The sequence below is a fragment of the Mastacembelus armatus genome, chromosome 21 (assembly GCF_900324485.2).
Source record: "Mastacembelus armatus chromosome 21, fMasArm1.2, whole genome shotgun sequence".
Taxonomy (NCBI): domain Eukaryota; kingdom Metazoa; phylum Chordata; class Actinopteri; order Synbranchiformes; family Mastacembelidae; genus Mastacembelus; species Mastacembelus armatus.
This window is the reverse complement of record NC_046653.1, coordinates 3,853,974-3,904,705: the sequence shown is the minus strand read 5'-3', so window position 1 is coordinate 3,904,705 and position 50,732 is coordinate 3,853,974. Positions and strand designations below refer to the sequence as shown.

At 39.4% G+C, this 50,732-nt stretch overlaps 2 protein-coding genes across 7 annotated transcripts; one reads left to right on the top strand and one right to left on the bottom strand.

Moving 5' to 3' along the window:
* The first annotated feature begins 530 nt into the window (after window positions 1-530).
* On the top strand, window positions 531-4,938 carry LOC113123567 (ras-related protein Rab-17). Of its 2 annotated transcripts, none has more exons than XM_026295748.1 (5): window positions 531-888; window positions 3,116-3,267; window positions 3,363-3,488; window positions 3,609-3,702; window positions 4,010-4,938. In XM_026295748.1, the coding sequence occupies exons 1-5, from the start codon at window positions 708-710 to the stop codon at window positions 4,138-4,140; spliced, it is 684 nt and encodes a 227-aa protein (XP_026151533.1). In that variant the 5' UTR covers window positions 531-707; the 3' UTR covers window positions 4,141-4,938. The 2 variants fall into 2 exon arrangements, with proteins under 2 accessions (XP_026151533.1, XP_026151534.1); XM_026295749.1 differs by lacking the exon at window positions 531-888 and adding an exon at window positions 936-1,164.
* Window positions 4,939-8,612: 3,674 nt separating this feature from the next.
* Window positions 8,613-50,458, bottom strand: mlphb (melanophilin b). 5 transcript variants are annotated; one of them, XM_026294692.1, is made up of 15 exons: window positions 50,357-50,458; window positions 48,253-48,405; window positions 41,363-41,584; window positions 40,212-40,351; window positions 36,394-36,449; window positions 34,169-34,258; window positions 32,931-33,072; window positions 17,949-18,166; window positions 14,912-14,995; window positions 12,542-12,835; window positions 10,955-11,083; window positions 10,793-10,858; window positions 10,518-10,566; window positions 10,008-10,102; window positions 8,613-9,214 (listed from the first exon to the last, which is right to left on the bottom strand). In XM_026294692.1, the coding sequence occupies exons 2-15, from the start codon at window positions 48,363-48,365 to the stop codon at window positions 9,188-9,190; spliced, it is 1,725 nt and encodes a 574-aa protein (XP_026150477.1). In that variant the 5' UTR covers window positions 48,366-48,405; window positions 50,357-50,458; the 3' UTR covers window positions 8,613-9,187. The 5 variants fall into 5 exon arrangements, with proteins under 5 accessions (XP_026150477.1, XP_026150478.1, XP_026150479.1 ...); XM_026294693.1 differs by having other exon boundaries at window positions 36,394-36,446; XM_026294694.1 differs by lacking the exon at window positions 14,912-14,995.
* Window positions 50,459-50,732: the final 274 nt, after the last annotated feature.

Below are 50,732 nucleotides of genomic sequence, written 5' to 3'. Positions count from 1 at the left end.
GATTGCCACAAAATAAGAGCAATGGCTTCAGTGTCTAATTCCTAGTAGCTAATTACTGTCTGTGCAAGAAAATTAGGAATGAAGGTTGATGCAGGAAATACATTTTGATACTATATTGTGTAAAGTAATATTTATTTGAAAATGACCAGTTTTTCTTTCTTAAACTGTTTAAAGTGTATTAGAAAGAAACAGAACAAAGAGTCTGTCTGTTTTTGAGATGTAATATTTGCACTTTAGTAGTTTAATAGAAGTGAAACAACACCAAATTTAAGAAAAAAATCCAAATTTTCCATAATCCTTTCAGTTTCTGTTTGTACAAACAAGAAATATGACAGATTAGTGCAAAAATCATCAGGTCTAAGGTCTGATGAGCACAAATAGATGATATATGAGAATGTATGTGATATCTAACTTACAATAGGCTGCAAGGTTTTATGGCTTAGTAATGGGTGTTACAAGGAAGTGAAATGTTGTTGGCTTTTTACCAGTTCAGGCTGGACTTTGGTTTTACTTTTATTTTTGTACAGCGAGGTGCAGCCGCCACACACTCTAAAGTTAAAGAAAATGTACTGAGTGTACAGTTTCTAACAGCAGTTGCTTCTTAATAGAAATAAGACTACAGGATCAGGACTAGAGGACTTTGCTGGATTCTTTCTACTTTGTCAATCCGTGTTGCCCAGTTGTTTTGAGTGAAGAAAAATCTTTTGATGGAGGATAATCTTCCAGCTGTTCCAGGAGGAGCTCAGCGCCACAGTGTGACTTTGACTAGACCAGTGCAGACTCTCAGGGTTAAGATGGTACTTCTGGGAAGTTCTGGTGTCGGAAAATCCAGTTTGGCACTGCGATTTAGCAAGAATGAGTTAAGGAGTACATCACCTACTGTAGGCTGTAAGTTTATGATGCTCAAAGCTGTGGAGAGTAGTGCTTAAAAATCACATATATAATTTATGGACACTTTTCAGTGTCCATAAAGTTAAAGATTTGGCATAAAGACATGGTGTGATATTTTATGAAATACAATATTGTTCTGATGAGAGCTGGATGAGAAGATTGATTCCAATTTCATGTCTGTATGTTTAACATGGAGCCACACAACCAAAGTTCATCAGGAGACAATTATCTTAGCCTACCATACTAGACCGAAGAAGGGGGCATTTTCCAAAGGTAAAAAACATCCACCATCCTCCACCTTAATTTTACTAGTTACCATCCAATCTTTTCATTTGTTTAATCTGTACAGAAAGTGTGGTTTTGCAGGGATTTTTGTGCTTGACTATATACTTATTTGGCAATTACAGCTGAAGAACCACAAATTACTTTACTTCAGTTTTTCTGCCAATTAAACAAACCAGAAATGAGCTTTGGAGGATATACACAACCAGTCCAAAGTTTGGGATCACCTCAGTTTTCCAGTTGTTATAAAAATGTACAGTATGAAGTTTAGTGTAATATCTCAATGTACTCTAACATGAGAGCATAACACAAGTAAATATTTGGAGATTAAAAAAAATCATGGCGGCTGTTGGCTTTCTACAATTGAAATCAAATATTGCTGGTATAGACGGCACTGTTCCAGAGGTTCCCACAAATGTGCTGCACTTGTAGGTTCCTTTGCTTTCAGTCTTCCCCTGGGGAACCTGGAGACTGTGCTGCCGTTCCATCATTCTTTTCTACCACAGCCTGGAGGAGTCATTATCCTGACATCCTTTAATTACCTTTTCCCCAACCATTATAATAGCATTATACAGTACTACTATCTGTTGTGTTGTATTGTCTAGATAATGCTTCAGAGGCTGTTTTAAAACACACACACACAGACATATATATATATATATATATATATATATATATATATATATATGAAAGACAAGGAAGCTCATCACCCCAAATCCAGAATCCAGCATCCTGAGACTGTACATTAAGAGGAAGGAAGGAGGCCGAGGACTGGTGAGCGTCAGAGCCACCATCCAAGATGAAACAGCAAAGATCCATGAGCACATCTCGAAGATGGCCCCGAGTGATGGAGTACTTAGTGAATAGCAGTGGCTGGAAAAAGCTGGACTGAAAGACAGCGCAGAGACACTAATCATAGCAGCACAGGAACAGGTCCTGAGCACAAGATCAACAGAGACTGGGGTCTACCACACCAGGCAAGACCCCAGGTGCAGGCTGTGCAAAGATGCCCCTGAGACAATCCAGCACATAACAGCAGGTTGTAAGATGCTAGCAGGCAGAACATACATGGAACGCCATAACCAAGTGGTACAGTGTACAGGAACATCTGTGCCGAGTATGGGCTGGAGGTCAAAATGGGACACACCTCTCAATCACAAGTGTTCCTAACTTTAATGGTTGAATTGTACATATAACCATAGTGAAAATAAAGGTGGTGGAGAATGACCGAGCTAAGATCCTGTGGGACTTCCAGATACAGACGAACAAACAGGTGATGGCAAACCAACCAGACATAGTAGTGATGGACAATGTAGCAATCCCAAGTGATAGCAATATCAGAAAGAAGGAACATGAGAAGTTTGAGAAATACCAACAGCGTAAAGCTAGAAAAGATGTGTAAGGTGAAGGCAACAGTGGTCCCTGTGGTAATCAGCAACCTCGGGGATGTGACCCCCACATTGGGAAAGTGGCTCCAACAGATCCCAGGAACAACATGAGAGCTCTCAGTTCAGAAGAGCACAGTGCTAGGAACAGCTAAGATACTGCGAAGAACCCTCAAACTCCCAGGCCTCTGGTAGAGGACCTGAGATTGAAGGAGAAAAAGACTGTAACGGCTAAACACCTCCTTCATAGGCCTAAGTAACACACAGACAATTCAATGGTATCAATCTTCTTATCTAACGCTAGCAAAGAAACTATTTTTGAGTATATCTTTATGATTGTAATTCACTGAAGTTTGATCTAGCTGTTATATGAAACTGGAAAAGACACTATAGGGTTTATTTCCATACAGTTGTTATGATTTACTGCTACTTAAAAAACACAAATATTGCAAATATTATCCAGCCAGGACCACCTCTACAGACTCACTGAAGAACAAATGAATGAACAAAATGAACAAATGAACAAAATGGCTTCATTTTGCTGTGTGCATATCCAGGTGCCTATTTAACTAGTGTGGTTCATCTGAGTGATGTCACTCTTCGCTTTGAGATATGGGACACGGCAGGTCAGGAAAAATACCACAGTGTCACCCCACTATACTACAGAGGTGCCCACGCTGCACTCCTGGTCTATGACATCAGCAAAAGGGTAAGACACATGGACATGGAAATCACTTGTTTTGCATAATCTTGGCAGATATATGTATAATTGTGTGTACTTGTATATAATATATGTCACTATAGGAAACATTTATCAGAGCACAACTGTGGCTCAAAGAGCTTGAGAAACAGTACATCCCAGGCTCTACTGTCATATGGCTTGTAGGCAACAAGTGCGATCTGGATCAGGATCGGCAAGTCTCAGTGCAGGTACAGCCAAAAAATATTCTTCCTTAATTACAATCAGCCCCCTTCTAGTATATTCATCTTCACATCATATATCATGATGCCATATATCATCATATATAATTTTTTTATGCCATCTTACAGGATGGACTTGGTCTGGCCAATGAGAGGGGTTTATTCTTTACAGAGACATCAGCTCTTTCAGGGGATCAAGTCAATGAATTGCTACTAGCTATAGGTAAGTAAAAGTGAATAATTTACAGAAAGAATACGAACACTCAGGATTATGGCTGATTAAAACTGGTCTGAAAAAAGTGTCTGCTTATCAAACTCATCTTTAGGTAAATCTACCACTAGAGTGCAGTAAATCTCAGCATAAGGATACATCATCAATCTGAAGAGATTTACTGCTAGTTTGAAAGCTATGAAATTTTGTGTAAGTCGGGGTTCAAGGCGCCAGTTTTTTCCACTGCATGAACTCTTGGCCTCTAAAATGTCTGCACATTCCAGTGAAATCCAACTGTGATACTCAACCTATGGTTCAGCCCACAGAGTGTACGAGTGCATTGGAGTGCAGCAGGGAGGTCTGTCAGAGTGGCAGGAGATGCCACTTGTGAATGTACATCACAGACACACCTTCAATCCTTTTGCATCCTGCTGCAAAGTTGGACCGTGACATCTGTAACTGCTGTCTGTTTTTACATTTCCGGTTTTAAAAACAGGCGACAATATGTGAAATAATGAGCTTTAGCTTTGTTTTTGTCCTTTAGTCTTTGGGCTAAGCTAGAATAAACAGCCCCTAATTTCAGCTCTGTACTTAACACACTGACATTAGATACAAGATATTGAACAAACATTTTCATGTTTATAAGTTTAAGTTTTTCTATATATGATTCTTAGCCCAGGTAGTGTTGCTGTTGCATGGTTCCTAGATGTTATAAATGAAGCCCCTGTGCTTCAGTAACATTAGGATTTGTAAAACTTCCCTGGTAAAATGCCATAATAATTCTGTTTGCATTTGGTCAGCTGGAGCTCCAAAGTTGCTTATTTCTCCTGTAATGAGTAACTTGTTCTTTCAAAAAATATTCTCTCATGTTTTTCTTTGCAGAATTGCTTCAAGTATGCCGTTTTTACGGCTTACTGCTTGATTTGAAGCATTGCTGAGTTAAATTATTGCTGAATAGCAGCTTTATTGTGTGTATTGTGTGGAGGGCTGCTGGGCCTGTTTTGCTTTGAGCGCATCACAGAAACAAAGAAACATCTTACCCTGGGAGAATGAAATGCACTGAAAATAAAATAGGGATGATTTGGTTGTCATCATGAGTATATAAATCTTGTGAATAAAAAGCAACCCTGAGTCCTCTGTTTTAGATTTTGGAGTTGTTGTGTAATAATAATGATCTCAATCACAAGTGTTCCTAACTTTAATGGTTGAATTGTACATATAACCATAGTGAAAATAAAACAATGAAGAAGTGGAGTCTGTTAATCATTTAAGAGAGGTCAAAAATAAGGTAAGTATATTCTAGGATGATTTCTTTGATGCAGTTATGAAATGTTCTACTGTGACACTGCCATAAATCATTGATGCAAAGTGAAAGGCAAAACTAAATAATAATAACGGTACCCTGGGTAATAATCATACTTCTGCTGCTATCTACTGCTTACTATGTTTGCACTACAAAGACAATGAACAGCTATGCAGTGTAGTCATGAGGGTCATGCAGCTGAGCTCGCATTAACAAGCTAATATGCTTGCATGTTTATTATTGATTGAATGACATGGCCTTTGTGAGCTATTGTTAGCTACATATCATTGCTGTCTGTGGATTTAATAATATTTTATGCATCTTTATGTAATTATTATTGAATATGAGGTAATACCATTTAGGACAGTGGTTAGATACTTTTTCATTTTGCATTGAGATAGACTCAATTGAGATACACTCAATGCAAAATGCAAAAGGGCAAAAATGCAAAATTGGAATAAGGTACTTGGTCAAAATTGGAGAATAATAAAAACTAGAAAAAATGGATCTTGATTCCTTCATAACATAAGACAATGCAAGACTGACAATAAAAGCAGCCAGAACCTAGTCTGTTGAAGTAGTCTGTTGGTGTCATCACCACATTCCTCAATCATATAATCATCACTGTCAACACAACACCTCCAACTGAAAAAAAGGTTAATTGTTATGTTTTCAATTCAATTTCTATTTAATTTCATTTTTTATGTGGGGCTAAATCACATACAGAAACATTAAAACATTATTCTATATGCATAATGTAATATTCAAGTAATATAAATTCAATTTCTCTCTGCTTTTGTGAAAATACTTGCTAACCAAACATTGCATCAGGCTGTCAGCAGAGGTTAATTTCTCCACCTAACTTTTCATCCAAATGTCCTGACTGGTCCAATCCTCCTGTTCTTGTTTGGTACAACAGTCTGTACTGATACCTGTATAGAATGCTGAAATGTATATAAGCATTTCATTTTTTTTTTTTCAAAACCCAGACTACTATTTTCAACTATTTTATTTATTTGTATTATTTCTATTTTATCCACCCTTTTCAGCAATGTTGAATAGTTTGGTTTTTTTGGGGGGGCAGTTTTTTTCCTTTATTTGACAGGACAGTGGAGAGAGACAGGAAACTAGGGCAGAGAGGAAAGGAAGACATGCGGGCATACATGACGGCTGGCTCAGGAGTCAAACCAGTGTCTCCTGCGTATATGGATGGGGACACTGCCGCTATGCCTCCTGCGGCGCCCGTTGAATAGTTTTTTAGCTAAACTAGTTAAGCTTCCAACTCCAGTTTTACATTTCAGCTTCCAGGATTCTTCAGCATTGTACTTCAGCCTACAGCTTATTCAGCAATGCATTTCAGACAATTTCAGCATTGTTGGGCAGCTTCATTCAGCTTTCAGCATTCACACGCGTCTTCCGCAGGAAATGCAATTATCTAGTTTTACAGAAATGTCCATTTCAATGGTCGATTTTATGTAGTTCCATTCATAGTGTCAGTTTTCTTCATAAATAAATCAGGAATTGTTAAATAAGTGAAGTTATGTGAATGGTTGTCTGACAGCCAGTCACACTGCTGTTTGGTCTTGGCTGACATCTAAAGATTGTGATAAGAAGTGGTGTTATAAAGAAAAAATGTATTGGATTATGTCACAGCCTGATGTTTCAAAAATGTTCTCTATATTTATTTACATAATTATTTGTTTCATTATTTTTTATTATGCCATTTATCAATAAAATTTTTAAATTTTTAAAACAATGGGTTTCCATAGGTCATTAGGGAGTCCTTACTTCTTAAATAAAGCTGTTTAGATTTTGACTAGTGAGAACATGGAACAAAGAACATACACTCACTGCAGACTGACCTGGAGTAAAAAACAAAACAAAAACATAAAATTATTCATATACTGTGGAGTCAACTGATCACATCACTTACAAAAGCAATTCTTACTGTAATGAGAGAAGTAAAGCAAGAAAATGCTTCTCTGATTGACATCTCACCTGTATATGAACAGGATGCACTTCTGAGCTTTGGGTGTCTCTGAGTGTTAAAAAAAATCTTTATCCTAATTATTCAAATTATTAAGACTTTATCTACTGCTACATTAAAACTTAATGAAGTCTAACATGTGTTATGTAAATGTTCTGTATTTCTTTTTAAGAATTTCTATTTTAAGATCTATTTTAGACTTCCTGAAATTTCCTGTTTCCTATTCAAGGTATCTTGAAAGAATCAGTGATGTAGTCTTTTCTGTGGATTCAAGGAAGCAGCGGTGCTATAATCTATAAGCTATAATATATAATATATTAGCTATAATATAATATATATTATATATTATATATCCATCCATCCATCCATTTTCTACCGCTTATCCGGAGCCGGGTCGCGGGGGCAGTAGCCGAATCAGGGATACCCAGACTTCCTTCTCCCTGGACACTTCCTCCAGCTCTTCCGGGGGGACACCGAGGCGTTCCCAGGCCAGCCGGGAGACATAGTCCCTCCAGCGTGTCCTGGGTCTTCCCCGGGGCCTCCTCCCGGTGGGACATGCCCGGAACACCTCCCCAGGAAGGCGCCCAGGAGGCATCCGAAACAGATGCCCGAGCCACCTCAACTGACTCCTCTCGATGTGGAGGAGCAGCGGCTCTACTCCGAGCTCCTCCCGGGTGACCGAGCTCCTCACCCTATATATTATATATATATTATATTATATATATTATAATATACATTCAGGACTGTACTGTATGCTAAATGAAGATGCAGACACTGTATCATTCAAAGCATGACTTCCTGAGGTTTTGCTAAAATAATGCAGATCTGCTGGAGAACTGCTGTAGAATTTGCTGACTAATGTGTAAATTTGAATGGTCACAGACTACATTAGTCCTTAAACTGAAAATAAAAATGACTATCACTTTAGTTTCTAAATAATTTTATATTATGGTATGATTATTATTGCATATATTTTATAATTAAACAGAGATTGGAAGTGTGTAGCAGGGATTTAGAAAAATGTAAGCACAAACCTCCTGTGTTGCCAGTGGACTGGTTATTTTTCCACATTGGTGTATGGTGCTTGATTGTTCTCTCTTTGTTTACTCTGAATTTTCATTTAATTTGTAACCTGTGCACAGAATTAATGAAATCTCTTGAATCATCTTTAACTAAGAAAATCAGGCAATGCCTTTAGCATCTGCATTCATGTGCCTCTGACAAACATTTGCTATTAAAACTAACTGAGCTTAGAGATAATAATCAAAATTAATAGTTTCTGTGTATTGTCCATCTATTCATCATCTATACCCACTTATTCCTTAACCAGGGTCACAGGGATCTGCTGGAGCCTATCCCAGCTCTCTTTGGGTGAAAGGCAGAGGTACACCCTGGACAGGTCACCAGTCCATCACATGGCCATATTATCCACACTAAGCTTCAACTTTGATATAAAGCCCTGGATTATTCTGAAGTAGAAAATGTACATTTCTTTAAACCTTTCATTGGTGTGAATATACAGGAAAGCAAAAATTCCACCAATCCAATAGAAATAAATTTTTTGCCTTTTTATTTTGACAGTCACAGTGTAGAAAGAGACAGGAAACATGCGGGGAAAGAGAGGGGTATAATTTGCAAAGCTCCCCTGGCTGCTGTTGCAGTGGCATAATTAAAATGTTATGTCCATTTTTAAGTATTGTTTTCAAATTTTAAAAATATATTCTGTAAACATCACTAAGCAAAATATGTTTTAGATGTAAAAGTATTGAAAACTGCCTGGTTTGTTGTTTTCACTGCACTAGCAGCTCTAGCCTGCATGCAGGAATAAATATGTTGCCTAAATCAGGAAGGGTTTTCACTGTTTACATTTGCAAAGTGTGAACACCAAAATAACCACCTATAGATTTTAGATTACTATGCCAAATGAAAATGCATTTGCACACAAGGTGCATGCAACAATTCACATCTGCAAATCATGTTTATGATGCACACCTAGCAATTTTAGTGAATACATTGTTTGTAACCTATACTATAAATATGGTAAATGAAAATATTAAAAGGGTGCATTTTTAAATAAAACATGAAATAGTTCAACCCCAGTCTCAGAAATGTAAATAATAAACTATGTCACTAGACTACTATTCCAGCTAAACTTTACTACATATGAAATAAAATGTGGTCACAAAAAAAGCCGCTCCATCTCCTACTCATGAGCCCTGCGTCATTACTGGTTTCTGCAAGAAAAGAGAGACAGAAACAGACTGTGATTGGCTGTTAAATTAATAAAAAGCTTTGCAGGTTTGTCATGCTTGGATTGGGCTAAATAATTGCTTGCTAGCTGTGAAATAATTCTACTTAAGAAAAATAAATGAGACCTGGAACTACAGTACAATATGGCTTGTAATGTCTCAGCTAAACTTTATGAACTTCTTGATGAATCATGTGAGACTGTGTATGAACACTCCAGCTTGAGAAATGAAACTGGAAATTGGGAAAAATTTAAAACACATTACAGTGCAACAATTTTTACATTGTTTCGTTTATAAATATCACCACTGTATAGACGAGTTGTATGAAGCTGAACACTAAGTAAACTGGGAAAGGAAAGAGAAATTTCTCATAGAACTGTGTACTCTGGCTTAGGCCTGGCCTGCTGGAGACAGGATGACAGTCTGGGTCCAAAACAGGGCCCAAGCATGTGTACATGTTAATAGTTGAAAGTTCTCAATTAATAGACAATTTAGTATAGTGTAGCAAGAAAAGGGGAAAAAATCAATTTATTATTATCCAGCATAACTGACTGAAGTCTGGAGTTACATTTTCTGTTATGTATGAGTTGCAAAGATTGATTAATCCGGAAGAAATAAATAGAAAGTAAATTAAGTTATTTCAAACCACCACAAAGTCTGACTGGAAATGAGCCAGCATGTGATCCAGCATAACAAGAAGCCAAAGCCCAGTGTTATTGTGACATGAGAGGTTTATGCTTTTTGTCATTGCCCCCAGCACCACAGAGAGGGGTCATACCGCACAGGTTGCCTTGGTCTTGGGCTTGGCCACTGGGTTTCTTTGCGTCAGGGAGCCTGTGTAGATGGAGTTTCTCACAAACCTCTCCATCTGACCTGGAAATGAACCACAACATCATTGTGCATCCATATTTTACTGTTTTTTTAACCACATTTTGAAACACACCTAAAAGTTGGAAGCTAATTTGGTGCCTGTGGAGGGTTATTCACAACAACATAATTGTCAGGAACACTGACAATAAAACAACTGAATACCCTAAAGAAATGATGGCTAACTACTATTTTGTCTAAAAATATTCTAACATTTAGTGCCCCAGTGAAAATGCTGCATGTAGGGAGTTTGAATATGCAATCCATCTGTGAAGATTGAAACCATAGTACAATGGGACAGAGTGTTCATCGGTTCACAAAATGGATCATCATGTTCTCTGGGTTTAACAAGGTTAAGATGTTTTGAATGAGTTGGGAGGCCCTGGGGATCACACTTAAGGGCAGCAGTGCTTGTTCTTACTTGTGGGAAAGTTGTGGGAAAGTCTTTTTGCCTGGACAGGGATTGCGGACTAGAAGACACCAAAGACAAAAAAGAAAATATGTGAGAACGTGGGAAAATATATGACCTATCAACTTTTTCTGGCACACTGGGACCTAGAAACATTTATCAGAAGCAGACCTGCTGTTGGGTGCATATTGCTTGATCTGACTCAAAGAGAGCAAGCCCAGAGTGATGGGACACCAAGTCAGTTATACAGTAATAAAACCTCTGAAATATACTAAATAGAAATTTACCCTTCTTTTATCCACTGGCATGCCAGCAGCATTCAGAGCAGCAATCCTGTTCTCTATGTAGGAGACCTTGGGGAAAAAGAGAGAACGTGTCTACGGTTTTTGAATGTAGAGCCAGACGTAATATGCCAGCTGAGCTTAACTCAGCTTTTGGCTTTTCCTTACCTCACTCTGAGCATTCTGGACATCAGCAGCTGCCTGAGCTACCTTGTCCTCCAGCTCAACAAGTAAGTCTGTTGATCCCTCTTCTAGGGGGTGCAAGTTCCTCTCCACACTTTCGGTTACGTGGTCTACCTACAAGAGAAAAACTGTGATCTCAGAGGAGATTCTTGGAAATCTGTCCAGATAAAGGCATGTCATGTCTTTAGGATGCAAATGCAGAAGTAACACATTACTCTAGGACCACAAAATGTCTTACTGAGGAAATCAAAGTAGGTGAATGAGCTCATAAAGCATTATGTAAACCATCCACAAAGCTATCATGGACTTACAGTTGTATGCAAAGGTTTGGCTAATAATATGACTAATAATATGACAAATAACATATTTTGGTGATTTTTGCAGACAGTCTGTCTAAGATATTGAACACAAATTAATTTTTTTAAAAATCAAATATTAATTCTTTGTTAATTTTTATGTTTACAAAAATCAAAAACATGTTGAATGTGCAAAAGGTTTGGGCATCCTCAGATTGAAATCTCAGATTTTTTCAACAATTGTATGTAAGAAATATAAGCTGGTGTCACAGTTTTCATACATTAATCAAAGTAAACACCAGTTGTATAGTGTTTTTTCCATGTGGTAATTTACATCTACATTACCACTGACTTTACTGGGTAATCCAGTGATGCCCATCATGTTATGTATTATTGCAATTCGTGATTATTTAATGTACACATTGACAAAACTGCTGAACAATGTAGGTCTTAAGAACAGATTCGATTTGATGAATAATTAAGTTACTTTGAGTTCACCATTGCTGAAAATAGCATTTGTGCAAACTACCACTACTGCTACTGGACTGTTTCAACATCAAGGTGAGCAGATTGAATCTATCAAAATATGGATTAAAAAGTTCATTCATTATCACTGTCTTAAAAAACAGACACAAGAGCCATTACCTGCAGCACATTATGCATTGCAAGTGCTGTCTCAGACTTAGGACCTAATTCCAGAAACCTAGGAGTCCTAAAGTTAGGACTGACACACCCTATTTTTGGGCAATAAAATACAGCACAAATTGAAAGGCTGGTCCTTACCTGGTTCTCACTTTAGAGATTGTGTTTTCCTGCTATTACACACCAGTGTTATGCGATACTTTAACCCTCTGAGATCTAAGGGTGTTTTGGGGACCTGGACAAGTTTTCACATGCCCTGACATTTGTGCTTTTTTTCAGTTGCTTTTAAAATATTGTAGTTCTTTAAAAAGAAAAAACTAAGAAAGTGTTGTTTTTGTAATGCGTTCACCATTTCAGAAAATCAGGGAGTGATGGTTGCAAAGGAAAAATAAAAGCTGCCTGACTTGATATATGACTGCAGTATGTGCTTGAGCCGGATTCCAGCAGAGGTGGTATGGAATTTAATGAGCCATCAGTTATTTTAGGTACAGAATGTGCAACAAGCCAGATGTGCAGTATGTTTGTGATAAACTTTCTTGTTAAAGCTAGTATACATGCTTGCATATGAACACAGAATAGATTTTTTCCCTCCTGATGTTCTCATATAATTCGGTCACAGATAAAGTATGTCTACCTTCTTGGAGTCAGCCTCTTGAGGCTGATCCTCCTCAGGTCTGCACACAACAATGTTTGTCCTGGATGTGCCTCTGGTAGGTAGCCTAGAAGGCCTGATTTCTTTCTCTGGGCTCCTCCACACTGGCTTCTGTTGTGAGGGATGTCCTCTTTTGGACTCATCCTCGTCAGATGTTAGGCTGTGGTCACTAATGTTGTCTGTCATCTCGTGCAGCTTCTGTCTGAGCTGCTGCTCTTCTAGGTCCACTTCTTCCCATTGAGGCAGAGGAGGTGTGCTGTCTGAAGTTGGAGGAGCCTGGTTGATGTGTAGGAACAGAACAGACAACATGTGTGAGAAAAATTAATTATTAGTGAAAATTTGCACTTCACAGTCCAAAGAGAAACAGATCAGGTAGGATTTTTGTGGCCTAGGACACCTACCCCTAACTGAGGACTTTTGTCTGTCATTCTGTATCTCTCTCATTCCTCTGATTTCCTGTCAGTTAACTACAGGCTATTACCCAACGAAAGCCTGAAGAATACTTGCAACAACTAATGTGCAGACTGTTCTCTAAATTTTTCCACTAAACAGCTTAGCAACCTAGACACAACAGGCTAATGTTTGATTAAGTCTGTGTGAAGTTCTTGCAGGTCTGGAAGAAGATTAGATGTGTCACACACCACATGAATGCATCCACTCTTCTGTTACTATACGGAACACATGGACATTAACACAGATGTGTTCCATGAAGATTGATTTAAGTTGTGGGATGCCACAACAAAGAAGAAAAGAATGAGTCTATCAAATATCATTCTTATTTGAAGCAGAATAACCACTTATTATCAAGCGAGCTTAAGTTCTGCGTTCATTTGCAGTTTGCTGTTTTTGTGGCTTGGCCCAGTCTCTGAGGATACTGTATTTCAGAGAGCCATCACAATTAAAAACAGACAACAGCAACACATGAGACATTGCTGTTGATGAGAGGAGTATGAATATGAGTAACTGTTTGTCCCTTATCATATTGCTTGAAACAATGTAAATAAGTGATCTCTATAAAAGAAAATATTTCAAAAACTAAATAACAAAAACTACTAAAACCCCAGGGCACTTATCTTGACCAGCAGATTAGAGGAAAAATCACATGATTACAACTTTGAACTGAAGATCAATATCTGGCAGCATTCGATTATTTTTTGGCCACTTGTAGCATAATATACTACTAATAGAACAATGTTCAGGAAAAAGCGGGTATGGAAAATGGATGGATGGATGGATGGAACAATGTTGGCCTAAATTTGAACTCATGTCTCTGTCAACCCATTGAATGTACACCTAACTCTGTTTTGGTTTCCTCCAACTCCTGATAAAACTATCTGTCTCATTATTTGTCAAATGCTCCACAGCAGATGGGTTTTTTGTCAACTTTGAGAAATTCAGAAAAGGAAAATGTCAATTAATGCACATGTTGAGATGAGCTCAACTGACATTAAGTGATGGCTGTGCTGAAAAAACAGAACTTGAGATCAGCCAAGGCATTAAACAGAATGCAATTTATTTTACACTATAATATAGTAGCTTTACCTTACTGTTAACTTACATTGCTTCAAAGTGCTCTGCGCTACAGTATATATACTTTTAAGTGAGCCACACTAAGATTTTCACTGACTCCATCACACAGTCTCCTATTGCACAAATCTGATGCCAGAATTTGAAGGATTTTCCATGCCACAGCAGTTTCACTGAATGCTTAGGTCACATGCTTGTGTAAGGTCATGATTTATTCACCAAGTCTGTTTCGAACTGTATCTGACTAACGCTGATCCTAACAAACTGTCCAAACTTTACCAAATTTAATGTACTGAAGTAAGGAGCAAGTATAAAGAAGTACCAAAGAGATCATAACAAATCTTGTAGTGTTTTTGTAGTTGCATGCATAGTCAGGGGCAACTGTAAGCTACATCTGCATACATCTGGAACATGCGGAGGGCAGATCATTCAGGGTTCATTCAACCAGTCTGTAAAGTTAAGGCCAGTTCCAGGACATATACCTTTACATCCTTACAGATCCTAATTAATACCAGCTGTGTCCTCAGCTCATTTCCAAAATACAAGCTTCATGTTTCCTATGTAGTTTTTCGAAACACTATGTTTGTTGCTGACTGTCTGACTGTATGTTGGTTTCTCCTTTAAGTTGTTTAACCCCTAGGGTCATTGCTCTGTACACATAGGTTTTATTCTTGCCAGCTCTAATATTGTTTTTTTCTTTAAAAAAAATTCTCCTCCTCAGGATATCCTCGAAGCCTCCTTCTAGGACAGCTCTTCTGAGGTTTGATAATGATGATGTATGTGGCGATAATTTGGTATCTATAGTGCGACATGTCATGGATTTACCTGGTCGTATGTCGAAGTGACCTTCTGCTCTAAGTGGTTCAACAGAGTCTCAATGGCTGACATGCGTTTGTTCAGGTCAGTGATCTGAAGGAGAGTCAGAGACTGTACAGTCAGATGCTTAATACAACATTATCTACAAACATTAGTAGATAACATAACAGAAGCACAGAATATGGTGCTCCAAACCTTTTTTCACCATACATGCTCTGGATGTGTTCTGTCTGCAGTTGTTGACTCATAGCATAAATTGGAGGACTCAATGTGCCAAACATGTACTGTATAGTTTTTGCTTTTCAAAAGTTTACATTTTACTGTTGAGCTCACATTCATATGGTATTAACTTCAATCACACCAAACAAATCAAAAGTTAAATTGGCACATTGGCATAAGCATTTCAAATACAGATGGCCTTCAATTTATTACCGACTTGATAAAGCCCATGCTGCCCTTTCACATAGTCTCATCATCGTCTGAGCTCTCAGCCAAATCACCTCATCCCCAAATCTGATTTTGCAATAAGTTCCTCACTAAAATAACCAGGATTATACAACTGTTCAAACATTCAATTTTGATTTTTAAAGCTTGAACATTCACCTTTTTTCAAGTTGAAATCAAAAATCTTACATATTTTATGTATGCTGAAATAAAGGAAATGCACCCATGGATGAGAGCGAATCATAATGGAAGAATTGATTATTCCACTGGGGATACTTCTGGTTTTATAAAATCTACCATAAGGGTTTAGTTGAGTTGATTCTGAAGGCCATTGTGATGATTTGCATGAAAATACATGTCCTGCATGGGAAGAGCCACATTTGTTTTGTTTCCCCACTCAGTTATTTAGATTTTCCTTTTATTTGTCACTTGTCTCTGTATTAAATATCTACACATTTTTGCCCCACACTTGCTCTGGATGTGTCTAGATGTGTACTGAATCTGCACTTGTTGACTCACCCTGATGTCCTCTTCCACAAACATAATCAAATTGGAGATGTCACTTGAATTCTAAGTTACATTTCTGGCATGAATGTTTTCCAAACCAGCATCAGACCAAGTGTCATCTGACTGAGCTGCTTGGAACTCATAGCTAGTGAGAAATGTCATGGTTGTTGTTGATGTCTGACAAGCTCATATATTGGTTTTATGTTTCCTTCAATGTCCTGTTTGTGTCTCTAGTGTTTTGCACAGCTGTGAGACAAAGGTTGCCATGACACAATAGGCTGAAGTTGGAAATCAGTACAGGGCTAGGTGATCTGACAACAGCAGCATTTCATTGTCATTGTTTCTTTCCACCACAGTGCTTAATCCCTTCTTCTGTTTTCATATTCCTTATCTCTAATAACTACCGATACCAGGTCTTGATTTAGATCATTAGAGTGATACCTCAGTTATTAATCTTTAACTTCCAGAGTGTGTCTGAATCAGTCATAACATGTGAACTCAGAACCAGAGGACCAGAGAGCCTGGGCAAAGTCAACCAAATAAAGTCTTTTTTTAATGCTCCTTATGAACAGACTAGCAACAGTTGTGATCTTTTCCAGGGACTGAGTTGTGTGCTAACTCATAAATAGACACTGATGTAATCTATGCAACCTCCCTCTGATCTAGCAGCTGTCTCTCCCATATTACTCAATGCGTCAGCATGATGAACAGTGAACTGTGTTAAAGTTCCAACATGCACTGCTAAAAAGGCCTGGAAAATCAGAAGGAAATGTGGTTTGTCAGCTGTAGTCTTTTAAAAATATGGCTCAAAAACACATTGATTGTTATACAGAATGTATGATATTCAGATGCCAAAGTATTCATCCCTCAGACAATCCAAACAGGGCAAGACTGAGTTAATATTTTAAAAGTTTTGTTTATTAAAAACTGACATAAACTAAACTAATTCCTTCCAAAATACCATGTGGCAGTAAGCTTGAGTAATACCACATGGATGAATTTCAGTTAGTCAATTTTTTCCTCACTGTCATTAGTCTTTATACTATACTACTATACTATAGTATTTCACTACATTAGGACTCTTATGACTTTCCAAGCCTACTTTTGTTACATTAACTGTTAGGGCCTGACACATTCCGGGTCTGTTTTCTGTTTAGATGTCTCTCTGTTCTCCCTGGTGTGTGTGTGTGTGTGGGTGTGTCTGTGCTGGTGTGTCTGTAATTTAGGCAACCAGGAACACCTGAGGTCCAGGGAGCCAACCGTTTGCCAGTCATTCACCGAAGACTATTTATGCCTCGGCCCGACAGACGGCGGGCGTCAGAAGTTTCCCCGTCTCAATTGGAAAGCGACAACCTACAAAACCTCCTCAAGCTCCGTTGAGTTACCTAGAAGCTCAGTTTTCATGTGTATAGTTAGAAAGCCTGTGTCACCGCTGTGTGCAATTCCCCTGCCGTTGGAATAAAACTTAATTCTGATCACCTGGCACTGCCTCGCGTCTGCTCTTGGGTCCGACTTCACCAGGTCGCAACATTAACGTGTTTAAGTTGAATTCTCATATTAAACACTACTTTGACTACCAATATGTTACCTAAAACACAATGTTTTTTATATTCAGCACCTCTTGGTTTAAAAGGCTTTTCAGAGATTTTCAATCTAAACTGAATGAAAAATGAACTTTAAGTTGTTTTACTTATTAAAACCTACTGTATAAGAGTTACAAGTAAATTATTAAAAGTATCTGATATCAGACAGAATATCTGTGACCTGTGAGATTGGAATATGGTAAGTAGGTTGAACATTGCAAGCTACGAATGTCACATTTCTGGTCCTTACACAAAGATATAAATATTATACATATTAAAGATGGGCAGCATGGTGGATGAGTGGTTAGCACAGTTGCCTCACAGCAGTCCATAAACATGTATGTTAGGTTGATTGGTGACTATGTGGCCCTGTGATGGACTGGTGACCTGTCCAGGGTGTACCCCTGCCTTTCACCCAAAGAGAGCTGGGATAGGCTCCAGCAGATCCCTGGGACCCTGGTTAGGAATAAGCAGGTATAGATAATGGATGGATAGATGGACATATTAAAGACCTGTGGTGTGGGGTTCACTGAGTTCAGGCTCTCCTGAGAGGTGTGGCTGCTGGGGCTCAGATTAGACTGGTGGAACGGATAGGTCTGGCAGTGGTCGTCCTCCTCCTGTGAGTCGCAAGGGCCTGCCAGATAGCTTCCACTGCCCTGGGGGCCTCCTGCACTACCACTGCCCCATGAGGAGTAGCTGAACTGGGAAAGCGAGTGAGATGCTAGGTCATCTAGAAAATAAAATCATAAATAAGAAGAGAAATGTAAAATTAAATCTCATGGCACCAATTAAAAACACCATGGTATCAACCCATAAGAGCTCAGAGTCTTGAAGAATTTGAGTGTAATATTCTGTATGTATTGAAAAAATGTTAAATGCAAATGTACAATATTACACTAAACCAACAACTTTCTGCCAAACAGCATTTTTTGTGTAATATGTTAGCCTCTGATGGCGTACCAAACACAGAATAGGCTTTGCTGAGAAGGAAATAATGATCAGTTGGTCCTTGTGTGTAGGTTTACATGGTTTCCAATAGGAATTTCTGAACAAGTGACTTGGATCTATTGTGATAATAGCAGAATGTTTGCTTTTGTAAACATGCTGCACATGTGAACTGTCTCTGGTGCGATGCTATCGCAGCAATTGCAGCTGTCGTTAATGGATCTTATCCCATTCCTCATGCTAAGCACAGAAAAGAAAATTGTCTCCACCCGAAACGAGTGACCTCACCACGCCCCGCTACCCATATATAAGCGGCGGTTCGGGTGGGATCTTCCCTTTCCTTTTCTTCATTGCACTAAAAGTAAGTATTCTGTCTGAAGTGTTTTCCTCTAACATGGTTTCGGGCGACAGCGGTGGTGCGTGTGTGGCTCCTGCTGCATCGTCAGGGATGATCTGAATCCCATGCATGGGGCAGAGCTGTGTGGGCTGGCTGTTTGACAGCTCGCTCCCCGTACCTTCTCCAAGCGCGTGCAGCCAGCTGTGGAGCACCCGAGAAGACGGGGAATGAGGACACCGCTTCTTCACCGGTTGCTACCGGGAAGAACTATAACTAAATGCAACCAGTGTTGCCAACTCGTCAGTAAGGAAAGTAGCTATTGGCTGTCCTAAAACGCGCCTGGAGTCGCCAAATGACGTCACCATCTAACTTGCATAATGCCCATGGCACATGCTGTAATTGTGATGGACGCTTTTGCCAACTTCAGAAATGGAAAGTAAGAGACAATTGTGATTCTTTATAAGAAATAAGGGACAGAATAAGGGACACTCAAAATATTTGTACTGTGCCATATAATGTAGCATGACGGCCAGCAGTTAATTTTGTACATACTCTACATTTGTCTACATACTCTAAAAAGAATTCTGTCATAACAAATGTCATCAACCTGAGTAAATTGTACCATTATAGAATTGTGACTGCACAAGGAACGTAGTAATTTATAAGGTGAAAATACTGTGAAATTTCATACGTGGGCATACAAAAGGCATGAAGTTTATCAGAGAAATCATAATCATGAAGAAATTATAACAACAGAACGTCTATGAAACGTCAGTCAATAAAGCATTTTAAACAATGGCACTTAGCCTAAATTTTTAAACTAAATTTTATTTGAACCATGAATGAACGAAAACGCATATTTTTCAATTAATAAAAACTTAGAGAGTGTGGGCTGCTTCTGGATTTGTAACTACTTCACTGAGGTCTAAGTTTAAGAACTCGGCGGCGGCTTCGCGCACGCGCGATTCATTGCCGCTAGTATAGCTTTTTAAAAAATGTGTGGCTTGAGGGGTCTGAATACTCGCTAAATACAGCGACAAAATCGCTAAGTCGGCAACACGGAATGCAACCCTGTTTAAATTCTTCACTAATAATTAGTTTGAATAATGACTTTTATGTGTTAAAAAGTTTAAATTCATTGACCAGTGATGAGGTTGTTGTTGGTGAAGGTAGAAGAATGAATGTTGGTTATGAAAATTGCCATCTAAAATGTTAATCGATTGTGGTGTAATATTTTTTGGTTAAAGTGCTTTAAATGTGCTGGTAAGAATAAAGAAAATGAGTTATGTTACTGTTTTGTGAATTTATTTTATTTCTGGAACTGTTTGAGAATGATCACATATAAGATCAAAGGAGCGGAAGTGGGGAGAGGAGGGACGAGAGGAGAACGGTTGGCATGTTACGGGGAGTTCACGCATTTTGAGCCTGTAAATGTTTGTAGGTGAAGTCTTACAATAACATTTACCATTGGAAGTTGCGTTATGTACTGTTACCTGTTATTTTGGGCGAACTCAGAACACGAGTTGCCTGTTTATATTAGTGTAAGCGCCATTTCTGTATTTTAAGGCTCAAAACATAAGTTCAGTTACCCAATGCTAGCGCTAGAGGGCGCACACCTATTTTTTTGTATGTGCTTGTACTTATAATTGAAACAGAAGAAATGTTCCGTTGTTCATTGTCAATAAAGAGGACGACGGAGCAACACGTGTGCGACGATTTGTCCAACACGTAAAACCATCTGTCCTTCAAGAACCTCCTCTTTGGTCTTCCTCTAGGCCTCCTTCCTGGCAGCTCTAACCTCAGCATCCTTTTACCAATGTATTCACTGTCCCTCCTCTGAACATGTCCAAACCATCTCAATCTGGCTTCCCTGGCTTTTTCTCCAAAACATCTAACATGAGCTGTCCCTCTGATGTACTCATTCCTGATCCTATCCATCCTCATCACTCCCAGAGAGAACCTCAACATCTTTAGTTCTGCTACCTCCAGCTCTGCCTCCTGTCTTTTTCTCAGTGCCACTGTCTCTAAACCAGACAACATTGCTGGTCTCACCACTGTCTTGTACACCTTTCCTTTCATTCTTGCTGACACTCTTTTGTCACACATCACACCTGACACTTTCCTCCACCCGTTCCAACCTGCTTGCACACGTCTCTTCGCTTCTTTTCCACACTCTCTGTTGCTCTGGACTGTTGACCCTAGGTACTTAAAATCCTCCACCTTCTTCACCTCTACTCCCTGTAACCTCACCGTTCTACTTGAGTCCCTCTCATTTACACACATGTACTCTGTTTTACTGCGGCTAAGCTTCATTCCTCTCCTTTCCAGAGCAAACCTCCACCTCTCTAGATTTTCCTCCACCTGCTCCCTGCTCTCACTACAGATGACAGTGTCATCTGCAAACATCATGGTCCACAGAGATTCCTGTCTAACCTCATCTGTCAGCCTGTCCATCACCACAGCAAACAAGAAGGGGCTCAAAGCCGATCCTTGGTGCAGTCCCACCTCCACCTTGAACTCCTCTGTCACCCCTACAGTACACCTCACCACTGTCTTACAGCTCTCATACATGTCCTGCACCACTCGAACATACTTCTCTGCTACTCCAGACTTCCTCATACAAAACCACAGCTCCTCTTTCGGCACCCTGTCAGACGCCTTTTCCAAATCTACAAAGACACAATGCAGCTTCTGGCCTTCTCTGTACTTCTCCATCAGCATTCTCAAAGCAAATATTGCAAGTGTGGTTCTCTTTCTTGGCATGAAACCATACTGCTGCTCACAAATGCTCACTTCTGACCTCAGCCTAGCCTCCACTACTCTTTCCCATAACTTCATTGTGTGACTCATCAGCTTTGTTCCTCTGTAGTTTCCACAACTCTGCACGTCTCCCTTGTTCTTAAAGATGGGCACTGTTACGCCCCGGCCTAGGGGTTACTGGAGCGTAACACGATGTTGAGTTTTCCTCCAAACCTCTCCCACTCTCAACAATCACGAAAATACTAATTATACTTAACGAAATATTTATTCTGTCAAAATACAGAATATAACACAGGAAGTTCAAAACAAACACAAACGCTATATTAGCCCTACTCGAACAAAAACGCTAACTTTAGCCCTATGGTGTCGAACAAATGAAAATCAGTAACATAAACGCTATAACAGCCCTATCATAGCTAATCAAACAAGAACACAAAATCACAGGTCTCTAGCCCGGAACTCCTAAAACAAAACAGGAGAAAACAAAACACAAACGTAGCCTATGGACCTAAATATTTCTAATCGAAAACAACGAAAATACTATCAATACAAAATCTTCAAAATCGAAACAACTCTAATGTCTAACTAACTAATCACGAAATCGAAGTCTTTATCAAAATAGCTAGGTTGGAAGTGGCAAAGGTGGGAGAATAGCTCTCCTGAACAGCAGTCCGTGGGCTTCTTATAGTCCTTCCGGGAAGTGTTGGACCAATCCCGGAAGTCCAATCCACGGGGTTCTCGAGTCCACGCCCACTCCAACACCGTCTCACACACACACACACACACACACTGAACGAGGAGGGGAGAGCCAACAACACAACCACACACATACTGACCTAGGGTCATAACAGGCACCAGTACACTTCTCCTCCATTCCTCAGGCATCCTCTCACACTCCAAGATCTTGTTAAGTAGCCCAGTCAAAAACTCTACTGCCACCTCTCCTAAACACTTCCATACCTCCACAGGTATGTCGTCAGGACAGGATCACTTCCTCATCACCTGTTTCCCTCACCAACATGTCTGTTGAAGTCTGCCCCAATCACCACTCTCTCGCCACTAGGAATACCCTGGATCACCTCATCCATCTCCCTCCAGAATTTCTCCTTCTGTTCTAACTCATATCCTACCTGTGGGGCATAACCACTGACAACATTCAACATCACACCTTCAACTTCCATCTTCATCACCCTATCTGACAGTCTCTTCACCTCCAGAACATTTCTAGCAAAATCCTCCTTCAGGATAACTCCTACTCCATTTCTCTTTCCATCCACACCATGATAAAAGTCCCTACTCTAAGTCTTAGCGGTCGTTGTAAACCCGAGCCACAATCGATCCGGTATGGAAGTTAATGTGTGATTTGCGTATTTGATTTGGCGTAAATTTTACGTTGGATGCCCTTCCAGACACAACCCTCTGCATTTACCCAGACTTGGGAACAGCACATGAAGACACTGGATTGTGCCCCCTCTGTGGTTGGATTAAGAAAAACAAAAATGATGACCTCAATCAAAAATACGTTATTTATTTTTACTTGTACAAACTGAACACTTTGCTGCTCATTAGATTATAACAAAACTTAAATTAAGATATCCTGTTTTTGGCAAAGAACAGGCAAAGTGCTTATCCCAAAAAAAAAAAAAAATCAAGTATTTATTTTTTCACTGAACCAAGGTGTTACGGATCGGCCAGGCTCCCACATCAGACAGTCACAACGATCAGCCTCACCTGAGTTCTAATCACGACCACCTGCACCTCATCACCATAGTCATCTAGCCACGCATAAAGGCACTCCCCACACTCATCTCCTTATCCGATCTCGTAAGCACGACGTGGACCTTACTCCCGCGACCAAAACTAAACTGAGATTCTGCTATTCCTGTTTCCTTGTTTCCTGTTTGTTCCTGTCTGTGAATCAGTCAGTAAAACTTCGGACTTAACTTACCTCTGTGTCTGCCTGTATATATTACACAAGGATAAGTAGGAGCAATAAGAAACTAGAGCAAGACAAAGACCACTACACAGTACCCTTAATAAAAACAAAGGGGTATTTTGTGCATGACATTTGTCTACAGTATCTTTTGCAATATGCAACAACATGAGGTTAATTACAGTTTACTGCGTCTTTATTTTTAAGGAAAGGGACACTTATTAGGTAAACTATGCCATTTAAAATCTACAGCCAAACAATAGTTTCGTTATTGCTTCTGCAATCCTTTGTGAAAGCTAACTAACGAATCGCATCGCCAACATGCTTCTTCTTCAAATATTCCAGCATTACAGATGTGCTGCCATGCCAAGCAAGGTCCGTCTTACAGATGTTTCAGGAAGTCTTGCTCTTTACCTTGTCAGGGGTGAAATACTCCCATACTTTTGAAGTGTTTGCCAGTAAGCATGTTGTATCAGCTGCCGCCATTTTTGTTGTCATATTGCATTCAATTGCTCTCAGAAATCTGATAAATCTGAATGGAAAAATGCCATGAACAGCCGTTGACCTCGGGATCCGAGTGCATTTGAATGCAGGATCCGATCTAGAGCATGAAAAATACATGCGATGATGTGACCAACTAATAATCAATAATTAAATTTGTTGGCAACTAATTTTGTCATTGATTTTTGTCAACTACGTTAATTATTCATTGCAGCCCTAATTGTCTGAACTATAAAGTTGAGCACAACTAATGAAAGCGGACTGAGAACTCCAGTGAAGAGCTTCGGTGAGTCAAAATATCATGGAGTAGCACGTATTGTGAGTGTTTTTCCCCTGTGCTACTGGCTCAAAGTATCCATCTTGTGAAGGTCTCACCGCACTCAATCATCTTTTCAGGCCTGCACCGTTGAACCTGCTGACTGGTTGGATATACTTTTCTTTTATTTAGTTTGAAACATTGCCAGCTTTAGGGCTTAGTATATATTTCTTATTTGAAACCAAAAGTGAGGTTTGAATTTATAGTCTGTAGAGTTGAGTCACCTCAGTAGTCTCTTTTATTTTATTCATTTTAAGTACACACAGACCACAGAGCTAGTGTCCCATCTGATCGCGTAGGGTGTGGCATTAAGTTGGGAAAAGAGCTCTCTTCAGGTTTGTGTTTATCTGGGTGTGGAGTCTAACATGCTCGGTGGGCTCACCACTCTGGAGAGAGATCAGCAGTGCTCTCGCCTCTGGTGCATGTCTTGGCTCCTTACCAGGCAGGGATGATGCTGTGCTTTCAGGGACGCCTGGATATTCTGTACGTAGGTACGTGGTGATTCTAATGTCTCCAGAGCAGACCGCAGCGTCAGTCCTGCAGTCCTGCAGCATCTGCTGAGGAGCGCTAACTGGTTTTAGAATGACCCTGGGTGGGTCCAGCCGTTGAGAGGGCGCATTAGAGAGCTCAGGGCTTTTTTTCCCCCTGGTGTTGTTAGCCACCATCCAGAGCATTCACACAGCTTAAATTACTGCTTCATATGCTCTTTCACGTGCACATTCAACGTGGATACAGAGAAGGGTGTCTCTCCACCCACGTGTTATTTCCCCAAGTTACTCCGGGGAAGGAATTTGGTTTTTAGCACCATTAACACATATGCTCAACTATTTCCTCCTGTCACAAGAATCCAGTGACAGGTCAGTGTTCAGTCATTCTCTTACTAAGCATTTTTTTGAGAGTGCTTAATAGGTGCTCCTTTTGAGCCCCTGCAGTGGGTCACGCCATGTTTTTCCTCTTCCGAAAAACCACCCTCTTATTGGCTTGGCCCCGGCAAGTGAATGAGCGATCTCTCAGCTCTATTGGTGTCCCTACTTTACACATAATTTAGAGAAGATTGCAGCGCAGCTATGTATCCTAATCCTGCTCTCATTACTACATGCATTCCGCAGCGCATCCAGATTTAAGGTGTTGACTCTGGAGGGACTTCTCCCCCATTCTTTTGCTTATGAGTAGGTGGTGGACTCTCTTCTTGCCCTGTACGTGCTGGCATGCTACATGGAGCTCATGTAGCGCAGCATTTTGTTTCACTATAGAGTCAGTTGGCTGGGCTCCAGTTTCTCAGCGGAGCGTTTTGTCTCACTCACTGTGTGACACTAACATACAAGCTCACATTGATGCGCAAAGGGAGCCACCAGCCGACATTCGTGCGCACTTCACAATGGGAGTGTATTCTCCTCTCCGGAACATCGGTAGAGATCATCTGAGTGATGGCCTCGTTTTGTTGCTCTGTTTGTTTGTTATTTGCGCATGTTGCGCCTTACTCCATTTTTCACATGCTGTCCTGGGTGCTGCCAGAATGTGACCAGGCTGGGACACCATGGTCACGCCCTTGGCTCTCCACTCATTGTGGAGGTGCAGGTGTGTCACCCACTGATCTGGGCCATTGCTGTTAAGTGCCTTTCTGGTTATGTGTGTACATAATGTTCACCACCTGGAATTCAGTTCAGGTCAGGCTTTAGTGTGTTGTTTTTTCTCCAGGGTTGTTGGGCCCAGTGAGGCGTGGAGCATTTCTGGCTATCATGGCAACTGGATTTTCAGTTTTAAGGCCGAAATGTTTCACCACCCATCTAGGTGGCTTCATCAGTCAGTAACCAATATTCTGTCTCATTGGTGTGTAGCCCTCTAGGCTATTGCTAATGGGTTAAAGCGATAGCCAGAAATGTCTGTGAAGATTCTCAGTTGTCCAGGGGAAGTTATCTAAAGGCTGAGTCATGGCAACTGGACTTTCAGTTTTAAGGTCGAAACATTTCACCACCCATCCAGGTGGCTTCATCAGTCTAAAAAAAAGCTGGACTGGAACCTCGAATTTATCTCACAGGTTGTTTCACTCCACCCCTAGACCCATAGGCTCATTAGGTGAGCTATGTAAATCAGGTGAGAGTCCTCAGCTGTGCACCTCCATTTAAAGGAAACAGGACAACTCTTTTGAAGCCCGTTGTCATGTCACTCATTTGTTTATTTTCTAGCACCATCTTGTGACAGTTTGATGTGACAACAAAGAACATTGATAATTGTGAGCTATTTTCTTAGTGCTTGATTTGGACCATGTGACTCTTAGGTTAGAGATTAACCAGGAAATAATCACAGTGTTCCAGATTCTCTCCATGCGGTTGTCCATGAAGTCCTTTACTCTGCTTCCTTTGCATTTTGTGCCTTGGAAAGGCTTTGCCTTTTTACAGAAAGATAGAAACAGAAGAAGAAAGAACCAAACAGTAAAACTTCAACTTTACTCCTGCGTCTGCCCCTTTTTCTGATTTCTGACTGTTAGCTATCTGTCAGTAGTGCGAATTTGGAACGTGCACCTAGGACAGAATAGTAAAAAGGCATCCATAAGACAGGCACTACAGTTTAAGAAAAACAAACTACACCTCCACTATTCCTCACTCATCATCTCACTCCTAGACAGTATCGGCGATACATGATGGCATAGAAAGCTATGGAGGTTGAGGAAGCTATAGAGCAAAGCCAAGCATTGGAAACAAGATCTGTAGCCTCTGCTTTGACTAATAGATCGAGAAGCTCATCAGCTAGTATAGCAGCTGCCAAAGCTCATGCTAAATTGGAAGCCGCATGGACCAAGGCTGAATTCCTTAAAAAAGAATCTGAAATTTTGATTGAAAAAGCTCAACTGAAAATGACAGAGGCTCGAATGGAAGCAACCCTAGCAACACTAAAGCAGGAGAGTGAGGTAGCAGCAGCCCTCGCTGAAGCAGATGTTGGAGGCAGCGGCAGAAAGTGAACTCGGAGAAGGGATTTCTGTTGTAAAAGAGATTTTGCACCCGAGATTACGTCATGTGTCAGTCTCGATTAGAGTTATTGCCACCTTGTGGAGATGAACCACAGCAATTACCTCTAGAACCTATTGTCCATGTGTTGGAGTCTGAAACACCACTGAGGCAGCATTGCCTTCTGGCTAGTGATATCAGAGATTCCTACAATAAACCAGATACTGAAAACATGACGCAGCAGCCTCGAAGGTCAGAGCAAATATCTTGCCATAAATTCCAAGTGCCACCATTCACCTCTTCACCATACAAGACAACACCACAGCCATCTTTCAACAACGAAGCTAATGCTAATGCAGAGAGCTTGTTAATTCAGGTCTTTTCAAGTTTGATGATCGTCCTGAGAATGATTGGGTGTGGAAGTCATTTTTCGTCAACACGATTCAAGGGTTGTACCTGTCAGCCACTGAGCAGTTAGACCTTCTTTTGAAATGGTTGGGAGAACAGTCTTCCCATCATGTGCGAAGGATCAGAGCTGTGCATACAAGTAACCCAGACACAGGCTTAAGAAGGGCTTGGGAGTGCTTGGAAGATTGTTATGGCTCTCCAGAGATTATAGAGAAATCTCTTTTTGTCAGAATCGACAGCTTTCCCAAGATTGGCAAAAGAGATGTGAAAAAGCTTTGAGAACTTGAAGATCTTCTGCAAGAAGTGGAGTCAGCAAAACAAGAAGGCTATCTACCGGGACTTATTTATCTGGACACAGCTTGTGGTGTGGCTGCCATATTGGATAGGTTACCTCATAGTTTGCAAGAGAAGTGGATGACTCGACGTTCTCAGTATAAAACTATACATCAAGTTGCCTTCCCTACATTCTCATTTTTCTGTGATTTCATCTGCAGAGAGGCTCGAACACGCAACGATCCAAGTTTTGCTCTGTCTTATGGAGTGCATAATGTGTTGAATCTGGAGCAGCCAGTGAAGAAACAAGTGAAAAGCCCAGTCTATACTCACAAGACAGAAGTCTTATCAGGTGCTGCGTTTCAGACAGGCAGCAGTGGTGAAATGGATGATGTGGATAAAACCTGCCCAATTCATAAGAAGCCACACTCTCTCAAACGTTGCAGAGGTTTTAGGAGTAAACCTTCTGGGGTGTAAGGGTGTTTTGGGGCCCTGGACAAATTTTGACATGCCCTGACATTTGTGCTTTTTTCAGTAGCTTTTAAACATATTAATGGCTAAAGTGTGATAACACTGTAATCAGCACAAACTGGGCTACAATAATATGTGAGCAGAAAGTTCATACATGGTGTTTTTGAGAAAACAGTGTTTATGCATGGTTAGTGAAAAACTACAGTCATTGAAATAAGAACGAGAAAGTGAGTAAATTTTATGATGAAGTTTGACGTTTTATGTCATTTCTCAGGGGCGTGCACAGAATTACCTGGCTCACCTGAGATTATTTCCATATGAACAGTGAACAGAGTACGAGGCGGGATCGCATTACCTGTAATGATCTGAGACAGGAGAAAACGTACTTCTCCTTATGTTCATATGGATTAAATAAAAAGTGATGTATTGTTTTTGACTTGAATTGTTTTATTTAAAGAAAACATTTCAAGCTTTCTAGCCATATATTTCTTATTTTTATGAGGCAATTATTCGCTGAATTTCTGGTTGTTTTATTTATGTCTGCGAAGAGAGATGACAGAGACAGAGAAGACAGAGAGTACGCCCTGTCTGCTTTCTTATTTTAAACGAGAGCAAGACCTTCCTAAAGGCGAAAAGGGTTTATTACAGGTGTTGTGCTACTACCACTCATCTGGCCAGAGACTGTAAAGCAGCTATTAAATGTAAGGAATGCAATAGTGATGCTCATGTCGCAGCACTTCACCCAGGACCCCCATCTTTAACCTTACCTGAGCAAGGAGGGGAGAGAGAGATAGAGGTTGCTCAACCCTGTCACTTCCACGTGTACTGAGGTTTCTGGTTATGGTGGAAGCTCATGGTCTTGCTCTAAGATTGGTCTAGCCAAAGTTTACCCAGAGGGCCTTTGGGAAGAAGCAATCAGGCTTTACGTGGTCCTGGAGGACCAGACCAATAGATCGCTCGCCAGAAGTGAGTTCTTCAACTTGCTGCATGTAAAGGGAGAATGCTCAACATACATCCTTCATACATGTATGGGTGTGACAGAGATGTGGGGAGTCACAGGTTTCGTTATAGAGGATGGAGCAATGAAGGTGAAATTACCAACTCTGAATGCAACAACATGCCGGATGACAGGGCTGAGATACCAATCCCTGACGTAGCACGCTGGTATACTCATCAAAAGCCCATCGCCCATTGCATTCCTCCTTTGCATCCAGAAGCACAAATTCTTCTTATTTTGGGTTGTGACATCCTTCAAGTTCATGAAGTGTGAGAGCAACGTAACAGACCTAGTAACGCACCCTATGCGCAAAGGCTAGACCTAGGCTGGGACATAGTAGGGGATGTCTGGTTGGGATCTGTACACAGGTCTGCATCATTTAGTACCTACCGCACTCATATACTTGATAATGGACGTCCATCTTTATTTCCTCCATGTCACAACAAACTTAGAGTCAAAGAGAAGTTTGATGTCAATTCTCCGCCTGAGATATGTCTGGCATGTGGCACCTTTGTCTGCAATGATTATACCATAGGGGATACCATCTTCGACAGGTCAAAGGATGACCACAAGGTCGAATTGTCTATTGACAACAGAGGTTTTTTAGAAATCATGGATAGAGAGATGTTCATGGATGAGAGCAATAGTTGGCTCGCACCACTCCCGTTCAGGACACTTCGTCAGCGACTCCCTAATAACAGACACCAGGTATTAACCCAACTAACCTCTCTTCTGCGCACACTAAAGAAGAAGCATGGGAGGTGTGGATGAAATCTTTACAAGATCTCAAAGAGCTGGAAATCCCAAGACCGTTTTGGCTTCAGAGTTCGCAGAGACAATCATAGATGAGCTGGACTTCTCTTTAAATGCTGTGGATTTTTAAACAGACAGCAGAGTTATTTTGGGATATAGCTATAACCAGACGAGACATTTTTATGTATATTTTGCCAACGGAGTGCAGCGTCTCAGGAAGGTGTCAAGCCCAACACAGTGGCATTATATCTCTACAAAGCATAACCCTGCAGATCAGGCCACTCATTCTGTACCAGTAGATCTACAGTTTTTAGATACACAGTTAATTGCCTCTACAGTTATTAGATATTTCAGTTTTTCTTTTTTAATAAATTTGCAAAAATTCCTACATTTCTGTTTTTTTTCTGTCAAGATGGGGTGCTGAGTGTACATTAATGAGAAATAAAATTAACTTTTTTGATTTTGACAAATGGCTGCAATGACACAAAGAGTGAAAAATTTAAAGGGGTCTGAATACTTTCCGTACCCACTATATTGAGCACCACCATTTGGCTTATAGGACCTGCTATCCTGTCACAAGCTAAACAAAGTTCATCATCGGAGGAAGAGAGATCTCATTGAGCCAGACTCAGACATAGAGGTGCGCTTTCTTGTCACCACTTGATCCAGTTATGGATCTTACCTCAGATATCAACACTTTGAATGATTCTCTAGTCAAAGCCATAGTTTCCCTTATACACATCGTCCAGGCTTACAAGGTGAATGAGTACCACAATACCTGTAGCTCCTGTAGATTGTTGCAAGGTGTACACGAGGAGGACAAGCTCAAAGCAAAAGTTGGGCTGTTCTTTTCACTTGTGCAATACACATCGAGCTGATCGACTGCGTGGATTCGTCCATCTTTATAAATGCCTTGAGAAGCTTTTTTGCCTTGCGAGGACCTGCAAAACAAATCCGTTCTGACTGTGGGACCAATTTTGTAGGAGCCTATAAGAAGCTAGAAATTGGTGCCTGGTGCCTCCCTGGGAAGGGATGATGTCGCCAAGTGCTTGCTCATAAGGGAATTGTTGGGTTTTTAGTTTTAGTTTTTGTAAAGTGCCTTGAGATGATTTGTATTGTGATTTGGCGCTATACAAATAAAATTGAATTGAATTGAATTGAATAGTAGTCTCCAGGTGCATACTGGATTCCATGTTTCAACAGATTAGTCCTTCCTACTTGACACATGAAGTGTTATCTACTCTGTTGGCAGAGGTAACAGGAATTGTTAACTCAAGACATCTTGTTCCTGTTTCTACACACCCAGACTCACCTTTCTTGTTGACCCCAGCTATGCTTCTACCTCAAAAGGGTCACACATTCCTCCCGCCTCATGGGGACTTCAAAGAAACCAATCTACATGGGCAGCAATGGAGACGAGTACAACATCTCGCTAACCCTTTCGGGAACAGATGGAAGCGTGAATACCTCATGACACTTCAAAGCAGAAGCAAATGGCAAAAGGAAAGACGAAACTTAAAAGAAAGTGATGTAGTCCTTCTTAAGGACGCTCAGGCCCGGCGTAATGAATGGCCCATGGCTCTTGTGACTAAGATTTTCTCCAGCAGTGACAAAAAGGTGAGAACAGTTTAACTAAGAGTTGCGAGAATTGGGACCTTAGACCTATATCTGAAACAATTCTCCTCGTGCCAGCAGAGGACTGAGACTTTGTAGGGACTTCTTATGTGGAAATTCCCTGTATCTCAGCTGATTATATAGTGGTATCTGAACAATACCTGGCAGGGAGTGTCATGTCACGCATTTGTTTATTTTTTAGCACCATCTTGTGGCAGTTTGATGTAACAACAAAGAATGTTGATAATTGTGAGCTATTTTCTTAGTGGTTGATTTGGACCATGTGACTCTTAGGTTAGAGATTAACCAGGAAATAATCACAGTGTTCCAGATTCTCTCCATGTGGATGTCCATGAAGTCCTTTACTCTGCTTCCTTTCCTATGGGACTAGGGGTGGAGTGAAACCAACCTGTGAGATAAATTGGATGTTCTAGTCCAGCTTTTTTTTTAGACTGATGAAGCCACCTGGTTGGGTGGTGAAATGTTTCGACCTTAAAACTGAAAGTCCAGTTGCCATGACTCAGCCTTTAGATAACTTCCCCTGGACAACTGAGAATCTTCACAGACATTTCTGGCTATCGCTTTAACCCATTAGCAATAGCCTAGAGGGCTACACACCAATGAGACAGAATATTGGTTACGTGTTTTAACTCAGAGTTCTGTAAATTTGGCACAATAACTAGCTGAAGAAAAGACTGGTTCCATTTTTTTGGGAAGATCCCACCCGAACCACCTCTTATATATTGGTAGTGCAGACGTGATGAGGTCACTCAGTTTGAACAGAGGGGGGTGTAGACACCAGGTGGGTGTAGACATTTATGTCTTCAGTGCTTAGCATGAGGAATGGGATAATTCAAAGAACATTTTTATCCACCACTGCGGCAGCACACTGGTTTAGAGGTTAGTACTGTTGCTTCACAGCAAGAAGGGCCTGGGATCACAACCCGTCGGGGAACCTTTCTGTGTGGAGTTTGCACTTTCCTTCCACAGTCCAAAAACTTGTATGTCAGGTTGATTGGTGACTCTAAATTGCCCATAGGAGTGAGTGTGAGTGTGTGAGGTTATTTGTCTCTATATGGCCCTGTGATGGACTGGTGACCTGTCCAGGGTGTACCCCTGCCTTTCACACAAAGAGAGCTGGGATAGGCTCCAGCTGATCCCTGTGACCCTAAATAAGAAATAAGTGGGTATAGATAATGGATGGATGTACTTCACTGTATCTAAGATATTCCTTTCTTTACCTTGTTGTGGAGTCATTCCCAGCTCCAGACCTTTGTGCTGCTCACCCAGAAGCTGCTGGAAAACAGAGGCTATGTCAGCCTCAGCCAGCAGTGACTCCCTCACACCAACATCCATGAGCGTGATGTCATGAGAGACTCCGTCCTGTGAGTGGGAGTGGAGAGTGGACAGTGCCATTATGACAAATTGTTCACATTAGCGGCTGATACTATTTCTGGCTAGTTAGAAGCTTAATATACATTACAACAGAGAGGAAATGAGAGAAAGCAGTAACACAGAAGTTGTCCCAAAGTTATGATAGTTATGACAGTAAAGGGAAGGTAAATGGGTTAGCTTATTGACAATAAAGCTACCAAATCAAAACAATAAAGTACTACAGAATAATGTATTGATCCATAGAGCTGGTTGAAGTGATGGCGCAGCAATGAACTGTATTATGTCACTCAGTTATATAAATGTTAGGAGCACACTTTTATAAAACTACACCTGGGATGGCTGACCTCATTTGGTCCCATTGATCCAGTATGTTGGTTGTTGCCAGTAGACTACTGCAATGACTCCTCTGCCTTTCAAAACTTAGCTTTTGTGGTGCATCACATCTATTTTTATGACAGTGTACACACTACTGATTGCTATATTTTTAAAGTAAGTGGCAAATCTAAAGCCAATGCAGAAGTATCTTGAACATCAGTGCCACTGATGGCTGGTATAAAAATGAATTGAATCCCATTCAAAAAAGTATCACTTTCTCTATGAATTCAATCATTTTTGGTCTCAGTTGCTGACTTTTGGCCCTTATTCAGGCATGTTGGTGGCAATTCTGGATGTTATGATACTGCTCCTTACTAAGATTTCATGGCTTATTGTAGGCTTTGATGTCTGCCATATAGAGGTGATTGGCAGATCATATGCCTGCTCAGCACCTAGTTGTCCACCTAGTTGGACTTTTGGACTTGAATATACAATCCATGGTTTCAAGACACTTGAGTCCATTTATATGTGGTAAAATGTCAGTGTATTCTGTTAATGAGCTGACAGGATATGTTAGTGCACAAGATGATGCACATTTGGATGTTGACTACACAGTGAGTGTATTGTGTTCAGATAAGAGAATGAACCACTTCCAAAGAAACAATACAGAAATGCGCTAAAGAGGAAAAAGGGGATGGCCTTCTGTACAGACATGCAGATTAGTTTGTTAGGGGAAAAAATTGGTTGTGGTTGGTCATCCAGCTTCTACCTGATTTGACTGTCCGCTTGATTTGATGTAGTCACAGCCCAGATCAAACTCAAAGGGGTCGACAGTTAGCCGCCTTTTGGCCTTTTTTCTCTTTGGACAGCAGAACACACCACCACCAAAAGAGGTGAGTGAATAAAAAGGTAAGAAAGAGGCGTTAAAAGTAAAATCTGAGGAGAGCAGAAGATGGATACAATCCCCTGAACAAAAAAGCCACTGCAAAACACTGACACACACTTTATGTCTTGTCTGTCTTTAGAATGACAGGAAATTACCCAATTAGACCCTGTAACTTAACAACCATCACCACCAAGTAATGTCATTACATTTGAATCTCATAGCAGTAAATTTGATTAGATGAGACTAAATTACACTTTATTCATTCCCTAGCAGAGAAATTCAGCTGCCAAAGCAGCAGGTAAAAAGTCAAAAATAAAAATAGCAAACTAAAGCTTTGGAAGCATAATGTCAATAATAATAATAATATGCACGTAATAATAATAATATGCACGTAATAATATGCAAGTATGTTAGAATAAATAGTAAGGTGAGTAAATTAGATGTCAGCATCATATGGCATCTGGTGCCAGGTGTCTGGCGTCTGCAGCCAAACACGAATAGATAGGTGTGTTGCTAATGTACCATTAGTTTAGCATTGTCAAGGTCGTGATACACTCTTCTAATCATCTGGATAAAAATATTTCATTGCACAAAGAGAACAAACAGCCAGAGTCGTAAAGAATAATCTTCAGACATAAGAACAAAAAGTCCATCAACAGATGTGTGCCCCCACAGAGCACTGAACTCAGCATCATGGACTCAGCCTGGGATTACATGGAAAACAGAAGAGGCTGCCAATCGTGTCAATCCGTCTCTGTATGTCCTGTATTAATATAACACATTTAAAAATGTGTTTCATGTTGTACAAAGGGGACATATGATTTGTGGCTATTGTATTTTGTTTTGATCAGAAAACCTTCTTTTATCATCACACCCACACTATATATTGTTGTGCACACATAAATATAGTCACAACCTGAGGAACTGGTAATATGAACATGCAAAGATGATTAGAAGAATGTTTGATAGTGCTGGAGATATCTTCAAAACAGAGGTTAGTGCTGTTTAACAACAACCTGGGTGAAATCTAGCCAATAAAAATGGATTTGTGATGTTTATACACAAAAGACACTAATTGGAGCTAGCAGAATATCCAGTGTTATTTTGCTACTAGACATATATTCAAGCTCTGTGTTGACAGAACCTTACTTTAGCCAAGAATCCTAGTCATTAGTCCCAGCTCCAAAAAGTTTATTGTACTTAGACTGCTTTTTTTTTAGCTCAAAAGCAGTGCTCTGTTTATAACAGTAGAGGGCACTTTGTCAAGTGAAAAATCAAACAAAGGATACCAGATGCATCAGTTGTCCTTGCTGTATTTTTTAAACATCCATTTCAAGATTATCATATAAGATATAATTACTAGTAACACCTTAATCAGTAGACATGTTGGTAACAAAGACACAGCATCCAGAAATCCTACAGAGCATAACAGTCATGTCGACATTTTTTCTGCCCGACAGGCTTTGCAAGGATGGAAAATAAGCAGAGCTTAGCTCCGACATTATACAGAGACTGTGGTCTAAACAATAGTAGTCTTGGTTTTATGATACATTCCAGTGGACCCAGTGCCCTTTTTACAATCCTGGGTCTTAAACCAGAGGCTCTTGAAATCTTCAACTCTTTTATGTATGGCAGTTTGGTATTTACCCACAGTGCATGGCAGCCAGTGCCAGGTTGCCTAACCTCCAGTTGTTCATAAGTGCTGGGATATATCACATAACCTCTGTAGAAAACGCCATTGTTATTCAATATAAGAAGGACCTGTCAGCATGATAAAGAACTGTACTGACCACAGCAGAGCCTTGTAAACACTTACGGAAAACATATGCATACAAAATGCTGATTTGAACTTGAATTAAATTGTCTGTGCTACACATGAGCCTTGATTTGCTTCAGTAAAACATTTAGAAACAGGAAGGTGTCATAGATGTCACTCATGGTTTGAGGGGTTTCAACATCTCAGGGTCTAAAGATAAAAGACACCAGAGCTTCTAATGTTCTGCTGTCTGAGTACAAATTGAAATCACTGGAATGATTTCTGCTTAAGGAGAATACAGGCACTATATAGAGAAAAGTTCATGACAAATGTGAAAAGGAAATTGTCATACCCCTTTGTAGTGTTGTGAATCTGTTGCATCAGCACTGTGATCCTCATAACCATCTGCTGACAAAGAAGGTAGAAATGTTAACCTACAGCTTTTTAACATCACTGAATGACAACATATTGTATTTTTCTCTTAATGTATATGGTACAGTACCTTCCTAAGAGTTACATTGGGCAAATGCCCCCATCATGTAATATTACACCTCTTTCATACTAGTAAAATAATTCTGAAACCAATGACCTCTGTCTTCACAGCAAGATATCGTATACTCTCTGTGTCTTCCATTTGGCAGAGGAAACGCAGCACAGTGAGGCAAAACAATCAGCATTGTGTCTTTATAAGTAAGCTGCATTTTTATTTGACAGTTCTCACTTAAAAGAGAGAATAGAAGAACCTGGGAACAGCAAATACTGCAGAGTGAGAGACAAGTTCGCAAATGAGTTTTCCAGAACAACAGATACAGTAAAGATAAGGTTCATGCACATTTCAGTTAACTGTTAACAATTACCTGCAGTATTTTTATGATTAATTAATTTTATAGACTTTTACTACATTACTTACAGAATTGTCTGCAGAAATAAATGTGCAGATGGACAAAAACATTAAAAATGACCATTATTACTTCTGAAAAACACTGCTACACCCTTAATCCTACCTCTGATGATGTTAATACAATCATAGCAATAATGGACACAAATTGTTAATCCCAATAAAATTGTTAAGCCCAATAAAATCCAGGCAAGTACCCATTGCGCCAGCCTAATCACAACCTTCTGGACTGTTCCCAAACCATTGCATCCACTGTTTGAGACGTTCGAAACTGTAATGTCTAAATGGATCATTTCAGGTCTAATGAGAATGTTCTGTAATGAAACAAAATTTACAGGTAATGCAGGTAATAATGCAAGGCACACCTTAATGCAGAATTTCAAACAATAACAAAATGCAATTATTTAAATTACAACTAACCAACTAATGCATAATATACATAGGGCCCCTGGGATGTGAGATCTAATAAGATCTGATTTGACTGTTTGTCATGTTGTCTGTCCAGCCACACATTCATTAATGAGGTCAGGACTCCAAGTCACAATCATCGGGACCAAAGATAAAACAGTTCCTGCTGTGACAGCTTTCCAGGACTGTATAGTCCTTTCTTTTAGCCAAGTTTTGGCATTCCAATAAGCTTTAAACACAGAAATCGTCGTCCATCTGGGCTTCCTGTGTCATATTTCATGGTCTCACAAGTACATGAAACATGACACCCCCACCAACACAGCCCCTTTTGCTCTTTTAATGCAGGACAAATGTCTGTGTGAACATAGCCTAACATGCTAAACTAAGAAGTTAAAAGCTGTTTGCCTAAGCACCGGCTAATACTTTAACTTTACAAAAATGACAAAAGACATACTTTATCTGTCTTTATTTACAGTATCATGCTGTACATATTACAACCTGAAATACTTTCTGACTCAAATAAAATAAAATAAACTTTATTAATCCCTGAAGGGAAATTCATGTACTCTTGTAGTAAAGTAAGCACTAGGAAGTAAAAGTAGTCAATAACAGTCCAGTTGGTTGGTCATTCACCATTGTCTAAGGTGTTGTATAGCCTGATAACAGTGGAGAAGACACTGTACATATAGGATAACTAGACACCCTCTGAGCTTTGGGGGCCCAACGGACCACCGCAGAACACACACTGTTAAAAGAGAGCAGAAGAATGTGTGTGTGTGTGTGTGTGTGTGTGTGTGTGTGTGTATGTATGTATGTATGTATGTGTATAAGTGTATACAATCATTCATGTTGAATTTGATCCAGGCCATAACACAAATCTCTCTCTAACAATGAGTTACTGATCAGTTTTAACATAATGCATCTGTTAACATACATACTGTATTTATGACACCCTGCATTTATGGATTCCACATAAATGCATGACAAAATAAATTTTGTTCTACCTCCTCTTTTTGTCTCTCCCTGTCTTTCTTCTCTTGGTGATGGGATCCCTGCGGTACTGGTTCTTTCAATTCCAGAATAGGAGACATGTGACTGGATGATCACAAGGACTGGACTAAGCCAGCTAACCGACTCTCTCTTTATTCTTTCCTAAAATTCTTGAGGGTGACTCAGCATAAGCAGTACCAGGAGTCCCAGCTGTCTCCTCACAATTCATCAGTCTCCTGATGCTATGATCTCATTCAGAAAACTGCTGTGTATGATAATGCTTATTGCTGATATACAGTGTGTTGCAAGGGCACTTATGTTACATGCTGTGGGTGTGGACACAGGGTACTAGCAATGCTGTGTGACCAACTTCTAAAAGAGAGGTACAAGTGCTGGAGAGCTTTTGATAAAGCTTCACTGCATCAGACATTATGCATGAGCAGCAAACATAAACAGGACATTTCACCACATTAGTATCCTTAATGATAATGTCTCCAGTGTATACCACAAGGCAGAATTTCTACAAGCCCACTGGTTAGTTAAGGACAAAAACCTGGCCTCCCAGGCCTGAGATACTACTGTGTGACAGCATTCGGCACAGCTGTGGGGAGCCAGACCGGGAAAAATAGGAAAGATGGCAGATGTTAAACCCCTGTGACAGATTTTGGCAGCCTAATGACAGCTTATTATCTCAAAGGAAGCTTCTTTCTGATGACCCAGTGTCAGAAAAATGAAGGATCTCATAGACAGATGGGTGACAAATTAAAGGAAAACACAAACATTAAGTGTCTCATTAATTGCAAACAAGCAAAAGGTCTGGAAAGAGCCAAAAGCACTTAGATGGTTACACAGCACAGACTTTATTCCATAAACTGATGATTTGGCACTGGTGTGCCTTTAACATAGTCCTTTGGTAGGATATCTGAGTATTTCTACTATCAAATTAAGCATTTACTTACATTCATATATTCCTTATATTTTTATTCCTTATGTGCACCCATAATAAGTTTTGGGGTTCCTATTGAAGTTATTACATGTCCCTCAGTATATGAACCTTTTTCTTTTTTTGATGGTTTTTCAATTGTTACATGTCGTATATTCAGTGTGGATTTCTTTATGGATTTTCCTTTTGATTATCTTGTACTCCTGGTTGCAACAGTAGGTTTATATTTGATGTGTTTTGTTTTTTTCATCAAGATGTGAAGAAGGCAGCTACTGCTGAAACATCAGCTTATGAAACGTCCTCTTTGCAGATCTACCTACAGTTATTGGGACATGCAGTTGATGACACCTTCCTACATTTTAGAATTCCTTAGCTACACTACACTATCTTGGTAAAGTCCAGTTCATGGACTTGAAATAATTCATTTATGCAATGCACTTGACATGGTGAGGTTTTACTAATTCAAAGATGTTAGAGCACGATTCCAAAGGCTGATGGATATTTTCCATGCAGTTACAGCACAGTATGCAGCTGTTGAATTTTCTTGAAGGTTTTTATTACTGGGGATTTCTTATGGAAAGCTCAAGCAGACTTCCTGCAATGCTCTGTGATGGTATCTGACAGACTCAACTTTTGACCTTCTCTGGGCTTGTTTAAAGTGAGCTGAACAGATGGAAATTTGTTAAGGCTGCCGAGGTGAGTTCTGACATACTATTAACCTTTGATTCCCTCTGCATTAAATTCTTGCAGTCATTCCCCATCAGCTGGTGGGGGCTATTGATTTATTTACTACATACAGATTTTCAAGGATTAAAAGATTCTGCACACTTGCTCTACCTATATGCCCTTTGATATACCACTTTAATAAACAAATTATTGTATTTATTTTCCACATAGAAAACACCATAACAAAAATTGGACTACTACCCACCTCCAAGGTCACTCTGAGAGTAGCTGTGTTCTCCACTCATCCTCTTGAAGAGTGATCGCATCACCTTAGCGCTGCCGAAGCGCTTGAAGCGAGCACGGACGTTTTCATAGTACCACTCCAAAGTGCCAATCTTAAGGACCCTGTTAGAGGAAATAAAGGGCAGAAAAAGATACTAAAGGATTGCTACATGAACAAGATCAAACTTATATTACAGACATTGAATCACCAAGGATTGACTGGTCATTCAAAGCAAGAAAGGACTGAATGTTAAGGTGCCTAAAGGATGGGTGTACTTCCTGTGTGAAATGTTATGGGTTCATCATGAGCAGCATAGCATGATATGTTCCAGATACTGGCTTTGCTCAAGGAATTCTTTATGAGTTTTCAATGCTTCCCAGACTGACCATGTTTAGGCCATATCATTCTAACACAAATTCAGTTTACATCTCAAAGTAAACTAAATTTTTTTAGTACAAGCTCCTGTAAAACATTCAAGGGTATTAATCACATGCTGTCACACTCTTTTACATTTTGATACATTCTTTCCCTCTGAGTTAGTTTTTTGCCAGTCCAAGTGTTCAAACTACCAGTTCTGCACTGCAAATTCTTTGTTCTATAACTTCACAGCATAGTCCCAGTAATTCTTTGATTTGTTGATGGTGTGAACGGTCACAACAGCAGCACAACATGCAAACACAACCTACAATAAGTCCAAATGTCAACATATGCTTTAGGACTCTTACGTAGCAGACTGTTAGGTAGCATTGAGGCTAAAATGTTCTTTCACAGCTCTTTAAAATTCCTATTTTGTCATGAAGAAAGTAGCAGATCAATATCCTTAATTTAAATAAGCAGGGAGACAGCTTGCAGTAATCCTATGCAATTGTATTTTGTGTGTAAGATACATGCAGCTTTAGAGAACTGATCGAAAGGAGAACAAATTCCAAGAAAAAAATACTTGCTGGGTTATTGATTTGGTCAATTAATCAAAATTAGGGCTAATAAGCAAGTAGACATGGTTCTGTGAAAATAAAATCACTCCTTATTTTAAGAGAGAAGCTGACCTTTTTGCAGTTTTCACCCAGGGCACTGAAGTTGCTGTGTTTTGAATTACTACAAGTTTCATGCCCTTTTTGTCATTTCCTGTTTACCTGGCCATGTGACAGGGATCACACACCCAGCCTTGATCATTCTTGTTGTAGCGGCTGCAGGACTTGCAGATGTACAGCTGGCAGTCCAGACATTGACGCTTACTGTTTACCAGGAACTTGAAGGGCTGGAGACAGTGAATACAGTAAGAATCAGTCAGGGTGGTCTGGTTTCCCAATAACTCTCTCTTTGTGTCCTCTTTTTCAATCTTCGTCTTTAGCTCCCTGAAAAAGACAAGGTTGGACATATGGAAAAGTAAATACAAAATTTATAAGCACAAAATTTTCTTCACACTGTACATGAAGGCTGCAAGATACACAAACTACAAACTAAAACCAATTAGAAGAACAAAAACTGGTCTTTGTGGGAAGTGTTGGGGATTTCATTTGAAGGTACTGTATATCAGTAGTGAATGCTATGCAAATTTCCCCTCATTATATCTTTCTCTCCAGAAAGCATTAACAAATCCCTTTTACGGCATTTAATAGTCTAAGGGCACACACATCATTTATTATTTTCCTTCACTGATAATGAGACGGACAGCACGGTGCCTTGGTGATTAGCACTGTTGCCTCACAGCAAGATACCTGTGACCCTAAATAGAGCTAAATGTGTTTTTGAATACACATCTACAGGAAAGGAAATTAACTTTTGGAAAACTCTCAAGTCAAAAATGGTTCAAAAATCTGTTTGCACACTGGTTATGGTAACACTTAGATAAATTTGGTCCTGTCATGGCTCCATAAAGACCCCATCTAAAATTTGGTATCACCTTATCTGGATGAATAAACCTTTGTTTGTCCGGAACAAGATATGCTAATTGTCTCTGTTTATGTGTGGGTTAAATAAACAGGATCAAAAAAATGTAAAAAAGATGGCTATAGAGATGTTAGATGGAATGTGAGTAGTTGTTTAAAGATTCAAGATTCAAAGAACTTTATTGAAATTTCATTCAGAAGTGATGTCATTAGAAGTGATGCTAATCTAATCTAACAATATCTTACATACTTATCTCACTCAGAAAGAAAACAGATGAGCACCATTTCTCCAAGATGGCAAACTAAACTAGGTACATTTTTAACTTATTACTCATTTTTGTTTTTACAGCTAGAAAAACAAACCATATACCAGTTTATTATACAGAGATTTTATAAGTCAAATGCTGGCTGACAAATATAAGTTCAGAGAGATGGTTGTCAGCACATGGCTTCAGTTTGGCAACCTGTAAACTCTCTAAACATTATGATAGCCGTGGTACAGGAAAACATGAGTCAACTACTGCAGTGCTTCTCGGGTAAACATTTGGTGCACAGTTACATTAATTAGGTTACATTAGAAAAGGTTTGAGATGGATTGAAATAGAGGGAATACAGCTTCATTATGACAATTTTTTGATTTAAAGCTCAACAGCTATAGTAATTTTGGTAATTTTTTCCTGTCCTCTATCTATAGGATTTATCTGTCAGTACTTGAATATGTCCCGTAAAAATTGGCATATTTCTGTTGTTCACTTCAGTAAAACGTGCTGATATTTAGTGAAGAGATATATAAAGAAACAAAATGAGACATGCAAATTACATAGTTCCTTTTTTGTTGAGGTTTATGCATTTAAGTACAACAAAAGAGATTACCATGGAGAAAAATGCAGGAGAACACTGTGGTTGGCTGTTGGTCAACAACGTTTTGCTTGAATTCTCACTAATGACAAGTTGTAATGTGTTATTTAGTGACATATCTTACAGTTACAATTTTACTGTTTTCAGGAACAGGTCATTACATTACAATTAGCAAACAAGAGTGTTTAACAAGAATTGTGGGATCATCATAAACACACTGTAAATCAATAAGAACATCAAAGCACAATCAGGTGATTTTGGCCAGTAAAAAGGCAAACACAACTTTTTATTATTCTTCTAAACAAAAAGTTGCTTATTTACACATCCACCAGACATTTTTTGTAGTCTGCAGTTTTGTTCTGAGGCAAAAATGTGGTTCTTTAGCTCCACTTTGTTCACAGTGAGCAGATGTGGCCCAGTCTCAGTTTGTCTTACCTGAGAATATTCTCTTTTTTTCTGTCTTTCTTATAGAAAAAAATAAAACTTCACACTGAAGACAGCTGAAACAAATACAGATGTTCTAATGTGTCCCTAAATCCTTACTTTTCTTTGGTATTCATTTGAAAGCAGGTACTGTAGTAGTTTTGATGAAATGTCAAGGCTCTGGAATTTGGTTGTGGCAGCCGAACGTTTACTTGCTTGGTCTTCATAGCTGTCTGTGCCTGAATGTTCCCATACTTGGTGATCTTCTCTCCATGGCCATCCACATAAATCAAACCCTGCCTAGTTTAACTTAATGTGGTGTTTTGGAAATTTCTAACCAAGCTTCATCTGTTGTGCTTAAGTCTCAGTCTTTTATCTTACTATATTAGTTGCACATTTTCCTCTTTGCTTCTCTGTTATGTTAATTCTGGCATCTGACAAGTTACAGTACCATAAACTACACAGGGCTAGTGGAAGTGAGAATGAGAGGGATAAAAAGAGGAACTGACACATCCTCTGGTACAGACACATAAAGAAGTAAGCTAAAACATAATGCTTTCCAGAACAAAAACTTTGCAGCTGCACACTAGATTTACAGATACATTACAATTTCTATTCAAACACAGAAAGAGGGACAGAGAGATAGTCATGCTTATTCTGTAAATCTTTCCTTGTGATTCATATGTCAATGAACTATGTATTTAATCTTACATACCTTATTCAGAGCAATAAATCTGTAACAGCTTAACCTAATTTAGGTCGGTGTTGAAATTAAAGCTTTGCTGCTGGACAGCCATCGATCCATTATCTCACTTATTCCTAACCAGGGTCACAGGGATCTGCTGGACCCTATCCCAGCTCTCTTTAGGTGAAAGACAGGGGTACACCCTGGACAGGTCACCAGTCCATTGCAGTCTCTGCTGCACATTTAGGAAACTACTGATAGAATAAATAGTGGACCTTGAAAGGTTTGAATATATATATTTATGTTCACAACATACAGTGAGACAAATTCAGTCTTTAATGCTAGATTTCAGTCAAATTTAGTAATTAGATTTTTAAAATCTTGTTTACATAAAAACGTAACATCCTTAGTACATATTTTGTTTCTTTTTTGCCCTGCATTTTCAATAAAATGTATTATTTGTCTTTAATATTTACATTATATTCTCTAAGCATTTTGAGGCTACAGCTGTCGCCATCTTTGTTGTGTAGAGTTGCTATAATTACAGTTGTTCTTGTCTATGGTGGGGTCAGCAGAGCTGAATACTGAACACAATGAGATTTGTTAGTCCAGTATGTAGAGGAAGTGTTAGACTGCTGACTGCCGATAATAATCCTGGAGCTAATGAACTTCTTCTGTTTGACAGCAACACAGAAAATGTCCCACTGAAACATTAACATTACCTCCTCATCCTCAGCACATAATGTTCCATTATCTTTTTCTGCTGTCTGTATTTTAAATTTGACTATTTTACTGTAGTTTATAAACCGTCTTATTAAAAGAAGTGCTAACATCAGATCACAGGACAGAATCTGACAGAAAAAGTTAGGTGAGAACTAAATCTAAACCTTTAATGTGGGTTGGGCCAAGGACAGATTGCTGAAGATCAACTAAAACAGACAGAAGGCAGATGTTGAAAAAGGTCTAATAATTTGAAATTCCTTCCCTATCCTTAGCAGGGTGTATAGGGCCTATGTAGTATATTTGTACATAGGTGCAGGCACAAATCATGTGAGGATTTTCAGCAACAAGCAAAAAAAAAAAAAAAAAAAAAACTCACAAAAAACACTGAAGAACTAAAAAGGGACTAAGAATAAAATGAATGAACCGTGATTACTATAGACTGATGAACACATTTACAGTAATAATAAACACTCTAACGTTAAGAAAATGAAATATGTGTTATTTTGCTGGACCATAACAGAGTCTACATCATTGCCAAAATAAGTTTATACAGTTTGTGGTCCAACATATGTGGTTTTACAAATTTTCAGTGTGACAGTTTTATATGTAAACCACATGAAGATCTATACTTATTTATAGATTGCAGAGGCCTTGGATGAAAACACTAGTTGCCTGAGCAGCGACAACAGCTCATGTGAAGGGAAAACAAATAACTGAAGAAGAACGTTGACAGGGGCTGCAACTGTAAGAGGCTACATTTGAAGGATATTGTTTATGTATTTGTGAAGAAATGTCAGAGAGAGAGACACAGACCATCTGCACTGGCCTGTGGGAAGGCCAGCTCTTTAGGCCACACAAGAACATTCAGTGGAAATTTAAGTAAATCAGTGTAAAATGACCATTTCATCATGCACATGTAGTCAAACAAAAGCACTATGTTTTGTTTGTTAGTTCATTTAGTATTGGCAATTCAGCTGTCTCTGGACATAAGGAACTACAGAAAATTTTCTGAATTAATTGAAAAAGTGTCTGGAACATTTTAGAGTGGTTCAAATAGGATCTGCAGCCCAGAGAGAACACTGAGAGCTCCCTGGAGGAGGTCAGCATAGTGTATGAAAAAATACCAAATCAATTTGTTTTAGATAGACATCTCAGAAAAATACTTAAGTAATAAAATATAACCATGTTTGTCAAGCATGTTGCCAGAGTTTTGTCATACTAAGAGAGACATCAGCTGTTTGATTTTACTTCTTTCATCACAGACCCACACACCAGCAGAGATGTTTTCACCTCTTCTGGCTAATTAAGTTTAAGGTTAGAGCTGGGTGGACTTTTGCAGGAAAATGCATGATGTAATCAACATTTGAGTACAGTACTATATGTACTGGACTGTAAGAGGTGTAAAGGTTAAAACAAAATTGCTTACAGTTTACAAAGATCTTCTAAAGTGGCTTGAACCAAATGATTGTTTCCCCTTTGAAGTGATAAGCGGATTGTAGTGATATTTCAGAGTGATGAATCAGATGTGATCTAGATGGAGAGTGGTGCTGTTTCGTATGTGCGTGTGAATCACACTGAACATGGACAACTGAAAGAAAAGTAGGGCGATGTCTAAGGAGATATGGAAGCATTATCAAGGTAAAAGTTTACAAGACACTCCAAGCAACCTGACGTTCCTGTGACCACAATTGCTAATATTACTTGTAAGTATTAGATGGATGAGTGGTTAGTACTGTTGCCTCACAAGAAGAAGGTCATGGGTTCGCAACCCAGCCTTTCTGTGTGGTGTTTGCATGTTCTCCCTGTGCTTGTGTGGGTTTTCTCCAGGTACTCTGGTTTCCTCCCACAGTCCAAAAACATGTATGTCAGGTTGATTGGTGACTCTAAATTGCCCATAGGAGTGAGTGTGAGTGTGTGAGGTTGTTTGTCTCTATGTGGCCCTGTGATGGACTGGTGACCTGTCCAGGGTGGACCCCTGCCTTTCACCCAAAGAGAGCTGGGATAGGCTCCAGCAGGTCCCTGTGACCCTGAGCGGGTAAAGATAATGGATAGATGGATGGAAGTATTAGATCCATGGGACTATAACAAGCGAGAAGAAAACTGAGCCTGCTGTAGATTTAACAGGAGGCTAGTTTAAATCGCGGGAAATAAACTAAGGAAAACATCAAAACAGATGAAAACTGACTTCCAAAACTAAGGTAGAACAGTGTCCAGTTATTTGTTGTTTTCTGAATGACAGTAGGCTCCACAGAAGAACCCACTTTTGAAAGACAAAACAATAAACCAAATGATCTTGAATTTGGTTAAATACATGTTGAGAAACCACAATATCTCTGTGAGAATGTGCTTTGGACAGATGAAAAAAAAGAACATCTGCAGGGCCTTCTTTGGTAGAAAAAAATGTATACTATATATATGCTATATACAACAGGTAGAATACAATATTTAGGTGAAGTGGCAGAAAAACACTTAAGGGGCTACATACACATTATCTCTATGTTCACTGAAGAAAAAAATGAAGCTTTCAAAGAAAGTAACCACCACCCTTTTTTGAAACATGGATGGGTCTTGGTCATGTAAGGGGGTTGCTTTGCTGTCCTTTACAAGGCACTTTGAGTCTGTGCAGACCAAAGTGAAATCAGGAGATTATCATTCAGAGAGGAGAGAAACATTGTGCTCTTCCTCGGTAGCAGTTCCTCTAACAGGATAATTTTAAAAGCAGCAAGAATGAATAAGGAAAAACACTTCAGAACTGTATGAGCTATGACTGCTATGAGTCCTAATCTCAAGCCAGCTGAATCTATGGAAAACATGAAAACTTGCAATTGTTTGAAAACACCCATAAAGCCCAAAAGAACAGGAGCAGTTTGATCAAAAAGACCATAATATGGTATGTAAACTAGAAATTTACAGATAATCAATTATATAGCAGTGCAGGATCAGAAGACCGGACATGTGGCCTCTAGTCGACAAAGAAATTTGAGTGCCATTTCATGATGATAGGCTATGAAGTGCAGTACAATAACACTGCTTCCATTCAGTAGGCTTTTCATGCCGTGCCCATTGTAAACTATACTTTGTCACTTGAGTGTCATGCATTCTTCATATATTCTTCCAAAATGTTAAACTGACAGGCAAAGTGACACACTGATACACAGTTCAGTGCACTCAAACGCAATCTTGGTCTAGTATAACTTGTAACTAACTTAGCTCTACTTTATTTGCTATTTTTGTGTTATGGTTTTATGTGTAACTGACATGAGTCAGTCACTAACATGTGAAAAGTTACACAGGGTGAGGGCTGCTTCAAAAAGTAACTCAACACTTGTCTGAAAAAAACTATCTCACTGCTCTTGCTGGATCAAAGTGCCAAGTCTGTTTCACCCTAACTGTGGTCCTAAGTGTACTATGATGTATCTGTAACCTTGCAATATTTAAAACTTACCCAAGCCTGTCCTCCTCCTTCTTCCTCAAGTCAAAATCTCGCTGGACGACTTCCCACACATGCTTGGCCTCCTCATCTGTGAGCTTGGAAAGATCTAGCTTTTTGCCAGGCATACCTGTGAATTTGTTGCCTGTCACCTTGGCAGGCAGCCTGCTGTTGGGTTACAATGGGGTATCAAAAAATATAAATTAGTTGTCTGCAAACAAATCTAAGCTAATCTGTAGCATTTAAGAATGTGTACGCAACATGGGAATGATTTAATTAAATTATTTTATCAGTGGTTTGCAATCTTGGTCCTCAAGGCACCTTATCCTGCTTGTTTTCTAACTAGCTCTGCCCTCCCTACTGCTGAATGGCTGAACACACTTGTTCCTGTTAGAGTCACCAATCAACCTGACATGCATGTTTTTGGACTGTGGGAGGAAACTGGAGTATCTGGAGCAAAAAAAAAAAGGTATACTGCTGCAGCATAGTATACTATGTTGCTATAAGGAATAGCTTCCTTATGTTTGCCACTCATTCTCAAGCTACCAGTCAGGAACTATGCTGTTTTCTCCTAACAAAATAGACCAGAATAATGGTATTGATCATGGTTCAGTGAATTGGAGCATTGTTCAAGATTTGGGGCTTAAGCCCACTCTGCCACATGTATTTATCCTGTGATCTGAGACGATTTGGCACAGTTCAACCATCACATTGCTGGAGGATTTTTTTTTTTTTTTTCAACTTAAATGGAGACTGCCCAAATATCTCACATGCTTCATTTTCATAATGCATTGGTTTCAGAGGATGAAGTAATTCATTTACTCACTCAAGCTGGCATGCACACATATAGAGCTTCACACACACATGACCTGTATCACTGAGTTGGACTAAATACTCTCACAAAATGAGGGAAGGGTAAAGGAATGCTCAGGAACATCACTTTATTGTCTTGTCTTGTTTTCCACAGACCATATAAAAAAACTCAAATGACTGGATGTCCTAATCTAATTTCTGCTTCTGCAAGTGAAAAAACAATGGCATAAACAAGCACACAAGCTTGACAGAGAAATAAATTGTTGCTAAATAGTAGAATCACAATAGAATCATATTAATTCAGTTACACAAAAGGTTGTTTACAACTTTCCCACATTTAAGTTCCTACATTCAACTAGTCAAGCTGTATACAAAGGATTAATATGTATTTGCGTAGAGGGTGTGAGTAATCTGGTAATCTTATATCTCTGTTGAATTAAGGGAAGGTTTCGAGAACATTAAGAAGACAGGCACTTTAAAATGTATTATGACATTCCTTCCACAACTTTAGTCTTTATTGAGCACCTAATCTTAATCTTGGTATACCATGTGGTCTATTAGTGATTTTCTATATCAAATTCACTGTTGATGCACAAATACAACAGGTGCACTTTTAGACTCCTAGTGTTTGCAAAGGGAGGGTTTGAGTTAATAAGAGGTGGAGACACTCAAACCTTAAACAGTTTCATAAGAAAAGAACAGTAGATAAAGGCACATATTTTTACTTTATTCCTAGTCAAGCCACTTTACATGCTCTTATGTAGAGTTTTAAATTTGACAACCATGGCTACAATTCAGTAGATTTCATGAAAATTGACAAAAACCTTTTAAACATTTAATTAAAACACTACTAAATACAAGTATTATCTAATAACAATTAGACAACAACATCACCTGGACATTGGTGGGTAACGCTTCCTTTTATAGTCCCCTAATTACTAGGAATTTACTTGGTAGACACTGCGAAACTTATAGTATGTGATGGGTAACTAACAAGTAGGTAAATACAGTTTAACTACAGATGAAATACTAAGAAAAACCTCAATTGTTACCCATCAAGTACCTTTCAGTTGTAACTAGATTATGTTGGTAATAACTTAGATATATTTATACTAAGTAAAACACAACTATTTACTAGGTCAGTGAGCTGAAACTGGACTGTAAAAGACAGTCTCATCTGTTTCCCAGAAACAGATTATAGTAGTTACCCATCACATACTGTAAGTTTTGCATTATCTACCAAGTAAATTCTTAGTAATTAGGGGACTGTAAAGGAAGCGTTACCCATTAAGGAAACATGACTTACCTTGGTGTTGACTGAGCAGCCCTGAGGCAGTAAATCCTCTGAAGGCAGAGCTGTCTGACTGCAGGGAAAAACTAAGTCACAGACAGCAATGCTAATCACATGTCTAGTTAACCAGGAGGAAGAAAGGCAGGGACACAAGCCTCCTCTTTGCCTTCCTTGACTTGTTATTCAAAAGGTCACTAAGTGTGCTTTGTCCACTCTGACCTCATTCACAACTGTAAATAAAATAGACTAACTGCTGCGGGTTTCCGTTTACTTTATATTGAAAAACATACCAGATAAATAGTACATTTGTTTTGTTTTTCATTTTTATATTTTGACAGTATCCTGTGTGCAGTGATCATGAGAGACCAGTTAGGTTTAAGCTCTCAGTCAT

Bases quoted from the DNA above. Each gene is read 5' to 3' on its own strand.
- LOC113123567 (XM_026295748.1), top strand. From the start codon at position 708: ATGGAGGATAATCTTCCAGCTGTTCCAGGAGGAGCTCAGCGCCACAGT. The intron at 889-3,115 runs GTAAGTTTATGA...GTGCATATCCAG, and splicing joins TACATCACCTACTGTAGGCT to GTGCCTATTTAACTAGTGTG. The intron at 3,703-4,009 runs GTAAGTAAAAGT...CCTATGGTTCAG, and splicing joins TGAATTGCTACTAGCTATAG to CCCACAGAGTGTACGAGTGC.
- mlphb (XM_026294692.1), bottom strand. From the start codon at position 48,365: ATGCCTGGCAAAAAGCTAGATCTTTCCAAGCTCACAGATGAGGAGGCC. The intron at 34,259-36,393 runs GTATGACAATTT...TGCTGTCCAAAG, and splicing joins ATTCACAACACTACAAAGGG to AGAAAAAAGGCCAAAAGGCG. The intron at 18,167-32,930 runs GTAAAGAAAGGA...TTTATTTTCTAG, and splicing joins GGGAATGACTCCACAACAAG to ATGACCTAGCATCTCACTCG.